At 40.2% G+C, this 72,089-nt stretch overlaps 1 protein-coding gene and 1 pseudogene across 10 annotated transcripts; one reads left to right on the forward strand and one right to left on the reverse strand.

The window, feature by feature from the left end:
• Positions 1–13,881: 13,881 nt before the first annotated feature.
• LOC131228792 (tropinone reductase homolog At5g06060-like) lies at positions 13,882–19,157 on the forward strand (annotated as a pseudogene).
• On the reverse strand, positions 18,412–45,865 carry LOC131228629 (pentatricopeptide repeat-containing protein At4g20740-like). 10 transcript variants are annotated; one of them, XM_058224416.1, is made up of 5 exons: positions 43,490–45,865; positions 35,732–35,977; positions 28,212–28,298; positions 26,531–26,770; positions 18,412–18,959 (listed from the first exon to the last, which is right to left on the reverse strand). In XM_058224416.1, the coding sequence occupies exon 1, from the start codon at positions 45,656–45,658 to the stop codon at positions 43,520–43,522; it is 2,139 nt and encodes a 712-aa protein (XP_058080399.1). In that variant the 5' UTR covers positions 45,659–45,865; the 3' UTR covers positions 18,412–18,959; positions 26,531–26,770; positions 28,212–28,298; positions 35,732–35,977; positions 43,490–43,519. The 10 variants fall into 10 exon arrangements, with proteins under 10 accessions (XP_058080399.1, XP_058080400.1, XP_058080401.1 ...); XM_058224417.1 differs by lacking the exon at positions 28,212–28,298 and adding an exon at positions 19,470–19,545 and having other exon boundaries at positions 35,331–35,977; XM_058224418.1 differs by lacking the exon at positions 28,212–28,298 and adding an exon at positions 19,470–19,545 and having other exon boundaries at positions 18,412–18,969; positions 35,331–35,977.
• Between the last annotated feature and the right edge of the window lie 26,224 nt (positions 45,866–72,089).

The following is a 72,089-nucleotide window of genomic DNA, read 5'->3' on the forward strand; positions in this document are numbered from 1 at the left end:
GGTAGTTACCCCTCCATAACGAGGTTGTTACTGGTCGATGTTGTAGCCCTACGATAATGTATGAATAGCTTTCTACTTAGGTTATAACTTTGGATTTGGACTTAAATTTTTTGGACAAAATTTTGGCTCTCGTAACGTGCATTCTATAAGTAGGCATAGGCGTATGTGCAGTCGTGCGAGTGTGTATGCATGTGTTATACACACAAGCATATAATGAGAAGCAGCTTCGCTGCGTTCGATGGACGCTGGAATACTATCTAGCGCTTATGCACAGCTTAGCAAGAGTTTAAGGCTGCGAAGGAAAGGTTTATTTATAAATAGGAAGAATTCCATCTATTTACCTTCATGCTTTTCTTGTAAAACGATGTGGGACGCGGATTGCGTCCTACCCTGCCCGGACGATAATCCGTCTGGGCAGGGCTCTTTGGGGCCCAAAGTGATGTTAGTGTTTTATCCTTGCCGTTCATAATTTTTCTTAGATCATTTTAATGTATAATACAACAAATGAGGCAGGTCCAGGGCTTAATTGGACCACAAAGTGTGGATTTAACTTCCACCATTAAAAACTTCTTGGGAGCTGGAGAAGTTTCGGATCAAGCTGATATTTGTGTTTTCACTTCATCCACGTATGCATGACATTATTAATATGTTGGATGGTAAAAAAAACATCATGGTAGCCCTTAGAAAGGTTTCAACAGTGAGAGTCATTATCACTACAGCTTCCTTTGATGTGGTCCATTGGAGCTGTGGATTTGCTTAATTTTTTGTCTCATACCTTAAAATTGTAACACCCCGTACTTCTCAGTACTCGGGTGTTACCATTTAAATCAAAACTAGCATGAACGCATGACAGAACGCATGTAAATTATAACTTACACCACGCTTGATTATTCAGGATCCACCCTTGGATGACCCCTTACGTCTCAAAGTAGGATTACATCGACACTAACTAGTCGAACCACAATCCGAATTCAGACGTTATGGCATGTGATATCACACCAAAATACCCCGTGGTCAGCATGTAAACTCTACCATGCATCAATCTAACCATCAAGAATAGTTCTCATCCATCGGCCAAACTGTCACGCCCCAAACTCGGAAATCGGATTCACAAGAATCCCGATCGCCGAATCCGGTGCCAACAGCCTCCATAGTATCCCATTCTCGGCTCGCAGCGCCTATATACCAGGTTCCGATCCTGTGATCCTATAAGGAGGATTTTCTAATATACATTTTACTCGTAAGAACCATAATCACTAGTATACCCAAATCACAAAGGCAACATCATCATCACATATCCACTAATATAAACATTTGAATACAGTGCTGAAAGGGAAATACATATGTCAAAAATCAAAGCTCCAGAAGTCTGCTACATGCTCAAAGCTCAACATTGCTGCGACCTAACGCCACCTGCACGCATCTATCGTACATAAGCTTATAAAAATCTTAGAGTGTGGTGAAAGAGTGTGCACAAAGTAAGTGTCAAGTAAGCAATATCAAAGTAATAAGAGTAAGCAGAAATACTAACAAGCTCATAAATTATACAATATCAAAAATACTGGCTAGTTCATAAATCATACGATAACAGAGTGATGCGAAGACATGCTGATAGGTCCAGGAGTCATACAATATCAGAGTACGCAATACAAATCAGTTATGCAAATGAGGAGTCATAAAGAACCAAATATCAGATGTCGTATCTAGACTATATAAATGCAGAAACACAGTAACCCAAAATGTCATATACTGCAGATGTAATACAATATGCGGTGCGAATGAAATGACCATACTAGAGTGTGAAGTCGGGATGATAGTACGTGGTATTGCAAGCTATGGGGTCTAACACAAAGGACTTCTATCCAAACCAGTCTCATACCTAAATTTGGATAGTCAGACTCAATGTGGTAAACTCCTGATCTCAGGTTAGTTGCGCGCCCCAACCGAAATCCTAGCCATTGTGAAGGTACATGTAACAAATAGTTGCGCACCACTAGCCCGAGTGAATAGTGAATGAATGGATGAATGGGTATACAACTCCTGCTCAATAAGTCCACATATCAGAACAGTTCATCTTTGAGATCATCACCAGGGTTTAGTACACTCTACATGCAACCGTCGCCCACTGACGTGCGACTATGCAAGTGGAAGAGACCTCACCATCTGCTTGGTCAGTAGTCAGCCAATATCTACCCGGCACGTCGATAGCGGACCCATTTACGAGTTGGTCGAACTCAGCCTAGCTATGCCCCCTACCCTCGAGCGGGTAAGGCCACACCCCCTCCCAACCGACCACGACATAGTGAGAGACGCAGCCTCCTGGTATTTGGCACTCGGGCGCTCATGTATCCACTCGGTCTAGATGTTGGGGCATCCTCTGGTACCAAGAGGGTTTAGGAATTTTCACTCAGGGACATCTATGGCAGCCCGATGCTAGTAACAAATTTTTGGTGTCCCATCTAGCCATCCACGAAATGCCTGCGGAGGCTATGGCCCTGATGTCGCTAGGGCGTACAGTAATCACAATGCAAGATGAATGAGTCATACAATCTAACCATGCATCAATCCTCCACATACCGTGGGCTCATATGAGATAACCTCCGTCTATTTGGGAGTCTCATAACAACCTGCCCAATGTCATATGCGATGGTCAACCACATCTCATAACAAACATGCAGATGATGCGTATGGGCATGGATTATGATGTTATGCTGTCACATACTCATAATTGGCATCAGAAACCAACATCAATAATCGACCTCGACAACATGGACATTCAACCAACATTGCCCCCAAGGAATGGTCCACATAGAGCCTAACATATAGTGGACCCATGGCCTCACAAGAGGGCCAAAAATACAACACCATGGGCCTCACTCAAGAGCTTAATACACATGACGATGGGCCTTTCACATGGGCCTAACATACATCACAATGGGCTCCATAGCCTGGCCCTCAAATACACCAAAATAGGCCTCATACAATCATAATGGGCCGCATCACATGGGCCTAATACACATCATATGGGCTGCATCACATGGGCCTATATACATCGGATGGGCCACGTCCCATGGGCCCCGAATACATCACAATTGGCCATAACTCATGGGCCCCAAGTACATCGCAATGGGCCTCTTATACAGGTCCATTATGCATCACATCAAAGTGGGCCTCAATGGATGGCCATAAATACGTCACATTGGGCCTCATATACATCAAGTGGGTCGCATCACATGGGCCACATACACATCAGAATGGGCCTCTAACATGAGCCTAATATACATCAGAAAGGGCTCCATAGCCTTATATACATTACACCTTGACAATCGGAATCGACCTCGGTAATCAGAATCAACCTCGATGATCGGCCTCAACAATTGGAACCGGCCTCAATAATCGGAATCAGCCGCAACAAACGGAATCAGCCTCAACAAATGGAATCGGCCTCATCAAACAGAATCAGCCTTGACCATAAAAAATTGGCCTCAACAATGGAATCGACCTCGACAAACGGAATTGGCCTCGACCAAGCGGAATCGGCCTCGATATTCGGAATTGGCCTCATCAATCGAAATCGAAATCGGCCTCGACAATCTGACTCGGCCAAGATACTCAACCTTAACAATCGAAATCGGCCTATTCAATTGGCCTCGACAAATCGAAATCGGCCACGATACTCGGCCTTGATAATCGGGATCGGCCTCGACATATCGGAATCGGCCTTGACAATCAGGATTGACCTATACAATCGACCTTGACAGATCGAAATCGGCCTCAATACTCAGCCTTGATAATCGGGATCGGCCTATACAATCGGCCTCGACAGATTGAAATCGGCCTCGATACTCAGCCTCAACAATCGGAATCAGCCTATACTATTGGCCTTGACAAATCAGAATCGGCCATCGGTCACGATAATCAGCCTCGATTGCTAATCGACAATCGGCCACCACAATCAGAATCGATCGATAATCGGCCTCGATGATTAGAATCAGCAATTGGCCACAACAATCGAAATCGATCGATAATCAGCCTCGATAATCGGACGAACAAGGCCTAAGGGAAGGTCACAATGTTGATATTAAGCCATCATTGCCCATCAATGTGACCATTTAACCTACATTGCTCCCAAGAAGTGGCCCACATAGAGCTAAACGTATAGTGGGCCCATGGCCTCACACAAAGGCCTAATATACATCGCAATGGGCCTTATCACACGGGCTTTAAATACATAACAAGTGGGCCCTGTATATGGGCCCTTAATTCATTTCAATGGGCCATGACCCATGGGCCTCAGTACATCACAATGGGCCTAATTGCATGGGCCGAAAATATATCACAATGGGCCACGATATATGGGTCGGAATTACATTACAATGGGCCTCGCTAATGGGCCATAAATACACAATAGGTGGGCCCCATCACATGGGCCAAAAAAACAAACAGGTGGGCCCCGCACATGGGCCAAAAATACATCATGATGGGCCGCATCAATAGGCCGCACCAATGGGCCTTAACCCATTTAGAGGTCAATCTAAAGCATTTCCAAAGGAATGAATCGTATCGAAAGATCAACTGGACCAAAACACAAATAGCAGTGGAGATAATGATTTTTCACGGTTAAATAATTCACAAGGGCCACTATAAAGTTTATTTTCCTACCAACCTAATCATAAGGTCATAAAGACCTGGATTAAGAGGGAGAACAATTCCCCATTGATCCAGAACTTCCGTGACCCAAATGGTTTCAATGATAGACGTTCAATCCTCCACTATTTCTGTGGTGTGGTCCACCTGATCAATGGAGGATCACGTCACGATGTGGGCCACCGTAATGTATTTGAGATCCAACCAATTCATAAGTAACATAGTGATAGATGAAGTGAAAACAAATATCGACTTTATTGGAAATTACTATGGCCCTTAGAAGTTTGAACAGTGAATGTCACTGTCCACATTGATGGTGGGTCCACCTGATCCTAGATCTATCTTATTTTTAGCCTCAAGCCTTAAGACAAGCTTTCAAAATGGTTGGACGGCTTGGATGCAACACAGGCATCATGGTGGGCCCCACCGTCCAAACAGTGGATGGTGTGGATAAAACAAATTCATCAAATGGGTGGGTCCCACTGTCCAGTGCTGTGGACAGTGTGGACAAAACACATACATCATTAGGTGGGTCCCATCGTCCAGTGTTGTGGACGGTGTGGACAAAACACATATACCATGGTGGGTTCCACCGTCCAATGCCGTGGACGGTGTGAATAAACACATACATCACTGGTGGGTCCCACGTAGGGCCCACCATAACGTTTATTTGCCATCCAATCTATTGACGAGGTCACACAGACCCAAATGAAGAGGAAAAGCAAATTTCATAATGATCCAAAACTTCTGTTACCCAAAAAGGGTTTCAATGGCAGACATTCAATCACAATGTTCCCTATGATGTGGGCCACTTAAGCACCACATACAACTGATTATTGGGGTGGCCCACTGTCCTAAAGGGGCCCACCAAATGCACGGTGCTGATGTCCACACACATCACAGTGGGGCCTACGTTTGGGGACCCACGTCCCTGCCCATCTGTCCACAACGTAGGAGGACGCTGCTGCGCGTCCTCTGGACATCAGCAGCAGCACCTACTGCTTTCATATTTTATTTTATTTTTTTATTTTTGGTTTTCTTGAGGATTTTTGTAGGTGGGGCCCTCTGTAGGAGAATACACCCCTCCCACAGGCTTCTACAGCTCATAACAAATCCAACAAGCCCAATATTGAGCATGTTTCAGTGTATAGAAATATCAGAGTGTATTTCAACGGTAAAGCCACTGTTTTCTGTGAAATGGCCCGCCAGATAATCGGATTAACCTCATTTTTCGGCTCAATGCCTAAACTGATCTAGGGAATGGGATGGACAGCATGGATTAGCTCCATACGTCAAGGTGGGGCCTGCATAAGTGGCCCACCCAAAAGCCTAAAAAAAATCAAACTACTATGAGTACACCTCACTGTCCATTCACACTTCACAAAACACGTCCAGCATCCCTGGACGCTGGACGGTTTGAATGTTCTTCAAGGTGGGTCCCACATGGACATGGCCCACCTGATTTGAATCAATCTGATACTTGTGTTTTTCACCACCATAAGGTAGGGTCCACATGACTTAGACGGTTTGGATAAGACATACATCAAGGTGGGATCCATCCGAGTGGGCCACACATCACACAAAAATGAAAAAGAGAGAGAGAGAGAGAGAAAGAGAGAGAGAAGCACTCACTTCAAGATCTTCCCCTTCAACTTCTACCCTTATGCTCCAATGCCCTTACGAAGCTTCCTCAACGGTGGAGATGATTATATAAAGGTTGGATTGGTGAGGATCTAAGGTGGAAGATGGTTGGATTTATGGGATGGGTTGAACGTCCATGGCTCTTGCAATGGGGAATGAGGAAGAAAGAGGGAGGGAGAGAAAGATAAGAGAGAGAGAGAGAAGTTATGGCTTGTCATAATGATATGAGGCCATCATAAATGCCTAGGTAAGAGGAGGTGTTGACTTAAGAAGAGGAGTCATTATTACTTGTGTAAGGACATGACATCACCCACCTAGGGAATGATGTCATAGGGTCAGGTAGGTCCCGTAATGTGCGGTCCACAACTATTATAATGCATGGGCCACAACTTATGATCTAAGCGTCACATTGCCGTACGAGACATGACATTGGAACCGCGGCGACAATGTGGTCATGACGGTACAAGTTTCGAGTCGAGCCGACTCAGACATATTGTACACGACTCAAGATCATGTGCAAATGCCGATAATAGATCATGGGTCGCCAGAATTCGACCGGGAGGACCGCGGAAGCCTATGGAACGATACAGTATAGGATACGGGTCTTACACAGACCATCCATCCGTTGATTTTCAACATATACCATCACATAATAATCCATACCAAAAGTTGGATAATCTGTTCACAAGACCCCATCGCTTAAATCCCAACCTAGACAAAACTAAGTGTGACGCCTTATTGGGTAGAATGAACCATCTTTATTCTATCTCGAGACATAAATAATCATATCTACCGTTTATCAACTCCGCAATGCTTCTTATCCATCAACCTACCACTTGATCACATAATGCGACCGCTTGATTGACAAAACGATCGTTAAAATCCATATATTTATATCAGAAACCTACCACTGGTGATCAAATTGGAAACGATCATACCAGCAGTTTAATAGAAATCCACAACTAAAACCGAATAACCTTGAAGTGTGGCCCACCTGAGTTATGGATTTCTCCCATTTTTGGCCAGGGGCCCTAATTGGACCCATGAAGTCGAGTGGTCGAAGTGGATTCATCAAATACATCGCGATGGGCCCCACACGCTATGCATGTGTACAACGGCAGGCGTGTACCCATGACTACAAGTCTTGGTCAGGTCGGGTTTGACCCACTGACCCGAGCAAAAGAGGAAGTTTCCACTTTTCCTTTTTCTTTCCCGCCAGAGATGGATGGGGTTCATCCATTTGAAAATGGGCCCACCATCTGAGATCAGATCAATAATACGAACCGTCCATCATATTCAGCGGATTTTGAATGAAACCCAGAACTTTCATGCATGGGTGTACCCGAGCATACAAACAACCTCAGGAGCAAAGTAAGGTTGCGCATAAACTGTTTTCGAAAACAGAAACCTTGCTTCGGTTGCATTGCTAGCAAATCCACGTGCTTTCACCACATCCTAACCACCCAATCGGAGAAATCCCAGCCATCCTTTTCTCTCTGCATGAGTTAGGGCTTCCTTCGCAATGAAGGAGCCACCGCAACTTAAAAACTAAAGAACCCACTAAGTTTTCATCGCCCTCCATGCAAAACAAGGGTCCTACAATGATCATTGATCAAATCCATACCATCCATACAAATCAGAACTGGGGAATAGTCATTGAGTTGTAATATGCCATTATCAACCATCTTATCGTCCTCAATCCATTAAGAAACCCATCATTGACTGGTGAGTCTCATCCTCAAATCAGAAGTGTTAATAGGGTGGCCCACCCCACCTAAATCTCATCAGGAACAATTGCTCAGGTCTATGCAACAATCAAACCGAACTTAAAGGCTTTTCAGCAAGGATTCTTGATCCTTCTCTCTCTAATAACACAGCTAATTGGCAATTAACTATTAATGCAACTAATTGGCGATTAACCATAAAAGCCTCTAGAAGTGGAAGAGCACCTATTTAAACTGGATTTTAAGGCAAACTTCGAGAAAGCATCAGGAAAGGAAAGTGGAGAGAAAGAGTCCGATAGGGCGTGTAGCGTCGTAGCTAGTGCGACCATGTCCTAGCTTGATCAAGTCACTGAGTTGCAACTGAATCCCTGAGTTGGTCTGAAACCTGTAGTAAAGCCTGAGAAGAGGCTATGTAGAAGAAAGGAGAATCTCCCTCTCTCCAATCGTCATCCGTTCATCTCCGATGCCACGCAAGAAGATGGACCGAGCCAGACCCACCGATTAATCATCTCAGTGCAACCGTGGATCTATAGCTGATCCATCGTCTTCCCCTCTCCGCCAGCAACTGCTGCTTCCACCAAGGTCGTGGTAGGATCGGATCAGATCGACCCAGGCACGCTCTGACCCAATCAACCCAATCCGTTTCTTTTCCTTCTTGGAAACTCCGGACGAGCGGAACTCATGAACCAGGTTGTGTTCACGAGATCAACGTCCTGATCTAGTCAGGCCCATTGCAAGACGCACTATGATCTTCTCTACACGGTCAGGTACCACAATCGAAATTCATCTGTCCGAAACAATCTTACCCTCAACTCATTGTGAGTTGGCTCTATAGATGCCCAACTGAGTCATTGACGAGTCATGGTTCTATTGACTCAATTGACCTCTATATTGCAGGGTGAGGCCTTGACTTAATGCAAACACAACAAGAAACCTATCGGGATTTATCCTACATCGTCTCTTAACCACCGACAATCTTATTCTACAGCCAGTAGTTATTCTAAACTCTATCTCAATCAGCTTGTTATTTGAAAGCTTCAACCAAGTCAACTCGGTGGCGACTCATTGACAGCTTGTAACCTTCTATCCAGGTTCTACGTACAATTATTTACCTTGAAGGACACCCCTTCAATAAGTCCTAACAAGTGAGTAGAAATTAAGATTTATATAAACGTTAGACTATGTGTGAGTTGGGATTAGTGTTTGAGTTGTCGGTATCGTTACAAGTTTCGCTGGCCAGGGATAAAGATATAATATCGTTATTGCCGATAATATCGCCGATAACCGAAAATTTGGAGAAAAATATGATAACAGTGAAATTTTTTCATGAAACTTCAAGACATGCTTAAATACACATATTTGTATATTTAGAAATTAAAAATTTGTAAAAACATGCATTAAATAATAAATTTTCATTTAATGGGGCCCAAAAAAGCATACATTTCCATAAGAAATTACTCTAATAATAACCAAAATAAATTTATCTTAAGTTTCAAGTTGACCGCACCATATGAAACAGTGGTAATAATAATTTCCACCATTGAAATCTTCATAGGGCCCAGTGATGTTTATTTGTCATCCAAACTATTCATAAGATCACAGGGACATGGTTGAATAAAAAACGAAAATATCATGTTGATACAAAACTTTTGTGGCCCCCGAGAAATTTTCAATGGTAAACATCCAATTCACACAGTTTCATGTGGTGTGGTCCACCCAAGCTTTGGATATGCTTCATTTTTTGGCTTGTGCCTTAAAATCATCTAATAAAATGGATAGACTAAGTTGGATCAAATACACAATTACTATGGGCCCACATTTTACTCAGTGTGCAATTCACTTCGTTCCGGCGTAGTCCGAAAGCGAATTGGCAGGTGCACCTCATACCAGCTATTGATGTCAGCAAGTGATATGGGTCTGATCATCAGGTGTGTGTTATATCCAAACCGTTAATCCATTTGAAGAGCTCGCCTTAAGCCTTTAGATGAAAAATAGGACAATGATAACTATTAAGTGGACCACACTGCAAAAACGAGTGGGGGATTGAACGTCTACCGTTGAAACTCTTTTTGAGGTCACAGAAGTTTTGGATCAGTATGAAAATTGGTTTTCCACTTCATTCAGATATTTGTGTTTTTACGAACAGATTGGATGCAAAATAAATGTTATGGTGAGCCCTATAAAATGTTTAACAGTGAAAATCATTATCTCTGCTACTATCTATGGTGCGGTCCATATAATCTTTGGATATGATTCAGTTTTTGGATAATGCTCTAAAATGAACTCTAAAAACAGATGAACGGTGTAGATATAATAAATACATCCCTATGGGGCCAACGTAACTTTGATCTCCTTTGAACCATTCGTACAACTCGGAGCTCGAGGAGCGTCAGTGCTCGTCTTCGCACGACAAGTACGTACAGCAGCTATATAGCTGGTGTGAGGTACAGCAGCCAATCGGCTTTTGATGGATCCCTAACTGTGGGACCCATTATGAAGTATGTACCTTACATCTGCACCGTCCATCATATATGAAGGCTTATTTTAGTGTGTGGTATGAAAAATGAACCAGATTCAAATCTTCAATGGACCACACCACAGGAAACTTTGTGAATTGAATGCATATCATTAAAAACTTCTTGGTGGCCACAGAAATTTTGAATCAAGCTGATATTTATTTTAACCCTTCATCCATGCCTTATTATATTTACAAAAAGGTTTGATGACAAATAAACATCACTGTGGGGCCTAAGAAGGTTTCAACGGTGAAAATCATTATTCTTATTGTGTCTTGTGGTGTGGTCCACTGGAGCTGTGGATATGCTTTAATTTTGGGATTTACCCCTAAAATAAACTAGAAAAATGAATGGACGGCGTGGATAAATCACATACATTCACGTTGGGCCCAGAAGTTTACTCAGTACGCTGAAGCGCACCATGCGCCTATTTGCTTCCACTGAAGCATAAAAGCAAAAAAAAAAACAAAAAACAAAAAACAAAAAACAAAAAACAAAAAAAAAACAAAACAAAACAAAAGAAAAAAAAAGGGTTTCATCCGCGAAGAAGGTTTTCTGGTGAAAAGGGGCGATTTTCAACGAGGGTTTCAAATAATCTCCCGAAATCTTTGATTTTTCGCCGAAATCATGTATCTGTGAGTCACACGAGACGAGCGCTATCGATTGCTGCCTATGAGATTCTTTGCTTCCGAGCTCCGATCAACCATCAACCAGGTATTACCGAAATCAAAGGTTTATTTTTCCATTTTTACCTATTTTGTCGGAAAAAATCAAAGATTATCGAAGATATCGCCAATATTTCGCCGATAATCCAGAGAGAAACGAAAAATGGGAGTTTTGGTGTCGCTAGACTAGCGACACCGATATTATCGACATTTCGTCGACAATGCGAACACTGGTTGGGATTAGAAGTCTAAACTTATACTCGTTTGGATTTTAGGATCCTTGCATTCACCCCATAAGAACATTCTAAATCAGAAGAAATAGCCACATAAGGTGAGGATCACCCTTCGAGCTTTTCTACATCTCGATAATTATCTTGCTCATTCATCCTTATTTATTTACTTTATTAATTGCTAATGTCGTTCATCGCTTCTATTGATTTCGATTCCTTAAGATAATTGATGAATTGGATTCGACATGAATTAAATGCCTCTAATCTAATTTAAAATGTATGCTTTAGATGTGCATGTGACATCTCGATATTATTTTACATGATATAGTTTATCATTCATGATTACTTGATGGAATGCTTGGAGGTCATTGAACTAGTGGCCATTCTGTCTAATAAATTAAATGAAATTTATTTGTGGTGGACTTATTATCTAATGAATCATTACGCCTTTATGGCTTTTGAGGCCAATCCCTTTCACTGTATCATGAAAAGGACTATTTGTCATATGTGGCTTCGACCGACTAGGTGCCTATGTGACTTTAATTGTATGTTCGCCCTTTTATGGCTTGATGAAATATTTGTCCTACGTGGCTTTAAAGAACCATCTTCATGTAACCTTGCGATATAAGTCTCACTTGTATAAGTATAATTAGCCACTAGTTGGGTATGTTACCTTTAAACATCATATTGTTAGTCTCATGAGGCAGGGATGGTGGAATGAGACACTATACCTGAGTTGTCGGCCTATGGTGGGTGACAAACCCCCCATAGTGACCTTTGAGCTTTCTTAAAATGATTGTTTGAAATTGGAATAATAATGGTTGGGCTAATCATGCATTTTCATAGCATGCGGTCTTTTCTGGGTGGCTAGTTCTCCTTGGGCGACTTCATTGCATAATCTTTTCCGAGTGACTAATTCTCCTTGGGCATACCTTTGAGTATTTTTCCGGGTAGCTAGTTCTCATTAGGCGACTTTGTTATATGGTCTTTTCCGAATGACTAGTTCTCCTTGAGTATACCTTTGAGTACTTTTCCAGGTGGTTAGTTCTCTTTGGGCGTACTTTTGAGTACTTTTTCGGGTAAGCTAGTTCTCCTTGGATGACTTTTTACCATTTGGATGTGCATCCGCAGGTCTGTGAGCATGTGCATACATCCGTGCATTTAAACAAGATTATCTTGTGTGATTTATTTAATGAATGCGTATCTGATGAACCTTATCTGATTTTCATAATAATCATTGTGTAATATTTGTTATATACTGTCTCTGATAACTATGTTTAATTATCTTGATGATACGATAAATCTTGGGGGTTATACCTCACTGGATAGCCATTGATGCTATCAAACCGTACTCAGTGTGCAGGTGACACACATGACGCGCATGCTGGTGTTCATATGGAATAGGAGAAGCCAGATGATCTCGCGACTCTCTATTTCTGACTTCATTTGTATTAAATTGTATTGTCATATTTAGTAAAACGTTAAGATATTAGTTTGTATAAATTTACGGGCAACCACTTGAATATTTGATTTTATATATTTGGACTCCCTCTTATACTTGATTGCTCATATTCCGCTAGATTACTAAATCTTATAAAAAGAAAAAAATGTATGTAATATTTGAACTACCATGAAAGGATAACAGTTGAATTTTTAGAAAACGAGTAATGTATTTGGATTTTAGCAATTAGGGTGTTACAAAAATGATAAGAGAAAAGCAATAAACTGCATGGATAAAACACCTACATCCCACTTTGGCCCCCACGTAGCCCCGTCCGGACGGTTACCGGACGGGGGTGGGACGCAATCTGCGTCCAACGATGTGATGGGCCTTCTATACCGAGGAAGCACTACGCTGTACTTTCCAACATGCTTGTCTGTCGAACTAAAGTTGTAGCATCCCGTGTGCGCCCATATGCGCATGTGGGCATACCATTTAAAGGTATTAGCTCTAGCATCCGGAGGTGAACAGAGGTGGTACACCAAATTTATCTATGACATCATGCATCTTGCTAGCTTATTTTATGGAATTAACTCAAAAATGAGATAAATCCAAATCTCAGGTGGACCACACCAGGAAAGAGTGTGATTGAATGCCCAATGTTAAAAACTTCCTGGGGTCAAAAAAGTTTTGGAACAAGCTAATATTTGGTTTTCCCCTTCATTCATGCATGTGTGACCTAATTAACAGGTTTGATGGCAGATACACATTAAGGTGGGCCATAGGAAGTTTTTAAGAATGGGTGTCCAATCACTATTGTTTAAATGTGGTGTGGTCCACCTGAGATTTGGATCTGCCTCATTTTTTTGCTCATAGGCTAAAATGATATGGAAAAATAGATGGAGGGCATGGATAAAACACATACATCATGGTGGGCCCACAGCACCGATACCCGGTACTGGAGGGGTCATCTAAGTTCCGGTTGGTGGAACACACACTCACATGAGTCCCTTCGTAATGTCGTACAGGCATGCTATAGTGGAGGAGCTGGCCGAGTTCGAAGCGCCCGTACATACATGTGCACGTAACGAAGCTGAGCTGGAAGGGTGCCTTGGTGTATCGAAAGAAACGGGTTTCCGTGTAACGGGTTCTGTTTGTTATGTATCAGTGCGTGAGGCCCGTGAGAAGCTGATGGAGGACGTATCTTTTCTCTTCCAAGGAAATCACCTTCCAGTAGCGTCTGTGTGGCTACAGCGTCCGAAAACATTTGTTATGAATCCCATGCGACGCGGATTACATGCTTAAGACTGCAAAAGTATCCCCGACAATGATGTATGCGTTCTATCCGGGCCATCCATCCATTTTTTTTTCCATCTCATTTTAGTGCTTGAGTCCAAAAATGAGCTTATGACCACACTACAAGAAATGGTTGAGGCCACAAGAGTTTTTTATGTTTTCGGTCTGTGTGACCTTTAATAGGCTGGATGGAAATAAACGTTACAATATACCCTAGGAAGTTTTAATTGTCAGGTTTTCAATCACTACTGATTTCCTGTGGTGTGGTCCACCTGAGATTTGGATCTGTCTCATTTTTTGGCTCTTGCTATAAAATGAATCACTATGGGCTCCAATCCATATTGACGTGTTGATGAGATCCACTCCAACCATCAAACGGACCATCCCTTTGTTTGGCATCGTGTTCAAAATCAGACCGATAAGAAATTCAGGTAGGCCACTACAGCAGGAACAAGTTGAGATTGCATGCTAAACATTGATATGCTCTGAGTCCCTACCTGGGTTTAAGAATGGCCGTATGTCTGTTCATCCTTCAGACGGGGCAGATGTTTCACATGAATAGGGTGGATGGCACATACATAGCACGGTGGGGCATTTCCAAAATCAACGGCGTGCATCCTTGTTCCCTACGTTGTGGTCCATTTGAATTTCCAATCAGAATGATTTTTTGGCTTATTGTTAAACAAGATCTGGCGCCTCTGATAGTCAGAGTCGATGTCATCAACACATCATAGTGGGGCCCACACAACTTCACCATAATTTGAGTAAAAATATTTGCACTGAATCATTTTTCATTTTGAGTATCTGTGTGTGTATAATTGCTTGATCCTAGTCATTAAAAACCTTTGTTAGTCATCAGTGTTGGCCCAAAAATTAAGTTGGTCCATTCATCATGTCATCACCAAATATGTGTTACATTACCTTGTATAAAGTATGGGCATACACAAGAAAAGTGTAGCATGATGAGATGTATACACACACACACACACCGAATGTTACTAAATTAATAGGCTAATTACCAATAGTTGAAAATTGGGACGAGTCATAGTAGTCCACTTTAAACCCCCATTTTCTGTGATGTCATCCCTGAGGATGGTTTCATAGGTCTCGCACTAGCCGATTAGAATGGTTAGTGGGTGCTAAGTAACCTTACCATGTGGGGCCCAACTTGATGGGTTTTTTGTGTATCCATGCCGTCCATCTGTTTTCCCATATAAATTTAGGACGTGATCTTAACAATTAAGCATATCAAAATCTCAGGTGGACCACACAACTGGAAATATTGTTGAATGACAATTAAAAGCTTTTTGTGGGCCGGAATAGTTTTTGATCAAGCTGATCTTCATATTATCTCTTCATCCAGGTCTGGTTGACCTTATTAAGGGGTTGGATGGAAATGAAATTTTACTGTGGGCACTAGGAAATTATTAACGGTGAACCTTCAATCACCACTGTTTCCTGTGGAGTGATTCACCTGATATTTGGATCTTCTTAATTCTTAGAAACACATCCTAAAATGGGCTGGAAAAACGTGTGGATGGCATGGATATACAACACGTCATTATGGTGGGGCCCATGGTAAGGGCAACACCCATCCACTCTCGCTCTTTAAATGGGAGTGTTATTAAGGTTTGATTTGAAATGCTTCGCTCAACTCTAAAACCTAATCCTAGGAAAGCACTTTCCCTCATGAGAAGGCATCCATCCATGAGGTCTACATACATTGTATAGTGTTCTTTTCCATCAATGTAACTTATCATTGTTTAACCATGCACCCAGACGTGGACTAAAAAATGAATCTGGTGTCCTAAAAGCCATGTATTACTTGGGGTCTTTAGTAATGCCACGGTGGTAGACTTACAAGAGTTTCAACAGAGGTCATGGGCTCGACTGCCCATTTTGGTGAAATCTCACTGTGGTGTGAATGCATGGGTTTGTGTGGGGCGTGCATTATATATATATATATATATATATATATATATTCTGTTCCACTCATCCGGAGGGTCATATCTATATGTTGAATGTGAACCATTGGGATGTTTTCTTAAACCATTCCAATACTTAAATCCATGACGTGGTCCACCTGATTAGTCAGAATGACCTGGTTTGTGGCACCAGAAGCCTTCTTAACTAAGTAAATTGCATCGATCCATTTTTATTTTATTTTTTTCAATGGTTTTTGGTTATGGTTGCCTTGCTCTTTAGATTTGCAATGCGGCGACATTCCTCCTTAAGCCAAAACCTGAGGTCACTTCAGAAGAATTCTCATTCGTAACGGCTACCAACTTTGAATCAGCGTACCATTTAAGCCAACTTGCTCTCCCTCTCTTGAAAGCATCAGGACAGGGAAGCATAGTTTTCTTATCGTCGGCCGCTAGTTCAGTAGCTACATGTGCAGCAACAGTTTATTCAGCTCTGAAAGGTAATCTCATGAAAAACGTGAAGAGAAATGATCAGATACAGCCGTTGGATGTATCATTACTTATAATGCAGACAATTTCACATGTAGTATATGCCGTTGGTACAAAATCCGGGCCACACCATGATGACCACCTAGTATGAAAATCAAGCTGATGCAGTCATTGTACTACAGGCTCTATCATTGACATTTTCGTCCCACTCTGTTTGATCCAACCTAATTCTCATTCCAGGTGATCATCATAAGGTGGCCCACTTTTTGCACCAATAGGATATTCTGCATATGTGAATATTTGGGAGGGAAAGTGGTTGTATCATAACTTATGATGCAACCGTTGTATCTGATCATGGCTCTTAACATAAAACCCAAGTTATAATCTTCCTTGGAAGTTTGCTAATCAACCGCAAACACACACGATGACCCAGCCCCACTGGTCCATGCCACAACAAAGACCCACTTACAAGGGGGTCGGGGCTCGAAGTTGTCCATCAGGCAGTTCCAACCATGTAGAATCCCTTGCTCAACTGATCTGAGGTCCTCGGCAATTTGAGGAACAAATGGATGGGTAGGAAAAAAAAAATTGGGTGTGTTCCTCTAAGCCATTCATTTGATTCACAAATTCTGGGAGACCTGATCAGTTGACTAGCCTTATGGGGCAAGGGAATCTTCATTGTAGTAACTGCTTGATGGACAGCTTGGAATGACACATTTGCACATGTGTAATTAGAGGCTGTCTATTTCCACACATGTGGAGTCATACACATCCACACATCGGCACATTTGCAATTATGAAATGCATGTGTGAGATACAAGCATCCCATAAATTTGGAAATCATGCTTAAATCTTCTGCCTCAAAACCAGACAATTCCATTGTTCAGGAGGGCCACAACATACAAAATAAATTGATGGTTATTTTATTTATTTATTTATTTTCTCTCTCCTCTATCCATTCATTTGTTTTGATATGCTGTAGCCCAGCTGAAGTGTGAAATGGCCTAAGTTTAAGGCCAGCAGATCTAAAAAGGGTAACATACCTGAAGGAATGCTGAAATCTCACATGTGCCACTGCACAACACATTCAAGAGTGTTTTTTTTTTTTTTTTTGTAATGACAAATGAATCATAGAATTTCTAATTAGTCTTTTATTTTTATTAGGAGCATTGAATCACCTGACAAAGAATCTGGCATGTGAGTGGGCGTAAGACAATATACGCACTAATTGTGTTGCACCATGGATGAACAAGACCACCATGTCTGCCCCTGTAAAATTCTCCCCTCCAATTTTCTATTCACGTACGGTTGAAAGAATCTGGAAAACCAATCACCCTTCTGAATCTGAATCCCTGGAGGTTTGACTCCTGCCAAAAAAAAAAAAACCACCATTTGGGTAATGTGGGAGTTATTTCATACTATGGCCCTTGATACACAGGCACTCACAAATTGTAGACATGGCATGCATCAACCCAAATTAAACTGGCTAAATTTTGAGGCACCCAATATTGCCAAGTCACAGTCTCAAAATCAGATTGTTTCAACAATCCTAACTTCTGATTCATGGACACTGGTCGAAATAGGGCCATCAGATATTTTAAATTTTTAACTGTCCAACAAACGTTCACCAATCCGATAGTCAAATAAGTGTGACTTTCAGTTCCTTGTACATCTAAACTGGGTCCCCATGATCTAGACAAATTAATTTGAATTACCTGCATGCCACATGGCAATTTGTAAGCAATTTATAGTTCTGTGTATCATCCGTCATGCTGCCAGTTTATCAGCATTTTCCTTAAGCAGAAAGTGCATTTTTAATTGGGTGCAATGGACCTTTCGGTTCTGGACAACTGGCTACTCCACCCCAATGAGAATTTGATAATTCACAAACTTATTGAAAGGTACATCTCTCATACGGGAATGAAACAATAGAATATGAACTAACATATGGTATTTAGACCAACAAGAGAGGGACAAGTGGAATCCTGAAAGCAATTTTAAGCAAAATAAATAAATAAAATCAAAGAAAATTTTGGAAAATTAGTTCTGGATTCCACTTGTTCCTCTCAGATTGGTCTAGTACCCTATTACAGCAGTTTGTAGTCTACTATATTATTTCCCCTCACAACAATAATGTAATTCATGTTTTATCTTCGTCTTTTCTTTTTTTTCTTGTTCTTTTTCTTTTTTTTTCTTTTCTCCTCCTTTTAAAGGTTCTTGGAAACGAGGAATTGGTGGAAGGAATGATGGCTCAAACTCCCCTTCAACACTTTGGCAATCCAAAGGTGGTTTCATCTTTATTGGCGTTCCTTTGCCTGCCTGTTGCTTCATATATCACCGGCCAAGTCATTGCTATTGATGGAGGATTCACAGTGAATGGTTTCTACCCTGCAAAAGACTAATAATCCGATCACATTCATGGAGGCAAATGACAATAAATATTTTGTTTAAATCCATTTGGATTAAGCTATGTTAGTTGAACAAAGCACATCCCCAGTGCCTGGTTGAGAAAATCGTATCATTGATCAATCAGGATTGCATAAATAACATTATGAGGTTTTCATTGCCTTCGATTTCAAGAATCAATGGTTTGATCCAAAGATGGTATCACCGAGATGATTGCAACAGCTCGATTTATCCATCTACATCACACAAATTGACCAAGAGGTACAATGGGTAATTGTCCAATTCTTCGGATGATGGGAATGTTGGAAAAGGTAAAGATCAAAGATCTTGACCATCTTCTCCCATGGATTAGCCAACCTAATCATAGTACCCCTATGAATGCCAATGTGGCACATATGCAAGATCCAGGCTTTTTTCAGGTGGCCCCAACTTGGTATACCTCGTAACCCGAAAATCAAGCAGGCGTATTCATCACGTAGACCAGACATGTACCTCGAACATAGAACCATTCATTCTTCATACAAAGGTGGCTCGCCTCGTGACCTGGATGGGCTTAGTTTTGGGGCCACTGCACATGTACACGGTGAAGAAAATATAATGGAAGGTGAAGGAGAAAAGGAAAAAAGGAAAAAAAAAGGATGGGTAGATCCACTCAGAACTGTGGTTTTGTGAAGGAGAAAAGAAAGAAAGGATGGGTAGGACCCACACAAGTACTGTAGTTTTCATATTTAGAAGGAAAAATACTTTGGTATTGTAGTAGAGAATTGATCACCTACATGCAACCCACATGGGAACTTGCCATGCAGGCCTATCTTTCCTGCCAACATGTCACTTGTGTATGACATCCATACTAAGCAAACAAAAGGTCACATCACGATGATCGCTCTTGTCAAAAATCAGGCTGATCCACTTGTTAGACAGGCCACAACTATATGATGAGTCAGACCATTGGTTGTCTGCTGGTTCCAAAGGTGTCATCCACATGAAGTGGACCAACCTGATTTTCATGGTAACACCTACTGTTTGGCACCAAACGGTCTATGTAAAAGGTTCAGAAAGGTTCAAAAAACACCCATATAGGATGATCCTAATGATATGATCAATAGCATTCAGAGGAATGGTTGGAAACAAACTTGGCTGATGATCCACATCTTTTATTCTAAGAATAAAAGATGAGAAATGGGAGCAAGCCTCACCTGAGTTTTCCTACATCATGGTTTCACAGCAAATGTGCCATTAAAAGTTTCATCTGGACCCGACTAAGGGAATCAGGTTCCACCCTGGATCAATCTGCATATGCACTTGGATGATCACATGTGGCGAATCCCTTCAAAAATTGCTATGGATTTGTGCATGTTATTGGGAGAGAAATTTGAGTGCAAAAGGGAAACTATAGCCTACAACTTTATAAATATGGGTACATAAACCATAAGGGCCCATTTGGTTGCTTTAAATTTTTTGGAAAAAAAAAAATTCTATGGAAAACAAATTCTGAAAACTTGCAAGATGTTGTGTCGCTGCATGCTCTGCCAACAGCTAAGAGATGCTGATTGTGATGAAGGAGAACATCACGCTCCTCAATAGCCTCACTCCCAAAGTCTCATGTACCCAATGTGTTCCATTGCAATATCGGTGGGCGTAACGGTGCCCACCGTTACCGACACGGATACGCCCCATATCGGCCGACACGGAGTGTGTAACGGTGCAAAAAACATTTTTGGTCAAAAAATTATGGAATAAAATCCATTAAATCCGGAATATTCTAAATATTCCAAATATGCATTCATTTATAATTTGGAACATGTTTATGATGGTGTAACGGTCCACTCTTTGGTGAAAATGCTATATCGGGTTGTCTGATGGATTTATGAACCTGACAACCTGGAATTAACTACAAACCTTTTATATTTAGTTTTCTAACTATATAATATCTATATAAATTTACTATAATGAATGTAATACCAAAACATCTTATATTTTCAAGTTTTCCTTTTATTTATAGTGCTAATGCATTGCATACTTCGTGACTCACATATATTTCATTTCAATATATAGAGTTTAGGGACTTTTGTATCCTATTATGTAATTCATATACCTAAAAATAATAATAATAATAATAGTTAAAATTAAATTGGGGTAAATAGTGTTGTCAATTCAGAGCTGATTAGGGGACCATTTGATGCCCTAAACTAGCCTTAAATTAATGCAATCTATTGGCACTTATACCACTAATAGATTGGTGGACATTTATTAGATAGTGAAAAATGAAAAATATCAAATGGTCCTATTTCAAAAAAAAAGTGTCCGCGAACTAATAGTGAAAATTGTTCAAACAATTTAATTTTGGGATTGTGACTTAGCAACAATGGTCCCAAAATTTAATTGGTTAATTTTGAGTTGATATATACCTCATGTATAAATTTTCAGGGACATGTACGGTGGGGTTCACTTGATTATGTATTATGTATACATCTCATCCATCCGTTTTGTCAACTCATTTAAGGTATTGGAAAAAAATGAGGTAAATCCAGATCTCACGTGGACCGCTAGTGGACAAGGCCAGCCACCTTGATGTATTTGTATATCCATTCCGTTAATCCGTTTTGCCAACCCATTTTAAGGCATGGTCCAAAAATTCAAGTAGATCTAAATCTTCGGTGGACCACTAGAGAGCATGCCTTTAAAAGTGGGGCCCACCTCAATGCATTTGTTGTATATCCATGTGGTCCATCCTTTTTGCCAATTTATTTCAAGGCATGGACCAAAAAATGAGGTTAATCCAAATCCTAGGTGGACCACAAAATAAGGATTTAATTCCCACCATTAAAATTTTCTTAACACATTTTATTTTGGGATCAAGCTGTTATTTGTGTTCTCCCTTCATCAAGGTGAAGGTTTATGTGACCTCATCAACAAGTTAAATGGAAAATTAACATTATTGTGGGCCCTAAGAAGATTTTAACGGTGGGCATTTAATCCCAACTGCATGGTCTAATTGAGATTTGGATCCCTTCATTTCAAGGATCGTGCTTTAAAATGAACCTGAAAAATTATGGACGACATGGATTTACTACACATAAATCAAGGTGGGCCCCACCCCCACGTAACAAAACAATATGTGCGCACTATGCAGCGTGCACTGCAAAGTATAAAAAAGAAAACTGCGTGGTTGTGAAACAGCCACGCAGTCCATTTGTTTTTTTCTGAAAAATGAAAAGAAGAGGGAAATGAAAAGAAAAGGGGGAAAGAAAAGAGGGGACCGAAACGAGAGAGAGAGAGAGAGAAGGGGGGGCATTACAACTGCTGCCGCCGCAGCCGTAGCTGCAGCAGCCCAATAATAATAAGAAGAAGAAGAAGAAAAAAAAAGAAGGTATGTTCTTTTTTTCCCATTTTCTTTAGGATTATGGCTCGTAACAGTTGTTACGATACCGTAACGCCCGTTACAAACCCAAAAAACTAAGGTGCCCTGTTTCGGGGCCGTATCACGTAACGGTTGATACCATTACCGTTACATATCGGCCGATACATAACCGATTTTGAATACCTTGCACGTACCACGACTTAGGGGTCATTTGGCAGCATAGATTCTGACTTAAGAATCCAAATCCTGGATTTTGCATTCTTCCAGTTGCATTTGGCAGCCTGGAATTTTAATCCTGTAAAATCTAGAAATTATGTTTGACAACCTGGATTTTGGACCTTAACGAGAGTAGGAGAGAGCAGTTAATGTTGGAGAAGGGGAGAGGAAGAAAAGATTTTTGGACTAAGGAGTATTGTAAGTAGAATGTTTTTGCATATTTTGAATTATGAAAGTGGATATTACATTGCTTTGAATTGTTGGAAGGGAGGATTTCTCTTACCTCCTACGCACATGAAGGTCCCATTTTATAGACTTTTGAGGAAGAATCTATATACATGAGTAAATGCACTACAACTTCCTATAAAGAGCATTAATTACCTAGGAAACTCAAAAGACACTTTCTAAACTAGACTAGGGATACTTTCTAGACATTTCTCAAAACACACTTTCTAGATACTTTTTATACTAGACTAGGAATAGCATTTATTTTCAAATTTTATTTTCAACACTCCCCCTTAATTTAAAAATCTTGCACTCCCATCATTTTTCTGAATTTGATGAACTTTTCTATGGTCACGGCCTTGGTGAAAATATCTGCGAGTTGATCTTCTGACCTGCAAAACTTCAGCTCGATTTGTCCTTCAACTAACTCCCTAATGAAGTGATGGCGTAGCTCGATGTACTTTAAGACTGGATTCTTTGTCATGGCAATTGTTGACATGTTGTCACAGAAAATAGAAGTAGGTGATTTTTGTTCATTTTGTAAATCGACCAAAATCTTTTTAATCCATATTGCTTCACATGTTGCTCCACTAGCTAAAATATACTCTGCTTTGGCGGATCACAACGCAAATGTCATCTGCTTCTTTGATGACTATGAGATAACCTTTGATCCCATACAGAATACATATCCTGAAGTACTTTTTCTATCATCAACTGATCCTGCCCAATCAGTTATGATAGTTGGAGAGGATTGAAAATCTAGAATTTTGCACCCCACCTTTTCTATTGGATTGTAAAATGGGCCCTTGTGAGGATTTTCAATCCAAGTTGGATTTGAAATCCAGAATTTTGGGGTGGTGCCAAACATGATTTGGGTTGAAAATATTGGATTCCAGTTCCTAATTACCCAAAATCCATACTGCCTAACAACCACTAAGGGAAAGTCTATACGAGCACCTCCATGAAGGAGTTCCACAAACTCCACAGCAGCCACACACAATCCTGATTTAAAGTCATCAATTTCATCTGTCTTGAACATCAGCCTGGAAGCATCACCCTGACCACCTGCAGCACCAATTTGGGCACAATATGCATTCCCCCCTTGCTGGTAGCCTGCAGGTGCATGCATTCCTTACACCTTCCCTCAATGGCTTAAGACACCACCCCTCTAGCTCTTCCTACAGCAGATAATTAACCGCCCCAGCCGCATCCTTTACCTTCCCTTCCCTTATGCTACTTTAGCCAACAATCGTAATCTCAATCACCACATCCCCAATGCACACTTCAGTTCTCATTGGAGCAGCTTTGAGCCCTTCCTAACGTTCATCCTAGCAAAATTGATCTCTTCACAGTACAGTATCTTTGAGTCTATTTCTACTACAATACTGATGCTGATGCATGAACCAGCAACTTTCATCGCATCTAGAATCCGGATCTCCAGTGGCGAGCTCTGCAGCTGGAACCACTCCTCTCCCTTCACCTAGCAGGGTCCAATCAACCCAATGACAGATAGATATGATTGGACCATCCTTGATGATTCTGCTAGCATGAATAATCCTCTCAAAAACAGCTTCAGAACACGAGGATAACCACATACTAGAGCAGTTAAGAGTCTTGACAACACAGTCCTCCAACACAGCAGCTCTCAGACAGCCATTCACCTACCTTCATAATTGACACTCCAACCTTAACTGTAGCAACTAGGCACCACTTCAGCACCTTCCAGGAACTGAGAAAACCTCCAGATGTACCTTCTAGAGCTGCAACTTGGGTTTGGGTCAAGCCAAACCCAAACCGGAATTCAGGTTGGGTTGTCTCAGGTTGTCAGGGTCCTAAAGTTGGATTAGGATTGGAAAACTCCAATGCAAATCTGAAATCAGGTTGGGTTTAGGTCGAGCAAATTTGGGTCGGCTTGGGTTGTGAATAATCACATGAATTTGGGTCGGGTGGGCCAGATCAGGTCAGTTTAGGGTTAAGTACGGAGGAATTCGGATCAGGTTCGGGTTGGGAACCTTGGGATGGAATTCAGGTGAGGTTGCAGGTTCAGGTTGGATCCTCTTGAGGTTGGATCGACCTCAGGTTGACCCTCAATCCAACCCAACCCAACCCAACCCACCCGAGTTGCACACCTAGGACCTTCACCTCTCTTCCTAGCTCCCATCTCCTCAACCCAGGCCCAACAACCTCTTACTTAGTACCTTCACCGTTCTTCCTAGCTCTCTCTTCAACCCAAGCCCAAAATCTCTTTCCTGATGTGCAACTGGTTCGGGGGGTTGAGCTACATTCCCCCGCAGAGGGCTCCGAGGTCTTCCCTTTCACCACTTCACTGAAGGATCTTCTGACCGACACTTGCTTCCCTTTCAGCTTCCCATACGACTCTTTGGATCTCCAGAAGACCCACTGCTCTACTTCACATCATCTCCGCTGGTTCCCTGTCACCTCTCCAACATACTGTTTACAACATCTGGCCTGTTTTTCACTATGCACTGTAAGCTTCCTCCCCAAAAACAATTTCCCATTCATCTGAGCAACTGCCCTCTCAAATTCTTCTACCATTCCCATCCTAATGAATGCACAACCCCTTATAGCAGCTGTTCCCCTCTTCAAGGTGATCAAAAACTCCATCACTTCACCAGATCTCTTCCAAACGTTCCTCCAGGAAACAGACAACAAACAGCATAGGAAAAGCCCTTCTCACGCACCAATTCCTTCTCCAGTTAGACACCAGTCCATTCATCCGCCATGTAAAGAATACACATATGATACATATGGATACGTAAACATAAGATCATGAATGTTAAACTATGTGTTTGTTCAACTTGCAAATTTATCTGAACCGCAGACCCATTTGAAGTAGGAGAAGCTTTTCAAACTATTTTATAGATTGGAGTTTATCAAATACAAATTCATGTAATGACACAGTTCGCATTCTGTTCGGAAAACTATGTTCAACCAGTCCTATATGTATATGAACCAAGACATTTGGAATTATTATTGAATGAAAGAATAAGTTGTCTTTTCCCATTTCTGCACATGGTGCGAGTCCACACTGTCTACGGCTTGGAGAGATCTCGAGCTAATTATCCCTTCATACATGGCCGTTCACCCTTCCATCCTCTTTCTTCAAAACATCTATCTATTTTACCATTTTGGTACGTTTTCTGCTGCTTAAGCCTTCACTTGCAGCCTTTACTTTCCCTTGCTGGAATTCACTCTTCACAAGCATTAATACTTGCTGACCTTTCAGTTCTTTCTGCACCTATCTCACAGAACCGTTCCGGTAATTCTATTTCCAGATGTCCTGCTTCAGAATTGGTGGCCATCACATGGACAGACCATATCCCAACAAGGAAAGATAATAAAACTACAATAGCCATATGATAAATGGCATGATTAGGGATGCTTAACCAATAGTGAGCAGTGATCCATAATCAATGGGCAATACTCACCATGATTAGATACTCACGAGTTCAATCACTACAAGTTTTGGCCGATAGGTGATAGCCATACATAATGCGCCCAACAACCCCAACACGATCAACATCTCCAATCACTCGATCACCATACATGCTTCGTGTGTAGAGTGGGAATGGCACTCCATCAAATTTCTATGAACCAAGCAGCATAATAGTATATCTTGTACACACAATACACAATCAATTCTTAACAGAAATAATAAAAGGCCATGGATAAAAACAAAGTGCACAAATATGAAATTCATACCGCATTGAATCAGAGATACCATGAATACCTTGTCAAAGTATATCATCAGCCAAATTGAATGCTTCTGTCACGGGAGTAGACTGGGAAACAGCAGTGAGCAACTCGTCATTTGGGATGACAATCAGTGGGCCATTGTCGCTCAAAGCTGCAATTCCTTCCTGTGCTTGAACAGCCTGCCTTCATCCCTCAAAAGAAAAGGGGATTGTAACAATTCCAACATTCAGGATGCCCATCAATTTTGCAACTCATGCAATCACTGGAGTGCCACCTGTGCCAGTTCACCCACCCATTCCAGTCAGCAAAAAGAAAAAAGAAAAAGCAGTTTACATGCATCAGTGTATGTTCAGGCAATGAAAAAAGTGTCTAATCTGCACCCTTTTTATAAATAAGTAAATAACAGCCATTTTTGAGAAAAGATGGAGGCAGTGTCATTAAGGAAATGGAAAAGTGTCACCAACATATAAATATTGCTTGCTACCCTTGGCCAAAACATCAGCCAAGGAGTTTTCCATTCAAGGAACTAAGCAGAACAAGGTTGAAAAATGACAACAATGGCCCCCTCATCTCGTTGACCCTGAAATACGGCTTCCAAGGACGCAATTCAAGTAACCCACGCTAGCAGCTTTTTGAGCCGCCTCCAACGATAACACACTATCCAAGGAGCCAAGGATCGTAACAGTCAGCTGCAGCCCTTCTTTTTTATTGCTTCTAGTTCTGCCCGACTGCAGTTGGTTCTTCCTTGGTCATTCTCCGACAATTCCCCCAATGCCAAAGCACCAGAAATTTCCCATCAAGTTTTCACCACCCTGTTGGAGGTGGAACCCACCTGGCAGTCTTTTTTGGGAGCTTCCTATGATGATTTAACACTTCACTCCAGCTTCTCTCAAATCAGAAACACCCTTAAATTCTTTCATTACAGGACCCTAATCCATGAGAAGAATTTAAAATTTTCTCCTTCACCGTATTTGCAGCCAAGGATGTATCCTCGAAGAGTCTTTCATTATGTTCTTTGCAGATGCTCCAAAGAATAGCCCGGGGAGCATTCTTCAAAGAATCTACCTCTGGCCTTAAAAGGATCATCAGCCCAATCTTTCAACAGATTGGCCATTGACATCAGCCAAACCCAACAATCAAAGAGGCTTAAAAAGAAGAGCCAAATATCACAAGCCAAAGTGCAATTCATTAAGTGGTGGGGGACTGTCATTTCATCATGCAACATAGGAAACACAATATTCTAAAGTGCCTCGCAGTGGTCGACTGTCATGTAATATTTCCGCCAACTGCACTTCACCTTGTCAAGCAGTCCGCAGCAGCAAGATGCGTCTATCCTTTGATTACGACAGTCTTAACTTAGTTCTCTAAAAATTGATTAAATTGATAAGGGATAACGAGTACTAAAAAGTTCAGTCACATTGACAGTGAATAGAGGGATTTCACCCTTTGACAAAAGCTACTTTATTTTACTCACAATACAACACAAATATACTATCGAATATCATGGTAAAAGAATACACTTGAATATTGTTCAAATCACCACCTCTAATGAATATCTTGGAAACAATATTTCACAAAGAAACTAATATCTTCTCTGTGTTTATCCCTCTATTCACTGTCAATGATACTCAGAGTTGGTACGAAATAGGGGTTAACTCTTACAAAGCAAGGTTTAGAGTATCATCCAAAACTACTACGTATTGCCCAATACGTACCTGCATATCCCATGAACAATACAGGTGTATCGGCTCGAAAAGCCCAATATGGGGTGACATGTAGTATCAGTGGTGATACATTACATCCTGCACCCATTTCAAACCTCATTACAAAGTGACTTACGTAACCATTACAGCAGTAAATAAAAAACCACATTGACCTCTTCGAAGTTGGGTAAGTCAACTCAATGAGGCATAAAGATTACTAGGGGTTTCTCTTTTCTCCAACATTCAGCATTCTATTAAATGAGGATTCTCACTTATTATCATGGCATCGTAGCTATGACCCGAGGCATGTTGTAGGAGAAAAAAGTTGATCCATTCTAATACAAAAGAGAATATTCAAGCAGTTCCTGTTAATCAGTGTTTCTAGCATCAATCATATCGACCGATGTTATCAGTATCACAGCTCCACGATACGAAACCCCTGTGGAGTATCAAAAATCCTATGTATTGTTAAATATATCGCAATGCATTGTACGATATCACAAATATCATAATATATCGCGATATATCGCTACTCTTTTCTTTTTTTCCCCTATGTATCAACAATATCTATCGATATTGACGATATTGTCTGGAAGCCACAACTGTGTTAAGAAAAAACTAAAAAACTCGATTTCTCATATTTTTCCTCTTCCCTTCCCTTTCTAAACACCTCTAAGGTGGGTTTCGGTCCTTCCTCTTGAATCTTTTTGAAGAAAAACAAAGTTTTCGAGCAGGAATCAAGATCAAAGCAGATTTGAGGTCGGTTTCTATTCAGTGAGTATTTTCGCATTTTGAACTTCTTTTCCTTTGTTTAAATCATATCAAATTAGTGCCAAAGGGTTAGAAATACTTGATTCTTCATGTTTTGCATAGAAAATCAAATATTCAAACCATAGAGTTTGAGATTTGAAGGTAGGTGGTTCGATTTGGGGAAATTTCAAATTTTATGCAATTTCTCTTAGTTGTAATCTTACTGTCCAAACATGAAATCAAACATGTATGAAGCCTAATCTACTGATTCATGAAGTTTTGAAAAAAAAAAATATTTTTTAATTAAAATTTAGTTTACAATATTAAAAAATATTATTTTTTTTCAAAATTTCACTTCCATCGGCAGTCAATTTGAGCCCAACTTTTGAATATGTAGGAGTGTTTGATGAAATCATCATCACATACACCCTAATTTTGGGATTTGGGGGTAGTTGGTCTGATTGGAGAAAATTAGGGAAAAATCAAATTTTCAACAATTTCTTCCAAATTTGTTGTAATCTTACTATCCAAACATGAAACCAAACATGTATGAGGCTTGATCTACATGTAATTTTGGAGATTTATCGAAAAAATAATAATAAAATATGTGTGTGTATCATTTTTTCTGAAATTTCTTTTCTATCAGCGGTCAATTGACTGCATTTTTAGAGCATTTAAGAGTGTTTGATGATTTTTTTTTAAAGTATAATTAATAATTCAATTTAAAAATAATTAATAAATGTTCAAAATTATGGATAGTACACTTCATTTGCTAACATGATGTTCTTTCGCAGTTAAAACACGTCAGGAGGAAAAGAGAGACAACCTGACATTAAATGGAAGTACTAGACCCCTCTTCATGATAATTGATTCGGGTCCCAATGCAATTTGTATGCTCACATATCGAATAGTGGACGGGTAACCCGCTTGAAGGAACATTTAGCGAGATGATATTGTAATGTTGTAGACTGTCCTAAATGCCAAAAGAATGCGAGAGAGCAAATGAAGGATTTATTGGAAGAAAAAAAAAAAGATGTAGACAACTGTGTGGCACGAGAGAGGGAGATTAGGGAAGATTTAAGGCGGGCACCGTTCGGAGGTGAGGATGTAGTGGATTTGGATGAAGAAAGTGATCCTTGTTATAAACGCGTCGTTAAGGAGTCCTCACAAGATCAATGGGACATGGATCAGCATAGGCAGTGAGAGGTGAGTAGGCTCACATTTAAGGGATCTCCAAATGAGCGTGGTGGGGGGGAGTGGAGCAAGAGGGTTGAGGGAGAGGGTAGTGGAGCATGGGAAGAGTTCTATGGCGGGTAGAGGGGTGTAGTAGAAGGGGAGGAATATTGGGAATGGGCTACAGCAGTAGCATGTAGGTACCAAATATACCTTCAAATCCAAGGATGTACAGTGAGACGGAAAACACAAATGAAACTTAAGAAAATGTTTAGCGGAGGGGATGTGAGGAAAAAGGTGAGAAAGTTTATTTCAAAGTTTTTTATTTATGATAACATCCTCACAAATACAACAGCGAGCCTGCACTTCAAGAGTATGAGCAGTGAAGTGCAGGGTGGGGATGGGGGTGTGGTGCCACCCACGCCACGTGAGATAATCGGAAAATATTTAGATGATGAGGTACCGTCGATCGTGGGAGATGCACGACTATACTGCGATGTGTGATGAGTGGACCAACCCGACAAGGATGTCAGTCATAAATTTTATAGTCTGCAGCAGTGGACAGACCATGTTCTTAAAGTCTATATATGCCAGTAAGAAGATTTTTTTTTTAAATGCAAATTAAATCTATTAGTTGATGCACGATGCCATGAAAAACGTTGAAAGGAAGAACATCGTGCAGTTTGTAACAGACAATGGGAGTGCATTTGTGAAGGCGGGAAAGCAGATAATGAAAAAGTACCATATATATCGAACCCCCTGCGCTACCCATTACGTATATTATGTTGGTGGCGATAGGAGATGGACCTTTAGCGAAGGTTGTTATTATTGTTGTATGGTTTATCACAACATTTATCTACAACCACACCTAATTACTATCCGAGATACACACAAGGTGTGATGGGGATATAGTGCGGCTCGGGGCGATGCAGTTTGCCACAAATTATATCCCCCTAAATAGCATCCTAAAACACAGGCAGGGGCTATGAGAGTTTTTCAAATCTAAGGAGTATGCAAATTGAAATAAGAGTGGGAAGATATTAGCTTGGAGAATTGAGGAGCTTGAATCGAGCAACGCATTCTGGGAACGCGTATGCAATGTTGTGGGTATTCTAGAGTCCATATATGTAGTGCTAAGGACAGTGGATAATGAGACATCCGTCGATGCGATTCTTGTATTCGTCCATATAGTTAATGAAAGACATCATCAAGGCTAAAGCCACCAAAGCATATAAATGGGTGTATACAATAATCGATGACCATTGGAAAAGTATCCTTTCGCACCCACTTTATCAGACTAGCAAGTAGTTACATGATTTGTTTTTATTGTACTGATATATGAATATTTGCACCATGTTGGGTTTCAGCGTACTTCCTAAATCCCAAGTACCACTACAGCCAAAAACTTTGTAAATACAATACCTTGAAGAGAATTGTGCATGAGGTGTATAATAAGCTATTACCTAACTTTTCGGGGAAAGGCAACCTTGGTAATGAGATAAACATGTTATGCACTTATCTTTTCTCTGACTTCATCAAAATCTTCATACTCACACTTAATACTAAATGCCATTAACAGATTATTAAATTATGTGATGTTGTTGGAATGTTTGAGTACGATCTCACACAAAAGGCTAGGAGCCAGATGATGGCATTTGGTTTTCATATTTAGTAGTAAATGTTAAACTAAGTAAAAAAAAAAAAAAATTATATATATATATATATATATATATATATATATATATATATATATATATATATATATATTTCACAAGCAAATGTATGGGAGTGATTGCGAGACTTTGTAGCGGTTGGTTGTCCATGTGCTCGCACAGACAGTGTCATCCTCACCCTGTGAAAGAAATTAGAGTACATTTTCTCTTATTCACACGAACAAGCGCAACAGATTGAGGTACGAGAAACTTCAGAAGCTAATGTACTACTATTACAGCATGAAGGTACGAGAAAGGCTACTACACATGGAAGAAAGAAAAGAACAAGAGGACCCATTAGACTTGATGACGATCAGTCAGCATGCATATACTGAAGAGAATATAAAGGGCCCACTTTACGAGTGAGTTAAGCCAAACGACTAGGATACTTCAAATGGGCGACCAAAGCCACATGTAGCGGAGGCAACAACACAAGTGATTAATATTGACGCTCATGTACAATAGGCTAGATCTCTTGATGAAGGTTTTAAACAATTAACAAGGAGTCAAAAGGGTAGCCCGTAGTAGTCACTATCACGCGGGAGACGTAGTGGCGATACTTCATTTAACACTGAGAGCAAGACAAAGAGCAATATGAGTAATGGGTCTGGTGAAATGGCAATGGTGATGGTGATGGAGACTCCAATGACAATAGTGACGATAGTGATGGTGGCGATGGGGATGGTGGCAGCGACAGTGAGAGTCATCTTAGGAGTCAGTCTCAAAGGCCTCTTAATCTATTCACTAGGGAGAGGGACTTTGATCACGCCACTCAAGACACTGGCCATGGTTCTCACTCACTAGAACCACCATGCTTTGTCATTAATAAAGTAGACACGCATAAGAAAGAAGCAGACTCAAAAGCTGACAAATTTAGAGTTGTTGGCAAAGTGTATGAGGGACGTGCTTTGGTTAGAGGCGGGGTGTCTCTAGTTCTAGACCACGGATGACGGAAGGTAGATCGAGTTCTATGCCACAATATCGATATGGATCACAAACACAAGAAGGTAGCTCGAGTTTTGTGCCACAGTATGGATATGGATATGGACATGGTGGATATGCGGCGAGCAACTCCATCAGTTACGGCATATCATTTTCTACTACAGGAGTTCACTTCCACATATGAGCAAGGATATCCACAATCTGGATATGGGTAGCAATATGGATACTCAGGAGTAACACATGTGCCCACCTCAGATCCATATCAGCCACAGACTATGATGATTATGCAGTACTCACAAATGGGCATACTGGTTCAATTCGAAGAAGATGAATACCAGAGTTATGTTAGAGAGTATCTTCACTAGTACCATTCTACTATGACCTAGCATAGTACTAGTGATTTGTGGAGTAGCAGTACCATTCCCAACCCTATCAAGATGAAGATGATGATTTTGAGCCACAACGCAGCTCTATGTGGGTCTGAGCCACAACCACACATTTTTCACAGATATATTTCTAGTTTTCTACTTCTCCCTCTTTTGAATATTACATGTGTTTATATACATGTCTTCTTACATTTATTAATTATCTAAATAGGTTTGAATATACTCGCATCAGTCCAGTCAAACAGCAGATAGCTTAAGACTTTATACAAAGAAAACCTATTATGTGCACTTGTTTTTTGTGATGTTATGATTTAAAAGTGTATTAATGTCTTTTTGAACAATCTATGAAGTTTCATTGAAAAATTAGACCAAATTCTCAATGTTTCCTCATGTTTCCCAAAAAGTGCGATAAATTCCACAATACAAACGACATATCACATGCGATAACCGATACGTATCCCAAGGGTGCGATATGTAAGCGATACTGATCCAATAAAGACTGCTATGAATATCTACAAGAACAATGAAAAACTATAAACCAAACTATAACAAAAATAAATAAATAAATAAAATTTAGTCTAGCACCAAACATTAAAATTAAGATGAGAAATTATAGGTCCCTAATGTATCAAAACATGAAGTTTCCTGATGTGCCAGTTAGTTCAGGTCAGGCTCAATGGCCACATGATCCAAATCGTTGAGCTAATGGGTCCTATCGTGGATGGGGGTGACCAAACAATCTCCAAAATTCGACTATCCTACATTTGATCAGTGGCCAACAAATAGACAATTAATAAATACACTAATGATCCCAAAAAAATGTCAAATATTAGATGACTAGGGTCTTCCAATCTAGAACCATCCATGGCAAGGCCCATCAAGTCAATGGTGCCAGTTATCTGACCAGGGCCCCACTTGTGCTAGCTAGATGCAATAACACATATCCACATTTTAATAAATTGAGGCCCTTTAAGGTTGGAGAGGCTGAGGCGCAACTTCTTGTGGTAGGGGTTAGAAAAGAAGAAGTTCCACCAACTGGGGTGCAGTGAGGTGTGCGAATCTTACGAAGAGGGGGGAGTAGGCATTAGGGACTTGGAATCTATGAACCTCGCATTTCTAGGAAAGTGGCTATGGATATTTGGGTCAGAAGAGGGTGCCTTGTGAAAAGAAAATATTGCCAACAAGTATAGATGCCAAGAAGGGGGATGGTGAACCAAGGACTCATCTCCTTACAGCGCATTTGCAATCTAGAAAGGGGTCACTTGCATGAAGTCTAAGTTTATAAAGGGCATTGGATTCTCTCTTGGCAATGGGGAGAAGATCTGCTTTTGGGAGGATGTATGGATCGAGGAGATCTCATTGAAGCCCATTTTTTTTTACCATAGCCCGCCTCTCTCCAAATTGCAGTATTCTGGTTGCTAGATGCTTCTCATTGTGCAGAGGAGCAACCGTTTGGTCACCCCCTGTTGTAGCTACCTTCTCAGTGATGAGGTGGAGAATGAATTGCTCCTAGGCCACCTCTAGTTATGTTGCCCAATGAGAGGTGATGTAGATAAGTAGGGGCACTTCTTAGTTCACTCTATCTAACTCGAGCTTTGCGGACAGATGATGCATTTGGGCAGATGTGGAACATGCCTCCCCCCCTGGTTGTTAATCAAAAGGGAAAAGGCAGTGACCATCGACAATATTAAAAAACAGTCAATGATGATCCCGAACGTGTCTCATGTGCATGGCAAGTGCTGAATCATTTAATCATCTTTTTAAGCATTGCATGTTCGCGTGGCAGGTGTGGCATGGTTGTTTTAGGTGCTTCAATATGTCTTAGACAGTGACAATCTCAATCGGGGATGTCTTTATGGCTTGAAGTAGAGTGGGACCCGGAAAGCAAGCAAGGGTAGCTTGTTGAGCCTGTGGGCAATATGGGGGGAAAGGAATGAAGGTGTTTTCGGAATGAGAGCAATGCGGCGAAGCGGGTCTCTAGCAGGCGAAGCTTTATGTTGTGTAATGGACCACTTGTATAGATGTTTTGAAAGATTGTAATTTTACTTTCTTGGGGTTGTAGCTTTTGCACCGTCTCAGCACTTTTTTCAATAAAATTATCATTATCTTTCAAAAGAAATAATATCTAAATTAAGATGGAAAATTGAATTGGATGGATTTGACCTTACCGTCACAAAAATTATATTGGCATCATAAACAGCCTCCTCTACTAATAGCTCTTTTTGCTCTTTTTGATACTCTTCATGGAACTCCCTATAATTCAATTGACAGCATTGGAACCAGAACCTCCAACACCAATAACTTTGATCTTGGCCTCATTGCAATTTTGGGAATGGACGATTCACTCAAGTTCTCGGCAACACTGCCATATGAGCTCTCATTTCTAGTACTAATAATCATGACATTCCTCTCTTCCCAAAGCATTGAAACTTCTAGGTGCAAATTCAGGAAAGGGTCTTTACGATGATGGGTGCTGACACCATGAGAACTTGCACAACATCTCAAATATTGAGAACTTGAAGTAATTTTATCCCTGACACCATCGACCATTTTCAGTGAGCTATCTTACCAGCTCGATTCTCCTCTAAGACCGGCCCTCTGAGAATAGCGAAGACCCTGACTGAATTCCAACTGTCGGAGGGAGAAATGAAACATGCTGTATGTGTCACCATCTTTCCATAAGACCAAAATCTTAGTGGTTCCCAAAACAGGAGGATTTTCCATTGCCTCAAAAATCCTAATGCTCATATTTCCATAGTTCCATCAGAAACCTTCCTTTTGAAACTTACACATGGGAAAGAACGAATCCAGTACCCTACAATTACAAAAGAAAAACCAATGTTCAAAATCTCATGCATAACATACTTGAAGTTCAAATCATTTGCAAAAAAATCCAATGATTGACAAAGCAAAACCCCACAAAAAACCACAGTAAATGAGAGAGACAAATAGACAATACAGGCACAAGCATATTTCCTGAAATTCAAATGAAATCCAGTACAGGATTTTTTATGATTTTAGGGGGAAAAACTACTTCCTGAAACCTAGAGAGAGAGAGAGAGAGAGAGAGAGAGAGAGGTACATTCGAGTGAAATCTACTACATGAATTCACAGTTTAATATAGAAAATAATAAAACAACCACTTCCAGAAGAATCCAGATTCATCACTACATGCATCAGAACGGTAGAATGGTAAAAGAAAAGTATAGTAAAAAAAATAGGCAAGGTAGAAGTAAGATTTCCATATCCAACAAAATAGTCAATATATAACACATTAGGAGCTTAAAAGAAATGCAAAAAATCCAAATGACACAAATCAAAACTACTTTATTGCAAAAAGCAAAATACATTGAAATGAAGTCTTTTTCATGAATTGTAAAAACACTACTGAAAGAGCCCCAAATCATCATTGCATGGATCAAACCACATTAAACCAAAAAGAAGAAAATACATTCTAATGAAATACGATACATGAATTCAAAGACTGAACAAAATCCCCATCCAAAAGAGCCCCAAGTTATCATTACATGAAACAAAAACACACTCACGTAATAAAAAATGAATAAATAAATAAATAATCCAAATGAAGTCTTTCACAGTTTGATTGAAAAAAAAAAAGAAGCATAGCAGAAAGCCATAAAACTTTCCTGTACAAAGGTGTACCACATGTACGCAAAAAACACAAGAATTATCAAGGCGTTTCTCAACAAGAATGGTTCAAAAACAAGTCATGTATTCATGATGAAAAATATTTAGTGCTCACACCCTAATCTATACTACTATATAACGAACTAGTTTGAGATTCCTTCATATAATCTTTGTTTCCTATACATTTCCCTTACGGATATAAAACCAAGAGGAGAGTTCTTGGTTTTAACTGATTGGGAGTTCTCACGAGTGTAGCGTGGTTTGGCCCATCCAATCTCATATCACCACCCCATTGTCTTGGAGTCTTGCACAGAATCATGGTTGGCTTGAAAAGAAGATTCCATAGCTAATAAGATGAAGAAATAGTGTTCTCTCAGGGTGGAAGCTTGAGATGGCCACATGATGAAGCTTAAAGAGTTGACTGAACAGTGGGACTGTGAGCGCTTTGGGGCCATGGAGGGGACCAAGATCAAGATGTTGATTGTGATCCAAGATATTGATAGGACGTGGTTTGATTTATTTCCAAGGAGGAGACACCTGCACGAACTCAGCTTAAGTTAAGAGTACAAAAAGCAGGTGAGAGGAGATAAGGTGAGACAGATCTGGGCAGTCTGGTGGAAAGAAGTGGAGCACTTTTAAGGGGCCTATCCCTAATAAATAAATAAATTCGCGGAATAGAAACCACTGGGAAGAGATGCAATCAAATCCACTGGGGGAGGATGGGAAAAGGCTCTAAGAACAGCCACAAATATGTGAGTTGATTGTGAGCTAATTCAATCTGCTTTCAGACGAGAGTTGGTAATGGCCAAGGCTCAATAACTGGTGTTTTGATCATCTGTCAGAGGAAGAGACAGATTGGTTGGAATATCTCATTGAGTAGGAAGTAGTGTATGCAGTTACTACTTTTGGATAGAGATAAAGCACCTAGACATGATTGTTTCCTTATTGTGTTCCTCCAAGTGTTATAGCCTTATGGGAGAAGATGAATATGAATCTTCTGGATTCCATCCCAGAATTCTACAGTAGGGGGAAGTTCTTCATTTATTGCTTTGGTCCTTAAGAAAGATGGACGTAAATGTCCCAAACATTTCAGAACAGTAAGCTTAGTAGGTGGCCCCCCAATAAACAATTGGTGAAGACATTGGCAACAAGGCTAATGAAGATCTTGGGTGGAGTGATCTAAAAAGTGCAAGGTTCATTCGTGCATGGGAGGTCAAGGTTTTTTTTGAAAATTTATCGGCAAAAATAGGAAAACATGTAAAACACAAAAATCTATCATTTTCTACATTTAACATGTATTCAATCGTGAATCAGCCCAGTCTTTGATCAGAATGTTGTTTGTTGGCTTATCTGCTGATAGTCAACCAAATAGGCCCAAAGTGAACACAAATCAAGCATGACTTATTAGATCAGAGGGGGGCCAAACCATACCCATTTTTTTCAAAACCATGTTTTAAAGCGACAGATTGCAGTTTAGCATCACACCACACACACCTTAATTAGACCCTGGGATGTTAGAGGTTGCTACTAGGGTCAATGCCTTGAACACCTCAATTCTTTACCTCTCCATTTAACTCCTTAAAACAAGTTCCCTTGTATTTCATGTGCGTACTAATTGGGGATAATAGTGTAGCAGGATGGCTTTCTTGACAGCTACCATAATCAGTAATCACAATAAGGCCAGGATAATGATGGCGCCTTTGTAGGGCCTTAATGCTATATTATCTTTTATTACTCTAATAGTGGAAGGAAACTCTTTTAAAGCTAAAGTAACGTTCAATTGATAGTGAAGCTACTATTAGAAGCAGAATAGCGAGATAGAAAGCTAGCTGCAAGTTTAATGCTCCGCGATTGTGGGATCTGTTGGAAGTCAGAGAATGTGGCAAAACGCATGCTTTGTAATTTTGTCACTTAGTAATTGAGATTTGCAAAGGAGAGCAAAATTTGATAGAAAGGAAAGCAAGCATACTTGAAAGCCCAAAAAACAAAAGATACCAGAGAAGAAAAAAAAAATTTTAAAGAGAGAGAGAGAGAGAGAGAAGAAGAAGAATTATTTTTATTTTTTTAAAAAAAAAATAAAGGAGAACTAACACAAATATTACAGCAAGATATTCTGGACATTTCTTTTCTTCTTTTTAATGGAAACTATAAATCTTAGAGGTTTTTACCAAGAAATTCCTATTGATTTATGTTTTTTCATAAATATGCTTAGACTCCTGAGCATGGTGCGCCGTAAAGGCCGTTATGGGGCTGTAAAGGCAGTTATGTGAAGGTAACAATGGCAACCATTACACCATACAAGGTCATAACAGCCGTTATTGAAAAAAATGACCCATAACCGTCATTAACGGCGCATTACATCCCCTATAAGGACCATAACAGCCCCATAATGGTCTGTTACAGGGCAGATACAAGTTTCACAAGAAAAAAAAAAAAAAAATCAACGTTACGGGGCAGATATAGGTTTTTCGGGTTTTTTTTTTAATAAAAAATGATATTGTAACGACTATTGGGGGGGAGGCGTAACAACCTTTATGACCCGTATCATAAAGGTAACGTTGGTGACCATTACGGCCACCGTTATTGTTATGGAATACCTTGCTCCTAAGTATTTACCAAATCAGGGTTTGAAAAGACCCATTTGCCCCCATCTTGAGAATGGAATGGTAGACCAGTTGCATATGAGTCAAGTACATGCTCGGTCAATACAAATCCCAAAAACACACACACACACACTCTCTCTCTCTAGTCATCCTCTTAATAAATGCCACGCGTTCGATGTCCACACCTGGTGTTCCGTAACGGTAACGGTGGCCATAATGGCCACCGCCATTAACTTTACGATATGGGGCATAACGGCTGTTACGGCCCCGTAACAACCGTTACGGTGTCTCTTTTTTATTTTTTTATTTATTGAAAAAACCCACGAAAAACCTGTATCTGCCTCGTAATGTTGATTAAAAAGTATGAAAAAATCTATATATGTCCCATAATAGACCATTATGGGGATATTATGGCCTTTATAGGGGATGTAATGTGTCGTTAACGGTAATTACGGGTCATTTTTTTTCATAATGGCTGTTACGGCCGTTACGACCCCGTAACGTGTAATGGTTGCCACCGTTACCTTTACGTAACGGCCTTTATGGCACACTATGCCACACCATGTACATGTTAAGCTCCACCATGAACATCACCAAGTAAAAGAATCAGGCCACTAGTTGATCAGGTGAGCCACACCATTCGATTTAACAAATAAGCAATGCTTTGCATGGAAGGGTCCCCTAGAAGTTCAAAGTCCATTGACACCCCTGATTCAATCCATGATAGGGTCTAATAGATGGACATGCTCATCCATACAACCCCGTAACAACCGATATCTAGTGAAAGCTGTTAGATTTTAAAAGTTTATTAAGTTAACAAGCGATATCTAGTGAGGCATGGTAGAGTCCTCATAATCTTATGAAAAAACCTACATCTGGTGATCCAAACAGAAGATCTACTGGGATGACCCACTATGGATATGTGGGGCCCATTGTTTGGTGATTTAAATAGTAGATCCACTTGGACCTACTGTGGATGGGTGACACCACAGTAATGTTCTTCACTAGAAGGCATAATCCTTCATTATTTAAACCATAAGCTATAAAAACGGGGCCCACTAAATGGATGGTAGCATGTTATTAAGGATGGGCCTTACTTAAGCAGAGGCCTTGTACATTGGATTGAATCATGGGTCATTGATAAGCCATTCCCAAAAAATAACCTTGATTTTAGGTTGCCATAAAGCTAAACAAGCAATGGGCCCACATTAACTGAAAAGAGACTAAAGATCGCTAACTAACTTCCAATATGGGAGGTGCAGGAGTGTGGTCTATCATAGGTTATGTATGGTATACTCTAGTTTTTTGCTATAAGTGGGCCATGATGGTGCAGTGATACAAATCATTGTTGTGGGTGGCATCGTGTGTCATAAAGGCCATTATGAAAAGGTAACGGTGGCAACCATTACACGTTACAGGGTTGTAAAGGCCGTAACGGCCATTATGGAAAAAAAATGACCCATAAAGGTCGTTACAACCCCCGTAACAGCCCGTTATGCCCCCCGTAAATGCCCAGTAATGGTCCGTTACAGGACCGATACGGGTTTTTTGGATTTTTTTTTCAATTTAAGAGAGAGAGAGAGAGAGAGAGAGACCGTAACAGCCGTTACACCCCGTATCATAAAGGTAACAGTGGTGGCTGTTACGGCCACCGTTACCGTTACAGAATACCTTGGTGGGTGGGCCTCAACGTGGAATCAACCGTGTTCTCAAGTCCTTGAATATTGGAAGATTCGAGCCACCCATCTTGGTCTTTTTCAATTGATGCAGACTATTGTTGGTATACTTCTGACTGGCCGTTTGCAGGCTGGAGATTTAGAGGGTAGAAATTTTCAAATTCAAGTTGGTTTTGGGGGATGAGCCATCCAAATGGATCTAATTGAGGTGTATGGTATGTAGGGGGTCTTGACGGGCCAGGTTAGGACAGAGCCAAGCTCTATCCAAGCCCAAGACACGTTGTTCAACATAGGCCCAAGTCTGGCCTGGACCCATGATGAGCCAAAATAGTTCCAAGCCAAGCCTAGACCAAAGTGTTTATGCTAGGCCCAAGCCCGAGTGTTTCTTAGGTGGACCACAAGCTACAAAACAACTTGAAAGAGGGTTTCCTTAGAAAACCTTGTTTCTTTCCTACAATTTCTCTCAATCCAAACTGTGCCTAAGATCATTAACCCATAGATTTTGATTTTATCTTCAAATCAAAGAGAGGGAGAGACGGAGAGGGAGAGAGGGAGAGAGAGAGAGAGAGAGATGGGGCCATGTGGGTAGGGTTGTTAATTGTTTGGATGGAGAGAGAGACAGAGAGGGCATGGGTTGTAGAGAGATGAGAGAGAGATGGGGGGCGTGGGTTGGAGTAAAATGAGAGGGGGTTTCTTATCCGTTGTGTATAATTACAAAATTGCCCTTTCAAACCCTAATAGGCCAACCCGGGTTGGCTCAGGCTGAGTATACGGGCTATTGTACACAGTACAAACCCGGCCCGATTGAGAAACGAGCTTGAATTTTAAGCCAAAGCTCACAGCCCTTAGGCCTAATACTCCAGCCCAAGGCAAGCCTGGCCCAAAAACTTGACAAGCCAACTTGGCCCATTGACAACTTTAATGGTATTCTTCAGTGAGTTTGACGGTCTAATGAGCCCAAATTTGATGAGCCACAATTCAACATATTGAAGATCCTAGCCATTTGCATGCTTTTGTTCATTTCATTGCACCTATTCAAGGGTCAAGAAGAAAGAATAGAGAGACGGAGAAGAGAGAGAAACAAGAGAGACGAGATCGTAAGGCTTCTTTTAGCATAGAGGGAGAAGAGAAAAATGAGGGAGGAGAGCTTCTTCTTTTTTGGATTTTATGTGGGCCAAGAGCATACTCGAGAAATTTGAAACCAGCTGTACTTGTCTCTCCCATTGTTCTAAATTGCTTGAGAAAATGGATGAGAGGTAAATGGGTCTTTTCACCCCTCATTTGTACAGTGGAAAGCATTGTTTGGTAAATATGAAAATTAAAGTCATTTTTTAGAGAAACCATGAAAAGAGGAATTTTCTAGTAAAAATCCCAAAATCTCATAAGAACCAAACAAAACTAAGGATATTTTTAGTTACTTCTTACCAGAAGAAGAAGAAAAAAATGTAAAGTAACATCTAGAGATTTCAATTCCACAAAACATGAAGTACATCAGGATTCAGGACCAATCAAGTTAGCCCTGAACAGTTGTTTGAATTCACTCATTCCACATCTGGGGCGCATTTGGATGTCTTCGAATCACACTCGAGTGGAATTAATTTCCGCAAGAAAATGAAAAGAACATAAACTGATAAGCCACTCATTTCTACTCCTACATCCATCATACCCGCTTGACAAAAAAGTGATAGCCTAATCGGTTCCATGCATTTCCAAAACGCGGTGCTTTTGAATGCAGAGTGGCCACAACATATTTCCCTTGGAAACATGCTCTGCATGTATGTCCAAACATAGCCACATTACATGCTACCATTGTTCCTCAGTGTACTCGAAAAGTTTACAACCTATCCCAATCAAATGGAGAACAATTATCTACAAGGCATTCTGGTATGGGAAGAATAAGTACACATGCAGGTGGAAAGCAGAAGCAGCAGCCAACAGTCAGCTTCTAAATCAATTAAAAAGAGAATAATTGGGGGGGAGTAGGATGGTGGCTACAAAAATACTATATTTCCGAATGTTAGGGGATCCTTGGACAGTGGAAATCTAAAAAAAGGACATGGAAAACCAGCATGGAACCCACAAGAATTGGAGAACTGCGGATGTTGTTTGGTTTTGGAGTGTAGTTTTCCATGGAAATGTTAAAAAAGTTGACAATAAAAGGGTGAGAGACATCACTCATAGCCTAGGAAATCTATTTAACAGCTTTTTTGAAACAGATTGATGTCCATGACATTTTGAGTATAGCCTTGGAAATGGAAATGATTTCTGACCCTACTTCCATTTCACAAATAGAGGAAGAGAAGATTTTCTTGGAGAACCTCTTCATTTCCAAGATACACAATGTTCCCAAAGTTATCCTAACATAAAAATTCAAATTGAAATTCACGTTATGGGTGGTACCTGAAATTTCCATTCAACAAGGCGGTGAAATTAAGTTACTAGTAGCTTCAACTTGGATTCAAGGCCGAAAAACTTCAACCCAGAAAGCACCAATCCTGCCGTTGCCGTCTTCAAATGGTCAACAAGTAATTCATCATATATAATCGATTTAGCTTCCGTGAGAAGATTGCGCTTCCCCATGATTGCAAACACCTTCCTAGCTTCATCCGAACTCCCATGCTTACATAGGCCATAGATAATGGCACAATATATGAGATCATCCGGTGGGCATCCTTGTTGCATCATCTCATTTAATACCTCAACCACCTTCTCGGCGGTTCCCGATCTGCAAGCATGCAGAACAGTAAGAGTGTACTTGAACTCAACAGGTCCATTGGTTACATTGCCCAAGCAATCCCGAACTAACATAAGAGCTGCATTGATCTCTCCGATCTTGCAAAGACCTTTGACAAGAGAACAGTACGCAGCAATGCTCGGTGTCCAAGACATCTCCTTCATCTTGTTATAACAAGAACACGCCTCTTTGAGATCCCCAACATCAACCAAACAAGGAATTACATTACTATATGTGGAAAAATCTGGTTTAAAATCTGAACCCTTCATTTCCTCAAAGAGGGATAATGCCCTTTTTGTTTCCCCAATCTTATGAAGGTTCTCAATAAGGATATTGAAATTTGAAATGCTACAATACCCTTCTACCTTCAATGCTTCAAAAACCTCCAAGGCCTTCAGCACTCTCTCTTCCTTCCCAACCATGAATGAGAAGAACTTCGACAGACCATCCATTACTGAGATACCCAATTTGCCCATTTGCTCAAGCAACTTACAAAAGTCATCAATTCTACCATGCTCTGCATACACTACCAACAACGGATTTATTGTTTCAAAGCTCGGAACAAGACCCTCACGGACCGTGATTTGGAAAAGCTTATAACCCTTATCGGCCCGATCCGCATTACACAAACCTTCAATCAAAGAGTTATAAATCGATAAATCTGCCCTATAACCCAACCCCGTCATCTCCTTCAAAAGATCACAAGCTGAACCAACCTTCCGATTTGCCACAAATGCCTCTATCAATGAACCATACACAGCCCTGTCAATCAAACACCCCTTCCCCCTCATCTCCTTAAAAACCTCATAACCCTTCTCGACCTTGCCCCCCTTACATAACCCAGTAATCAGAGTCGTATAAGCCACGGCATCTGGCTCGACTCCGTCACGGCCCATTTCCTCCCAAACCCGCAAACACCCATCTAAGTTCCTTTCACCTATAAATGCCCGAACCATTGCCGTGTAAGCGAAAACATCCGGCTTACACAATTCCCGTCTCATTTTCTCCAAAAGCTCAAAAACCTCATCAATGCAGCCAGCCTTACACAACCCTTTAACAAGAATCATGAATGTGACACCCTCTTCCTTCAAACCGTCCTCTTTAAAATCGTCGTAGACTGATAATGCCAAATCCAAATGGTTGGTCTTTATGAGGGCGTCCAAGACTCGATTATACAGAAACACCCGCGGACGAATCCCAAACTTTTTCATCTTTTCATACACATAATAAACACGTAGGCCACGGCATGCATCGGAGTGGATTCTGATAAGAATTTCGAATTGTTTTTCACTGGGCTGCTTGCCCTGCAAGCCCATGAGCTCGAGGACCTGATCAGCGGACCGGAAGCGGCCCGCCCGATTCAAGCAATAAGCAAATGCATTATAAGAAGAGAAATTGTGTTTGTACCCCTTTTGCTTGCCGGCCCAGAAGAAGAATTTGGAAGAGATGTTGGGGTCTGTCTGGACTTTGAGGATTTCAGCGACGAGGTCGGGGGTGACGCGACGTAGCTTGTGGAGGTCGGCAATGATGGGTGGGCCCCAGTGGCGGTGCTTGCGAAAGGAGTTGCAGATGTAGCGAGCGATAGGAGAGAGGTGGCGGGTGACGGAGAGGAAGGCTTGGGAGGGGAATTGGGTGGTGGATGGTGGGGAGGCGGAGTGTGGGTCCCATTTCTGGAGATCGAAAGGGGCAGGGAAGGGGACGGGGGAGATGGGTTTTGGGGTTTGGGTCAGGCGATTGGAGAAGAGGCCGCCGCGGACGATGGGGCGGTTTTGGGAGGGTTTGCGGTGGCCGTAAAAGAAGTGGAATTTGGCGGGGGAATGAGGTTGAGGGGGCATTTTGGTGTGAGTGATTAGCAGTTGTTGCCTTTGTTGTTGCTGCTGCTATTGTTATCGTTGCTGGCCTTTTTTTTTAACTTCGTATCCTTCAAAAGAAGTGGTAATTTGTTGTTGGTTGTTTTACTATTTTCGTTCCTTTCGTTGTAGTTGTCCTTGTTGATGAAGAAGAAGAAGCAGAGAGGGGCTGCTTCGGGGCGCGGGATTCGATACTACCCTCACCAATACGGAAACGGATTGGCTACTCCCCTGACACCAGCCAATGGCTGGTGGTGGCCCCACCATGATGTATATTTTTCATCCATTCCGTGCATCTATTTCTACCGATCATTTTACGGTATGAGACAAAAAATGAGATATATTCCAATCTCAAGTGGATCACATTGCAGGAAACAGTGTTGAATGAGCGTCGACCATTAAAAACATTTTGGGGGCCATAAAAGTTTTGGATCAAGCTGATTTTTGTTTTTTCCCTTCATCTTGGCCTGTATGACCTAATCAACAGATTGGATGTCAAATAAACAGTACAGTAGGCCTTAGGAGGATTTTAATGGTGGATATCTAATCTCTATTGTTTTCATGTGGTGTAGTCCATTGAGACTTACATCCCTTTTATTTTTGGTATCAAGCCCTCAAATGATCTTTAAAGATGGATGAACCGAATGGATGAAACACATACATCATGATGTGGCCCACAGAGCACCGAACACCAGCCCCAGGGCGGGTGTCAGGGGGAGTAGCCAATCCATTTCCCACCAATACTAGCCAGAGACCGACGGTCCTATCAAGGGATCTCCGGGGCCACAGTGATGAATATATTTTTTATCCATGCCATCCATTCATCTTGGTAAATCATTTCACCCAATGAACCTAAAAATTAGGCAGATTAAATGTCAAGTATACCACACACACAAAAAGTATACAGTTGAAAACTTCCTAGGCCCCGTAGTGATATTTATTTGCCATCTCATGGATAAATAACAACTTCATGCAAAACTTTCATACCTGGGAGAAGTTTTCCAGAGTAAGGCCCCGTTTGTTAAATTTGAAGTCTAAAGCCTGAATCTGAAATCTGAAGTCAAAAAACTTGTTTGGTAACTATGGCTAAAGTTTGAAAATTAAGTACTGAATTTGAAACAATCTTTTTATTAAAAAACATCTGAAATGTCTGAAATATGTTAATTTGACACATTTATCCCTATCTATCTCCTATTTTGAAATGCTTTATATTATAAAGAAATTATTTTTTATTAAATGAAAATAAATTTATTCTATTGAATTCAAATAAACTATAAAGTACTTAATAGAAAATTAAAATATCATTATTTATAAAAACAGATAAAAAATTAATGATTTGCATGTATAAGTGTGGCGGCAATTTCTTCTCGCATATTGGACATAATAGTTTGTTCAAAGTTTCCAAATACTCCTTCCACTTCAGGCATATCATTCTCTGATTCGATATTCATCTCTGAAAGAACATTTTCATCATTGTATTGTTGGAAGAGTGGATCGGAGATGGATTCTTTTCTGATGTAGTTGTGTAGTGTCATGCATGCAATAACTATGTCTCTTTGCGTCGGGAAGGAATATGGTGCAATCCGCTTCAAAATTGTAAGATGCGCCTTCAACACGCCAAAAGACCTCTCGATTACATTCCGTAACTTTGCATGCATATGATTAAAAACTTCTTCTTTACTAGTAGGCCGCCCACCACTACGAAAGTCACCCAACCAATACCGAACATTACGGTATGGTGCCATAAATCCTCTTATGTGAGTGTAAGCAGCATCAACAAGATAATATTTATCTACATAAAAACAAATGACAGTTTAGCAAAATTTCAAGTTATGATTTTACCAAGTTATATGAAAAAGTATATTAAATATTACCAGGAGGGGGCAACGGAAATTTCTTTGTTAGATCAAGTACAGCATCCATAAGTACCCTTGAATCATGTGTCACCCCTTCCCATCAAGCTATGACATATGTAAAAATCATATTAAAGTCACAGATGGCCATAACTTTCTGAGCACATTCACCCCTTCCTCTTCCTCTGTAAGGTATTTGTTTATCTATCGGGATACATGCAGGAATAAGGGTTCCATCTAACACACCAACGGCACCCTAAACATTAAAGGTAAATTGTTAACTCTTAAGTAGGATGATTCAATTATAAGTAAATATATTTATATTTTTTTAAATGAAGTTTTACCTTAAATATTTGCCGAAGATGTCGGTGTATTCTGATTTCTTGGACATTTTGATCAAATGATGGAGTGACAATCATTTCTTTGGCAAATTTTAGCATAGCAAATAATACCTCATGAAAGTACTTATGCACCGTTTGTGTTGAATGTACAAATCGATTTCTTACCAATCTATTCCGAAGGTTATGACTAATTGTCATTATAAACATGGCAATCTTTTCCTCGAGTGATACATATCTACTATCAAATAACCACCTTCGAATGCGAAACAAGTTATCCAAACTATTGAATGTATCTTTCTCCATTCTAAACAATTCGTAGCAAACTGAAGATGGAACATCTAGCAATTCTTTCACAAAATATTATCCAGGTAATGCAGGAGAACTTGCTTATATTCTGTTGGTAAACGTCTCTAAATAATTAAATAGCAGCTTTAATACAATAATCTTCAATAATTTCTTCTGTTCATTTGTTAATGTCATAATTCTGTCAACATCGAAAGTAAAGACTTCAATTAGATGTTTAAACAATTAACTAATGTTTAAACAATTAACTAGTTAAGATTAACAAATCGCTTAAATATCTTATATCGACAAAAATCGATATGCTCTATATAATAATCTTCAACATATCGATAAATCAAGAGTTACAGTGGAATTAAAGACATGTGAAAGAAATAAAACTATTAAACTAATATTAAAATTATTCAAACTGAACAGTACACTAATATAAAGTCTATAAGCAAAGCTAATGTCAAAACATTAAAGAAAAAGAAATAAAACTAATGTAAAAAATGTGAAAAAATAAACCACACACTAATCTAAAGTCTCTATCCAAAGCTTCATATCCTCTTCTTCTTCTAAAAGCATCCACACTTCTCTGTTCTCCTTCTTATGGGTAAACGATTTTAGAGCTTTAAAGTATAATGGATCTGGTCTTCTTATTGACAACATGCTGTTTAATTTCATTAAACATTCTTTGTTAGTGGGTCCTTCTGCATCTGTCTTTTCCAACTGATGTATGAGTGCATCTACGCTGCTTTGGATATCCTTCTTCCTATTTGGTTTGTGCCGTTTGCGTTGATGAGCTTCTAAATCGACAAGCGGTGCCTGTTGGCATTCTTTAGTAGCTGAATTTATGTTAACATCGAGACTGCCTAAATTAATTTCATTTTCACTCATAGGTGTATTTGAAGGTATTTGAGATGACGACCTAAAATACTCCTCGGGAAGATTGTCGCTATGTGTTGTGTAAGCTTCAGCACCAGTTGCAACAAAACCTTCAAATAAGGCCCTCAATTCGTTCTCAAATGCTAGTGGTCTATTTCGGAATTGAGCTGCATTCTTATTTGCCTACAAAAAAATATATCATAAAATCATGTCTTAATTTGATGAAAGGCAAATTCTTATTTAACTATATAACAAAATTTCATAATTACCTTTATGTACTCATCCCATCTTTCTTCAGGCCAATCGAATTGGCCCGTCAATGCATTGTACCCGTGTCCCGTAATGCTTATCAATTTATCCACGCAGTATATTGTACTTTCAGATAATCCCATAAATTCTTCAATTGCTTTTGATTAAATTCTTTTCCTGTACGCTTTTTCAACTCAATTATTAATTTGTTCCATGCTTGTTTGGTCAAGCTTGAACCTGACCTACCACCCTTATGTGCTTCTTCAAGACAACAATCAATAAATATTTTTTTCTCCAAATCACTCCATCTTGCCCTGCCACTATCCCTTGGAGTCATCGCTACAATAGTCTACTATAAACTAAGAATTGTTTAACGAAGAACAATTGAGTAAAAATCTTTTAATAAATTTACTTGATTAAAATAAATAGAAAAGACAAAAACTCATGAAAATCAAGTCAATTTTAAAAGATAAAGAGACTATAATACCTGTCGAAGAGAAATATTTATAATCTTTTATAAAGATGCTGAAAAAATAATTGATGATGCAGTGGAGAAGTAAATGAGAAGCCTGTTGTATTTTAGAAAAAAATAAACGTGAATTGGTACTACACCAGATTATTTCTCGCCAACTTTGATCTCCTTAAAATTGTTCGTACAACTTGAGCTCGATGAGCCCCATATAGGCTTCCAATGCAGGAACTTCGTGCAAAGAGGAGCAGACGTTGATTTCCTGCTAAAGCCTTTCGTAGGAACTTCATGCTCTGTTAGCCCCTCCATGATGTATGTGTTTCATCCATTCCGTTCATCTATTTTTACAAATCATTCTAGTGCATCACCCCAAAAATTAGAGGGATATAAATCTCAGGTGGACCACACCATAGGAAAATAATAATAATTGGATAAGCATCATTAAAATCCTCCTAAGGCCCACTATACTATTTATTTGACATCCAATCTTTTAATTAGGTCATAAAGGCCCAGATGAAGGGAAAAAACAAAGATCAGCTTGATCCAAAGCTTTTATGGTCCCCAAAAGTTTTTTCATGGTCGACGCTATTCAACACTGTTTCCTGTAATGTGGCCCACTTGAGATTTTGATATACCTAATTTTTTGTCCCATTCCACAAAATGATCTGAAAAAATAGATGAATGGCATGGATGCAACACATACATCATGGTAGGGCCCACAGAGCACCGACCATCAGCCACTGGCCGGTGGCAATGGAGTAGCCAGTCCGTTCCCGTCTTGGAGCTGGACTGGGATTTCTTTCCCAGGAAGTTCCTGCGTTGGGATGCATGGTGGGCGCCACCTTGATGTTTATATTCCATCCAAGCCGTTTAAAAGGTCATTTTCACTGGGATGAAGTGAAATACCAAAAATTAGACCCCTTCGTGGCCATATAAATGTTTCAACGGTGGTCACTAAATCTTCACTGTTTCCTCTCGTGTGGTCGATTCAAGTTTTGAATATACCTTATTTTTGGCTGCATAACCTAAAATGATCTGTAAAATCGAATGGACGGTGTGGCTTTCACACAAACATCTCAGTGGGGCCCACCCAGGCTTTTGCGGGAAATCTGCGTCCCTTTTTAAGGAGGACGCGGATTGCGTACTAACCCCGCCCGTCCCTGGCTCCGAACGGGCAGTTCTGTGGACGGGCCCACCGTGATGTACATGTACATCCAAACCGTCAATCCCCTTTCTCAGATTATTTTAAGGCATGGATGCATAAATGAGGTAGATCCAGTGCTCAAGTAGACCACACCAAATAATAATTTTGGTTGCATTAAAATGCACCGGTTGCATTAAATGCAAGAGTCATCTATGATGTTGGCCATTTGATTGTTGGATCTAACTCATTTTTTCCTTGATGCCTTAAAATAATATGAGAAAAAGGATAGAGGGTTTGGATGTACAGATACATAATGGTGGGCCTGCCCACAGAACAGCCCGTTCGGAGCTAGGGATGGGCGGGGGTAGTACGCAATCTGCGTCCGTTGTATGAACGGTTCAAAGAGATCAAAGTTACATGGGCCACTGTGTTTTTTTTACCATCCAACCTATTCATTAGGTCATGTAGACGTGGATGAAGTGAAAACACAAAGATCAGCTTGATCTGAAACTTCTCAAGCTCTCAAGAAGTTTTTAACGGTGGACGTTCAATCCCCACCTTATAGTCCAATTAATCATTGGACTTGTTTCTTTTATTGGATCACACCTTAAATTATCTAAAAAGATTGATGGACGATGTGGATCAAACACATAAATCATGGTGAGGCATAAAGAAATTCTTGAAAAGTTAAAGGTTGATTTTGTATTGCGCAAGAAATTGAAAAGAAAAACTTTCCGTAATAACTTGAAAAGGGGTACTTTTGGAAGCAAAAAATTTTTGTTTAATGAAAAATCACGGAGCGCATTCCGCGTTCACCATTAAGCCAGACTCCTATCACTGAAAGAATTCAGTGAAAAACCACTTAGCGCTTTCCGTCTTTCGCGTTAACAACGCATTAACAAACACCACTAAACACGGAAAATTTTCCACATTCCGCGTTAAGTGCAAAAATTCAGCGTTAACAAACACGGCCTAAGCTTTCAAAACATATTGCTTCCTATAATGTAATCCACTTGAACCTTTGATATACCTCCTTTCGAGGCTCATGCTCTAAAATGATCTATCAAAATAAATGTACAGAGTGAGTAAAACATATACATCATAGTAGGATCCATAGAACCTAGAGCTGGGCCGAATCTGGACTGATCCGATGGATCTGACCCGAACCAAATGCCGGGATCGAGTTGGATCGAGTTGGCCCACTCAGATTCAACCGTACATCGAATCGAGTTCGGATCAGTGGTCAATCTGAACCAATTCGATCCGGGATCTGATTCGGACCAATCCGATCCAATCCAGTTAGGTCTACTCAGTATGATAAAAGGGTACTGAGTAACTCAGTAAGCAATCCGATTTCCTTTTTGAAGTTTATTAGTAGTCATCTCATATTTTAAATAATTTTTTTTTAAAAAAGAGCCAAGTAACTTTGGTACGGATGAGCGCCTTACTTTTTCTGACTGTATGGTCTAACGACATGCAGATAATATCCACACCGTCTGTTAGATGTCCCACCTCATGTTAGGATTGAGACCCAAAGATCAAGACAATTCAACGGTTAAGTAGCTTACACCATGGGAAACAATTGATATTGAAAATCTTACCATTAAAATCTTCTAAATTGTGTATAGGTAAGTGTTTTATAGATATGTCATCTGACCCTTCACAAAAGGATGTATAAATTTTTGTAAATTTGGTACATTCCAAGACTAATGTGTGCCATTGTACGTGAATCTAGAATTTTTAATCAAATTTCTACTCAATGGTCCACGTAAGATTTATATTTAAATGAAATTTATTATTCACGATGAAAATATGGTGGCCCATCTGATGGACGGAGTGGATCTTGTGTATATTTATCACATGTAGTTACTAAGTTGGTGCAAGTCACGCCCAATCCGTGCAAACAATATCCGTATGATAGCATAGGTCGCAATAGGTGAGTGCAAGTCACGCAAGCACAGTGCTATGATATATGAACCCTCAATCTATATCTACAGCTATACAGTCAAAACTAAGCAAACAGGTACCTAGGGCTAGTTCCTAGTCAGGTTACTCTCACAGACGCGGATCGTGCAACAAGGAGCTCACCCACGCGTGTGGATAATCTGTGGGTCGACTGATCATACCCAATCCGATCTGACTCGGTTTCCCTAACCGAGTCAGATTCGAATCGGATCAGGCTAATAGTGTACTGGATCAGATCGAGTCAGATCACCCGGACTCGGTCCCGAATCGGATCGAGTTCCGATCAATCCATGGAAATTTTGGACCGAGTTGAGTTGGACCCAATTCAGTCCAACTCGACTCGATGCCCAGCTCTAATAGAACCCCTAATAGGACCATCCATCTCTAGATAGATTCTAGTGGGGGTAATACCCAAATCCACATCCATTGCTTTAAAGTTGATGTGGTGGTGCATATGGGATTTATGGGGAGACTAGTTGTGTTGGGTCACATCTCTAGATAGGTGGAGTGGACATTTGATGGTGGTGGGGTGCATATGGATTTATGGGGAGAATGGGTCGTGTTAGGTCAGGTTGCATTAGCCCTCCAACTGGTCTGACCCAGTTTATGAGTCACATTTGGTGCAAGCTAGGGTTATTTATTAAATTGGCTAACTTTAGGTGAACCCCAACCAGCCTGACCTGTTATCACACCCCATAAAATTAGATACAGAGTGTGCACCATCAGACCTGAGTTACGGTCCATGACTTATATACTGAGGCCCCGTTTGTTAAATCTAAAGTCTAAAGACCGAATTTAAAATCTGAAGCCCGAATTTGAAATCTAAAGCCGGAATCTGAAAGCTGAAGTAAAAAAATCTTGTTTGATAATTATGGCTGAAGTCTAAAAATTAAGTATTGAATCTTAAACAAACTGTTTGTTAACAAACATCTTAAATGTCTGAAATATGTTAATTTGACACATTTGTCCCTATCTTTCATTTGGAAATGTTTTACATTATAAAGAAATTATTTTTTATTAAATGAAAATAAAATCATTATATTTAATTTAAATAGACTAAAATACATAATAAAAAAACTAAAATATCATCATAAGGCCCTCAATTCCTCTTAGCGGGAAGATTGTCACTATGTGTTGTATAGGATTGAACACCAGTAGCAACAAAACCTTCAAATAAGCCCACCTTATATTTATATGTTATCCAAACCATTTATAAGGTCATTCCCAATTAGATGAAGTGGAAACATATTGATCCAAAACTTCCGTGACCTATTTGAGTTTATTTTCCATTCAATATGTTCATAAGGTCACAAATACCTGTATGAAGAGGGAAAAAAATCATATTAATCTAAAACTTCTGTGACCCCAAAAAGGGTTTCAATGGTAGATGTTCAATCCCCTGCCGCTTTTTGCAGCTTATTTTCCATCTCAAGCTTTAATACGAGCTCACCAAATGAATGGATGGTTTGGATATAACATATACCTACACCAATCAATCCGCATCCTACTTGGACGTGGATTAGCTACTTACAGGTTGAATAGCGAGATTTGCTACCGAAGTGACGTCATCAAGTTCCATGGCCCACTATGATGTATGTGCTTTGTCTACACAGTCCATCTATTTGGAGATTTAATTTTAGAGCATAAGTTAAAGAATGAGGCAGATCCAAATATGTAGTTGACCCCCACAAAAAACAGTGGCGAGATTGATGCCTACCGTTGAAACCTTCCTAAGGCTCACCGTTATTTTTATTTGAAATCCAAATCCAACCTATTCACAAGTTAACATGGACATGAAAGAAGGCAAAAAACAAATATCAGCTTGATCAAAAAAATTTGTGGCCTATTTAAGTTTTTAATGGGGGGCGTCACTCTCCCCACTGTTTTTTGTGGTGAGTTCCACTGGAGGTTTGGATTTGACTCATTCTTTGGATCTTTACCTAAAATTATATTTCCAAATGGATGGACCACGTGGATACAAAACATACGTCATAATGGGGCCCACATAACTTGGTGATGTAACTTCGGTGGCAAGTCTACTCAACCTGTCAGTATCCAATCCGCGTCGGCGAAAACAGATTGGCTACTCCCCTACCACCAGCCAATAGCTGATTTTCGGTGCTATGTGGGCCCCACCATGATGTGTGTTTCATCCATGCCATCCATCTATGTTTATAGATCATTTTATGGTATGAGACCAAAAACGAGGTATATCCCAATCTCAAGTGGACCACATTACAGGAAAACAGTGTTGAATGAACATCGACCATTAAAAACTTTTTAAGGGCCATAAAAATTTTGGATCAAGCTGATCTTTGTTTTTTCCATTCATCTAGGTCTATATGACCTAATCAATAGATTGGATGTCAAATAAACAATACACGGGGCCGTAGGAGAATTTTAATGGTGGATATCCAATCACTATTATTTTCCTGTGGTATGGTCCACCTAAGATTTATATTCCTCTCATTTTTGGTATCAAGCCCCAAAATGATCTTTAAAAATGGATGAATGGAATGGATGAAACACATACATTATGGTGGGGCATAATGAAGTTTCACAGGTTAAAAGTTGATTTTGTAGTGCGCATACATTTTAAAGAGAAAAAATTGCCCTAGAAACTTGAAAATGGGTAATTTTGGAAGCAAAAATTTTTGTTTACTGAAATATTCACTAAGCGCATTCGGCGTTCACCATTAAGCCAGACTCCTATCATGGAAAGAATTCAGTGAAAAACTTCTTAGCGCTTTCCTTCTTCCGTGTAAACAACGCATTAACAAACACCACTAAACACATAACATTTTCCCAATTCCATGTTAATTGCATAAATTAAGCGTTAACAAACAGGCCCTGAGTGTATTTACAATAAGTCACATATACTGAGTGTACTTACAATAAGTCACTTCACCTTACTAGAGGCCAAGAATGTTATGTATTCTATATTTTCATACAGTCCATTATTCACATGCATCAACCAATAAATAAATATTCAGTTCACGTGTTTGTAACATTCACATAAACTAATTATCATATTGAAGCCCACTCATTTGCAGTTTTATTGAGTTACTAGTTAACTAATAAATGCAAAACATCTATAAATTTAAATCTTCCAACTAAAACCACACCGTCTATGATTTTTATAATATCATCTTAGGGCATAAGTCCAAAGTTAAGGCATATCTAACACTTAAGAGCTTGTTTGGGAGCGTGGATTTGAAATCCCCTCGATTCGGAACCCCGGATTTGAAAACCCTTCCTCTTGTTGTGTTTGGCACCATAGATTGAGAATCAACTTTAATCCATAAGTAGCTATCTATAGTATATTTGCAGGGGTTTGAATTTAATTACCAAATCAACTTTAATATCTTTGTTAGTGAATCTATGTAATTTTTGACACGATGGTTGTAATAAGCCTGCTGAAATATATACTTTGCCAAAAAAATGACGAAATTTCAAGTCTCGGATGGGCCATAAGCACAAGATCATTTTCGATTGACCAGCCAATGATTCTTAACTGTTAATTAACATGGACAATGTTTAGACGGTGCTGATCATCATATTAAAGTAATTATAGTGATGCAATTGATAATCTAATTATTTGAGGATATCATTACTGGGCCATGTGTTTGATAGATTAATAGTCTAGTGTTACACATGTTACACATGCAACTATAGGAATGATTTTAGATGTAATTCAAGGTCTCCCCTAGGATTTCAAACCCCTGATTGAGGGGATTTGAAACCCCTGGTTACTTTATGGTGCCAAACGACCCCTAAAGTGAACCACACGGGAAGTAATGTGAATCGAATGCCTACCATTGAAAACTTTTTAGGGCCATGCAAGTTTTGTATCAAGATGGTATTTATGTTTTCCCTTATATCCAAACCATCCATCCATTTGGTGAGCTTGTCTTAAGGCTTGAACCGAAAAATAAGACAGATCTAAAGATCAATTGGACCACAATGCCAAAAATAGTGGGGGATTGAACGTCTACCATTAAAACCCTTTTGGGGGTCACAGAAGTTTTGGATCAATATGAAATTTGTTTTTCCTATTCATCCATGTATTTTTTTACCTTATTAACAGATTGGATGGAAAATAAACGTTATGGTGGGCCCTATGAATATTTTAATGGTGAAAACCATTATCCTGTTGCTATTTTTGGTGTGGTCCATTTGAGATTTAGATATGATTCATTTTTTGTCTAATGCTCTAAAATGATCTCGAAAAATGGATGAATGGTATAGATATAATAAATACATCATTGTGGGCCTATTTAACTTTGATCTCATTTGAACCGTTCGTACAACTCGGAGCTCGAGGCGCGTTGGCACTCGTCTTGACATGGCACATATCTACACCAGCTATATAGCCGGTGTGTGGGGTGGTCCCCATCATGATGTATATGTGTTTTATCAAGCCGTCTATCTTTTTTATTTATTTATTTTTTTAATCATTATAAAGCAAGAGCCCAAAAAATGAGGGAGATCCAAATCTTGAGTTGACCACACCACAATAAAATAGTGGCATTAAATGCCAACCATTGAAAACTTCATAGGACTCACTATAATGTTTATATATCATCCAACCTATTGATTAGATCATGGACACATGGATGAAGAGAATAAATAAATATCAACTTAATCCAAAACTTATGTCCCTTAAGAAGTTTTTAATTATGGGTGTTCAATCACCACTCTTTTTTGGGCCTATGCTATAAAATAGTTTTAAAAAAATGGATGGAAAGCTTAGATAGTGTAAATACAAAATGATGGATCCCACAGATCATTGTCAGTAGCTACCTCGCCACTGATGCTGTCAGTACATAATCTGCGTCCTTGACATGCTCCACCTTGTGTAAGGGAGCTGTGGTAGTGGAAGGGTTAGACAACTAAAGACAATCTCTAATGCAGATCAGATGACTGCCTATAAGACCGCTAACAACCGTCTTGGATGACCACTATAAGACGTCTTTTATTCCAGACGGTCAGTAGCTGTCTTTTGTTCGTCGTTACCGACGACTTCTGACCGTCTTAATTGATTTGTGGACATTCACCATAAGACTGTTAATGACCGTTTCTAATTACCACCATAAGACTGCTAATGACCATCTCTAATGTAGACGGTCTTTGACTGTCTTAGATGACTACTATAAGATTGCTAATGACCTTCTCTAATGCAGATAATCTTTGACCATCTCAGATGACCACTATAAGACCGCTAATGACCGTCTCTAATGCAGACGGTCTTTGATTGTCTTAGATAACTACATATAAGGCGGCTAAGGATCGTCTTTAATTCTAGACGGTCAATGACCGTCTTTTCTTCAAAGTTACTGATGGATTCTGGCTGTCGTAAATGATTTGTGGTTTATTTGTAAAACGATTTTGCTTCATATTAAAGATGGTTAAGAGCCATCTCAAATTTTAGAGATAATAAGACCTGTCTTCAAACCAAGGGATTTTGCAGACGGTTCACAACCGTCTCAAAATATGTCTTATTTTTCCCTTTTTCACGTGGTGTGTATTCTTTTGTGATTTAAAGAGTACTCACACATTGTAGAAATTGGCAAATCCACATCAAAAGGAAAGCTGTGTGTTCTTGCTCATCAATTTCATCTTGAGATTTGAGTTGTAAAGCCATAAAAGTGGAATACGACTTATTGGTCTTGTCTAGAAGGGTGAAGGGATGTTTATTCTTTGAAGCAATGCTTGGATACACAGGCTCATTGAAGGATAAAGGGAGGGGGATGAAGGTACATACGTCCATGATTGTTGGACCCATGGGGTCGCATCCAAAATGAAATGTATTAGTTGACCGACTCCAAAGGGTTGAAAATGCTAAAAGGAGGAAGGTATTGATTGTATATTTATGCAAGGAAAGGTTGATACATTTATAGATTTCAGCCTACTTCCATGTGTCACCATGCTATGCATCAATGTGAGTAAACCATTCTGCCCAACCATTCATTAATTTTGGCCATGATCTTAAAGACTTAAAAGCATTGGAATGGCCCAAGAAATAATCGGATTGAACAGGTAGAACTTCATCAAGGCACTTTGGAAAACATAGTTTGATTTCACAAAGTTGTTCATGAGTAACTGTAGGGTGAAGAGCTGGGGCAAGTGTCAACAATGCCTTATTTGATTCGATGGGAGTATTGAAAAGAATATCATTGACCAACCACTCCTGGTGACAGAACATCCAAATCTTTAATAAATGATTCCAGGTGGAAGGATAGAATGAAAAAAGAGGAAGATGCATCCATTATAATCGAGATGAAGAAGACTAAAAAGAGAGTTTTGACACAAGATAGAAGCAGAAGAGGGTGAAAAAAGATAAACACCAACTTAGAGTTGTGTTTATGTATCGACAGTGATACGTGTGCATAAATGAATGGGCAATCATGACTCCCCATAAGATATGATTTTACACGATGTGTCACATAGACAACTTAGAGGAAAGAGGCAAATAATTTCTTTCGATATAGCCTCGATCAGGTAGAGTCAATGTGGAGATAACATGTGGACTAACGGCCGATTGCGTTAAGGGCCTATTTGGATTTGCATATTAAGATGTATTGTATTGTATTGTATTTGGGTACTATTCATGTATACATTGGACGGTTTTCAGAATACATCGAAATCAATCAGATACTAATCAATGTTTGGATAGGAGGTATTGTTTGGCATGGTATACAGTACGTTATACAGATCAATGTTTGGATGGGAGGTATTATGTTTGGGTATTGTACAATTGTATAAATTTCAATCCTACATATACGGATGGTCAACCCATGTTCGGTCAAAACACTTACATCACGGTAGGCCCAACAGAGCCCTACCTGGACGGATTACTGTCCGGGAAGGGGTAGGACGCAATCCGCATCCGGTGTTGTGGATACTATGTAAAACAGGAACTGGTGGACCAACGTATTGCCACGTGTAGTCATGAAAAAGCTATCAAGAATTTGCTATAAACCAGCCTATAACAGTGCTGATGTAACATCCCGTCCGTCCATCAATTTTGGTAGTCCACGTTAGGCATGATCTCCAAAGAATAGGCGAATTCAAAATTCAAGTGGGCCACACCACAGCAGACGATGGATCCCACCATTAGTGTGGGCAATAGAAGTTTTGGATTGATGTTCATGTGGGAAACCTTACGCAGGTAAACATCATGGCGGGCCCAACAAGGTTTCAACTGCAGCCGCTTCCATCTCATCGTTGCATGTGAAGTGACCCCTTGAGTATTGGATGTGCCTCATTTTTAGGCTCAACGGGTAACATGAGTTTGTTAAATTGATGGACGGAGCAGATCTGACACAGACATCTCGGTGGGCCCCACAGAGCATCCGCCCACAGGGCTTTCAGTAAGCGCTAGAGCCCCTTCTACACACTTCGTTACCTTTCTTCTCACTTCTCTGCATTCGTGCCATTAGCAGCTTCTAGAAACCGACCAAACTACAATAGCATCTCCAACAAAACCAAAAAAAGGAGAAAAGAAGAAGAAGATAAAACCCAGGAAAACCCTACAGCCCTACAAACTCCAAACCCGAATTTCTCTGTGACGAATCAATGGCTGGTACGTCGTTGAAGCTCGCACGGTCTATCTCTGCGTGCGGAAGAGAAGATTTTCAACTACAAAATGATGTGCAGAAGGTCGGTGTTAAATGAAGGGGGTGTTGGTGTAGAGATGTCTCCTTCTCCCATTAGAAAATAGTCTATGGAGTTTTGAAAAACTCGTCCGTTGCCGAATACAGTGCAATGAAGAGAAAGTACCGACGGCATGTGACCCCATTGACAATACTCTACCGTCACTTCAAAATTTTAGCTCGCGTTTGTATTCGTGTGCATGGGATTCAACTCGTATTCACTCTAATCCAAACACGGTAAACGTCACATCATAACATCTAATACGATACAATACATCCCAAAATGCGTATCCAAACAGGCCCTTAATTGTATTGGGCAATGGAACGAACGTCACTTTCACTTTTTTCCTAAAGGTGAAGCGACTATGGGGCAATATTTTACCCTATTTCTGGCAATTCTAGAAAAAGCAATACGAGGGCGACATGTGGCATCGCACGTGAAATAAGAGGTGGATGTAAAGATCTTTAAGATACTTGGAGCGTTTTTTACGGAATCATGGTTAGAGTAAATCCAATTTTATACATCATTGAATGGCCAGGGAAGTGATGCAGCCAAGTTATCCAAAATTTTAACGAGTAAAGAGAGAAACGTGGTTAAGCAATTCAAGATAAAGAATGTGACAGAGAAACACAAAACTTGACCGACAAAAGAGAAATAGTCATAAAAGGAAAACGTAACAAAATAAAAATCTATAGAGAAGTTTTTTAACTAATGTAACTATAGGAGCAATGAGACTCGTCTTCAGAGGAAAAACTTCACATTTCGATTATCACTTGATCATTATAAAATTCTACAATTCAGCGACCTATCTTATCTTCTCGGAATCCCGTTATATAAGTTTATAGTTAACTTATGTGCTTATTTTGGAGCTTATGGTCAAAGTTAATCGATTTGGATCGAGCAACTTCATCGATTCTGACACACATGCACACACCACACGTGGGAGGAAACAAACAGATCGCCCAGAGGTAGGTAGTGCTAGGGTCACCACACAATCGTTCCCCCCTTCCACCAGATGGGCCCAAGTCAACAGTTTCGATCCACAAATCATGGCCCAACATGTCAGGAATCCCATGCCTCAGGAATTTGTACGGTTGGAGTTGATATTTCCACTGCCGTTTAAACTTTTTCCTTTTCAATAGAATATGGGCCATTGATGTATTTTCTTCCTAAACAATGGTATGGATCAATGAGAGATGGTTCACTGATAGAAACTCTAAGCACAAGGATGAGAAATTTACCACTGTACGACCCATTTACGGCCCATTTACCTGCTTAAGCCCACCCCTTTTTGTAATGCCCTGAAAATCGGGGATCGAGTAAAAGTCCAACTCCCGAGTTCCAACGTAACACTTCTGCAACATATTTAATGATGATTAAATGTTGTCTATATTAGTGCATAAAACATAAATAAGATTAAGCCAAATCAGCAAAACATAATTTAGGGACAGTTGTAATACGCAAGCAGAAGACTGAAATGAATATATATAAGATTACAAATCAGTATAAGTCCCCAAAGTATGTGTGCATTACCAGGTCAATAATTACATGTATTGTTTCAAAATGTAAAATATCAAAAATGTATCAGTCCACTACAAGTATAACCCTGAAGCCCCCGTCGATCAGAGCGGTCTATGTAAACCCGCCTGAATAGTGCATATATGAGAATGCCTCCTCATCATTCTCAAAATCCGGCTCCACCTCGCAAGCTGCACCATCGTCTGAACCTACAATAAGGTCTGGTTGGTGTTCAAGACACCGTCACGTAACATGAGAGTGAGTGATCAACTTAGTGGAACAATAAAGCAAATGTTAACATGTTATCAATTCAGTCAAGCAGTAATGATAAAGCAATACCATCGAACATCCCTAGATACTCTGATTAATGCAGGATGGTATAAATAAATGATGTATGCCCTCGCCTGCACTCCCTCAGCGATCTTCATCTAATGGTCGCGCATGTCAATCACTTCCTCGTGCTCTGTACACATCGCCAAACGGCACATGCAATGTGGTGCATGAACGTGATTACCAAGTTCTTATTAGTCTTTTTCATATAGCATGATTAAAAAGCTAAGGTACCTTCCTTATATCAATTCTCAAACAATGATCCATTCTAGGGTCATCAATCCTAGTAAATCTCATACGATGTTATGGTTCTAGGTCGCTGTAAAGGGCTCGTCACCTTATCAGTGCAGGCCTAGTATACTCTTGTTGCTACGTAATGGCTCGTTGCCTCTACGCAGTCTTAAGGTATGCTCGAGGTCACTACAAAGGGCTCGTCACCTTTTCAGTGTAGGCCGATAGCTCGCATACAGTGTCCCATACCACCGTATTCGGTTCACGAGTCTGGGTTGCTCACTGGTCACTATGGAGAGGCTCGTCACCCTAGCGTCGACAGCTCGACCACGGTGTCCCATACCATCATGCCCGGCTCATGAGTCTTAGCAGATAGAGGTACCAAGGTTTAAAGAATTTTCATTGGTGAGTTTGGTACCTTACATTCAAGCAGTAGCGTCCATACATGGTGAACATACATCGGGTCAATCGGATTACTTAACGATCTCGACTAGTACGAGCGCACGTTAAATTGACCGACATGAAGTGCGTAAGCACTCCGTGTGGCCTAACCACTGCCGACAACCAAGGTACGACTCGGGTTCATCGAACACGCCCTATGTGGCGAGACAACCTCAGCCACCTATTCAGTGCCTGTTACCGATTGTCTGGACTATTCCGTAGTCCCAGACACATTCAATTATAACAGATAATTATACAACAAAACAGTAATGGATCAAGAATTCCAATCATACAAGCATGTGAGCATTTGATGAATTTCAACTAAAACATGAATTCACACACATGCAGTGTCTAAGTAAAGCAGACAAAGAATACAAATTACATGGAAGAAATCATACACATCGTTAAGATAGTTGAGAATCTCTTCTCAACGCCCATATAAAGTACAATATATCACACACTTGTTCATTCAGACATTTCTACAAACACTTAGACTACATGTTCCAACATACATGACGTATGTTGGTGATAACACGTATTAGGGCAAATCCTTTCATCAAGGAGTTGTTACACATGCAACAACATAATCACACAACAATTAATCATGGCAAACATAATTTCAAATTCCATACGTATACGGTCTTTTCTACAAATACATGGAATACACTAAACTCCATATAGTTCATATATATCAGAAACGCGGTACAAACATCGCATTTGGCATGTGAAATTGCACCCACAACAGTAATAAACCATTAATCGGCATTGAAAGCCTTGAAAACCATAACCTAAGCAATTATAGTTCACACCTTTCGCCGGTAGACTCATAACGAACTCAGTTTTAAAGCTAAGTCTTTGTCTACGGCAGATTGGCAACCTATAACATAAATTAGGTTAGCTATTTCATAACTTACGTTATTTGAAACCCTAAAACAGATTAGGGTTAGGTTTTCTTACCCAAGTACGTTGTCGAAAATGCCAGATTTGTGATACAGAGGGGGTGGCTAAATGCGTAGAGTAACGGGATCGAATCCCAGGAAGAACTTCCAACTCTCACTCTCACTTTCTCTCTTTTCCTTTCTCTTTTCTCTTCTCTCTCTCCTAGGGTTTCTCAAATTCATATGGGGTGAGAGAGAGAGGGTTTAAGGTCCTTATATAGGCCCAAGTTTAATGGAAATGACCCCAGGACCAAGGTATACTTAGGTTATATCCAAAAACGGACCGTTCTGGTCCAACAGAGCACTTCTGGTGGCCCCTTTTCCACGTGCAGTCGGACTTAAGCTCCTTGACCATGGATCTAGGTCAGGCTGAGTTTTTGTTCCGATCGAATTTGTAGATCAGCCGTGGCGGACCAGTTTCAGTTTAACGGTCACGGTCACTCGATCAGGGTCACAAGTACACCGGCATGTGTGGGACATTTCTCCTAATCTGAGGATGTATTTGGGTCAGATTCTGATAGTCTGAATCCTTATATTTGGCCCGCAAGCGACACGACTTAGATTACTTAAATTCGGATTTTTATTTCTAAATATTTTCACGTTTCTCACACTCTTCGCTCCAAGCTCAAGTTGTGCATTTCTAGACACAGTTAGGACTTGATTTCCAAAGGGATTGTCAAGTCTAGTAATGCCGTCATATCCGTATAGTTTCAGGGTAATCAGACTTTCGACGTGCGGTCCAGGTCCGATACGAAGTTTCAGGATGCTCCCAAGAGCAACCGGGTTTTGAGATGGATTCTAGATTTCAGGGTAACGTAGCGTCAATGATTCTGCACGTTTTGGGTCTTGTAGATCATATTTAAAGTAATTAGTGCTAATTTTACAAGCACTCTAGTTCAGCACTTGCTAACTTTAACCTAATTTCTAAAGGTTTTGGTCCTGGGTAATTTCTGCCTGAGGTGGTACTCGGGTCTTTGTACGAATTTTTTCGAGATGTTACACCTTTTTACCTGACCAAAATAAGCCCCAGCTATACGGATGACTTGCCAAAGGTCAAAAATGCCCCTGCTTTTTCCTTCAAGCGGATCGGCTGGTGCTCAAAGACGAGCGCTGACCCTCATCGATCTCCGAGTTGTACGAACAGTTCAAGAGAGATCAAAGTTACATGGCCCCACAATTATGTATTTATTATATCCACAACGTTCATCCATATTTCAAGATCATTCCGGAGCATTATAAAAAAAAAAATCTTAGACAAAGATCAATTGGACCACACCACAAAGAGCAGCGGAAAATTGATTTTCACCATTGAAACTTTTGTAGGGCCCACCATAACATTTATTCTCCATCCAATCTATTCATAAGGTCACAAAGACGTGGATGAAGAGGAAAAACAAATTTCATAATGATCCAAAACTTCTGTGACCCCTAAAAGGGTTTCAACGATAAACGTTCAAAGTAGAATGGTAATGTTGTATGTTACGATCAGACCTATGGCTACGAATTATAACCATAGCTATAAATACTATAATCCGTAGCCATAAAGGACGGTCCGGTGTGGGCTCGCCGAACTAGCAGCCCCCACGCCAGTTGCTGGCCTGTCCAGCGGGGCCACGCCAATCTGGCGGGGCCATGCCCATCTGGCGGCCCCTATAACTACAGATTATAACCGTAGCCATAAACGGACTTTCGTGACGACAGTCTATGCATTATATTTATTTATTTATTTATTTTTTACATGGAGAACTTTATTCTACCTACAATTTTCTCTAACACATATTTATATAAATATGTATATATAAGCATATAAAATTTTTTTCTCTCTTTTTCATTTCTTTCTTTACTCATTTAACAAGAATATCTTCTAAACCAAATTTAGTCACTTCATGTACCCTATATGATTTTGGGGTAGCAGAAGCTACTTTAGCCAACCAACCTAGTTATTTTCCAAGATTCCATTAGGTCGATGGTCGAAAATCCATTTCATTCACTTCGCGGTCAATTTCAATCAGTTCGCGGTCAATTTCATTCATTTCATTTACTTCGTGATCAATTCCATGCATTTCACGGTCAATCCCGGCGATTCCCCTTCACTTCACGGTCAATTCCATGCATTTCATAGTCAATTCCCTTCACTTCACGGTTAATTCCGTGCATTTCACGGTCAATTCCCTTCATTTCATGGTCAATTCCGGCGATTCCCCTTCACTTCACGGTTAATTCCATGCATTTCACGGTCAATTCCCTTTACTTCACAGTCAATTCAATGCATTTCAGGGTCAATTCCCTTCATTTCACGGTCAATTACATGCATTTCACGGTCAATTTCGACAATTCCCCTTCACTTCACGATCAATTCCATGCATTTCACGGTCAATTCCCTTCACTTCACGGTCAATTCAATGCATTTCACGGTCAATTCCGGTGGTTCCCCTTCACTTCACAGTCAATTCCATGCATTTCACGGTCAAGTCAATTCCATGCATTTCACGGTCAATTCCCTTTACTTCACGGTCAATTCAATGCATTTTACGGTCAATTCCTTCATTTCACGGTCAATTCCATGCATTTTACGGTCAATTTCGACGATTCCCCTTCACTTCACGGTCAATTCCATGCATTTCACGATCAATTCCCTTCACTTCACAGTCAATTCCATACATTTCATGGTCAATTTTCTTCATTTCACGGTCAATTCAATGCATTTCATGGTCAATTCCCTTCACTTCATGGTCATTTACATGCATTTCACGGTCAATTCCGGCGGTTCCCCTTCACTTCACGGTCAATTCCATGCATTTCACGGTCAATTCCCTTCACTTCACAATCAATTCAATGCATTTCACGGTCAATTCCCTTCACTTCAGGGTCAATTCCATGCAATGGATGGAATTGACCATGAAGTGAAGGGGAATCACCGGAATTGACCTTGTAATGCATGGAATTGACCATGAAATGAAGGGAATTGATCATGAAATACATGGAAATGACCATAAAGTGAAGGAAATTAATCGTGAAATGGATTGAATTGACCATGAAGTGAAGGGGAATCGCTGGAATTGACCGTGAAATGCATGGAATTGACCGTGAAATGAAGGGAATTGACCGTGAAATGCATTGAATTGACCATGAAGTAAAGGGAATTGACTGTGAAATGCATGGAATTGACCGTGAAGTGAAGGGGAACCGCCGGAATTGACCGTGAAATGCATGGAAATGGCCATGAAGTGAAGTGAATTGATCGTGAAATGCATGGAAATGACCGTGAAGTGAAGGGAATTGACTGTGAAATGCATGGAAATGACCGTGAAATAAAACGGAATCGCCGGAAATGACCGTGAAATGCATGGAAATGATTGTGAAGTGAAGTGAATTGACCGTGAAATGCATGGAAATGACCGTGAAGGGAATTGACCGTAAAATGCATGGAAATGACCTCGAAATGAAACGGAGTCGCCAAAAATGACCGTGAAATGCATGGAAATGACCGTGAAGTGAAGCAAATTAACCGTGAAATGCATGAAAATGACCGTGAAGTGAAGGGAATTGACCATGAAATGCATCGAAATGACCGTGAAATGAAACAGAATCGCCGGAATTGATCGTGAAATGCATGGAAATGACCGTGATATGAAGTGAATTGACCGTGTAATGCATGGAAATGACCGTGAAATGAAACGAAATCGGAAATGACCATGCAATGCATGGAAATGACCGTGCAGTAAAGCGAATTGACCGTGAAATGCATGGAAATGACAGTGAAATGAAGGGAATTGACCGTGAAATGCATGGAAATGACCGTGAAATGAAACGGAATTGCTGGAAATGACCATGAAATGCATGGAAATGATCGTGAAGTGAAGCGAATTGACCGTGAAGTGAAGCGAATTGACCGTGAAATGCATGGAAATGACCGTGAAGTGAAGGGAATTGACCGTGAAATGTATGTAAATGACCATGAAATGGAAGAGAATTCTCCTTCACAGTCATTTTCGGCGATTCTATTTTATTTCACGATCATTTCCATGCATTTCACGGTCAATTTGCTTCACTTCACGGTCATTTCCATGCATTTTAAGGTCATTTTCGGTGATTCCGTTTCATTTCACGGTCATTTTCATGCACTTCATGGTCAATTCCCTTCACTTCATGGTCATTTCCATGCATTTCACGGTCATTTCCATGTATTTCACAGTCAATTCACTTCACTTCACGGTCATTTCTATGCATTTCATGGTCATTTCCGGCAATTCCGTTTCATTTCACGGTATTTTCATGCATTTCATGGTCAATTCCCTTCACTTCACGGTCATTTCCATGCATTTCACAGTCAATTTGCTTCACTTCATGGTCATTTTCATGCATTTCACGGTCATTTTCGGTGATTCCGTTTCATTTCACGGTCATTTCCATGCATTTCACGGTCAATTACCTTCATTTCACGGTCATTTTCATTCATTTCATGGTCAATTCGCTTCACTTCACGGTCATTTCCATTCATTTCACGATCATTTCCGGTAATTCCGTTTCACTTCACGGTCATTTCCATCCATTTCACGGTCAATTCGCTTCACTTCACGGTCATTTCCATGCATTTCATGATCATTTCCGGGGATTCCGTTTTATTTTAGGGTCATTTCCATGCATTTCACGATCAATTCCCTTCACTTTACAGTCATTTCCATGCATTTCACGGTAATTTTCGGCGATTCCGTTTCATTTCACGGTCATTTTCATGCATTTCACGGTCAATTCCCTTCACTTCACGGTCATTTCCATGCATTTCACGATCAATTCCCTTCACTTCACGGTCATTTCCATGCATTTCATAGTCAATTCGCTTCACTTCATGGTCATTTCCATGCATTTCACGGTCATTTCTGGCAATTCCGTTTCATTTCATGGTCATTTCCATGCATTTCACGGTCAATTCCCTTCACTTCATGGTCATTTCCATGCATTTCATGGTCAATTCGCTTCACATCACGGTCATTTCCATGCATTTCACGGTCAATTCCGGTGATTCCGTTTCATTTCACGGTCATTTCCATGCATTTCACGGTCAATTCCGGCGATTCCGTTTCATTTCACGGTCATTTTCATGCATTTCACGGTCAATTCCCTTCACTTCATGGTCATTTCCATGCATTTCACGGTCAAATCCGGCAATTCCATTTCATTTCACGGTCATTTCCATACATTTCACAGTTAATTCCCTTCACTTCACGGTCATTTCCATGCATTTCATGGTCAATTCGCTTCGCTTCGCTTCGCTTCGCTTCACGATCATTTCCATGCATTTCACGGTCAATTCCGGCGATTCCCCTTCACTTCACGGTCAATTCCATGCATTTCATGGTCAATTCCCTTCATTTCACGGTCAATTCAATGCATTTCACGGTCAATTCTCTTTATTTCACAGTCATTTCTATGAATTTCACAGTCAATTCCGGCGATTCCCCTTCTCTTCACTGTCAATTCCATGCATTTCATGGTCAATTCCCTTCACTTCACGTTCAATTCTGTTCATTTCACGGTTAATTCCCTTCATTTCACGGTCAATTCCATGCATTTCATGGTCAATTCCGACGATTCCCCTTCACTTCACGGTCAATTCCATGCATTTCACGGTCAATTCCCTTCACTTCATGGTCAATTCAATGCATTTCACGGTCAATTCCCTACACTTCATGATCATTTCCATGCATTTCACGGTCAATTCCGGCGATTCCCCTTCACTTCACAGTCAATTCAATGCATTCAACGGTCAATTCCCTTCACTTCACAGTCAATTCCCTTCATTTCACGGTCAATTCCATGCATTTCATGGTCAATTCCGGCGATTCCCCTTCACTACTTCACGGTCAATTCCATGAAATACATGGAATTGACCGTAAAGTGAAGGGAATTGACCGTGAAATGCATTATATTGACCGTGAAGTGAAGGGAATTGACCGTGAAATGCATGGAATTGACCATTAAGTAAAGGGGAATCGTCGAAATTGACTGTGAAATGCATGGAAATGACTGTGAAGTGAAGGGAATTGACCGTGAAATGCATTGAATTGACCGTGAAGTGAAGGGAATTGATCGTGAAATGCATGGAATTGACCATAAAGTGAAGGGAAATTGTCGAAATTGACGGTGAAATGAAGGGAATTGACTGTAAAATGCATTGAATTGACCGTGAAGTAAAGGGAATTGACCGTGAAGTGAAGGGGAACCGCCGAAATTGACCGTGAAATGTATGGAAATGACTGTGAAGTGAAGGGAATTGACTGTGAAATGCCTTGAACTAACCGTGAAGTGAAGGGAATTGACCATGAAATGCATGTAATTGACTGTGAAGTGAAGGGGAATCGTCGAAATTGACCGTGAAATGCATGGAATTGACAGTGAAATGAAGGGAATTGACCATGAAATGCATTGAATTGACCGTGAAGTAAAGGGAATTGACTGTGAAATGCATGGAATTGATCGTGATGTGAAGGGGAATCGCCGGAATTGACTGTGAAATGCATGGAAGTGACCATGAAATGAAGGGAATTAACCGTAAAATGCATTGAATTGACCGTGAAGTAAGGGCCCATTTGGCCACCTGCATTAGGTGGGATTAAGCTGGATGGAATTGAAAATGTAGCATTAAATGCATGTATAAGGTATTGTCTCTAGATTGGGTGTATCCCATGCTTTTTAATGGCATGTTTGGAAGATATGGAAGTAACTTCTATCCAGTAAGATTGGAGCCAAATCCTGTTTGGGAAAGATAAATCATGGGATTGCAAATGTATAAATCATTTCTATATATTTTTTTATGTCACCATCGAGGTGGGCTCCATTTGGACAATCTGACTCCTTCACCAAGTAGGTTAGCTCGAGCAGGTCTTATGGATCCTAACTTTGACTGGTTTGGATAATCAAGGACCCCACAAAGAGCCTTGAAAGGTTTCAACAGCAGGAGTTCATTTCCCTCTGTGTGGCCACTTGAAACTCGAATCTGCCTCATTTTTTGGCCCATGGCCTAAAATGATATAGAGAAACCGGTGTACAGTGTGGATATATCATATACATCATGGCAGGGTCACGAGTGGGACACCCCACCCCACCTCCACGGGTAGTGACATGAGTGGGTCTTACCAACCCACCGTCACCTATAGTGTGGTCCACTGATGGTTGGATCAGCTTGATTTTTGGTTCCAGTGGTCAAAATAACCTAATTAAAGAGGTGGATGGTGTGGATTTAACAGCTACCTCATTATGGGTCCCATAAGTAGAAACCCACTATAAAATTCTATATATGCGAGTGTGAGGTAGGAGTTTTTCGATCTCTGTGGCCTACCTAGGATGAGGATAGACTTCATTTTTAGGTTTTAAGGATAAAACAGAATAGAAAATTGGATGGACAGCTTGGATGAAACATACACATCAAGTTGGGACCCACGAGTGGAGGCCCCTTCCCTTACAACTCGTAGAGGTGGGATTCGGAGAATCAACAAGGGATGGCAAAATCCCACCCACGGTGTCTGGGCACCAATCTCAAAATGATTTTCATCCTCCATTATAAACATGTCAACCAGTTGTATTAGATGGGATTATGAATACCATCCCATCTAATACCACCTAATGCACCTGGCCAAACAGGCCCTAAAGGGAATTGACTGTGAAGTGAAGGGGAACCGCCGGAATTGACCGTGAAATGCATGGAAATGACCATGAAGTGAAGGGAATTGACCGTGAAATGCATTGAATTGATCGTGATGTGAAGGGAATTGACCGTGAAATGCATGGAATTAACCGTGAAGTGAAGGGGAATTGCCAGAATTGACTATAAAATGCATGTAATTGACCGTGAAATGAAGGGAATTGACAGTGAAATGCATGAATTGATCGTGAAGTAAAGGGAATTGACTGTGAAATGCATGGAATTGACTATGAAGTGAAGGGGAATCGCCGGAATTGACTGTTAAATGCATGGAATTGACCGTGAAATGAAGGGAATTGACCATGAAATGCATGGAATTGACCGTGAAGTGAAGGGAATTGACTGTGAAATGCACGGAATTGACCGTGAAGTGAAGCGGAATCGCCGGGTTTGACCATGAAATGCATGGAAT

The sequence above is a fragment of the Magnolia sinica genome, chromosome 16 (assembly GCF_029962835.1).
Source record: "Magnolia sinica isolate HGM2019 chromosome 16, MsV1, whole genome shotgun sequence".
In the NCBI taxonomy this organism is placed as follows: Eukaryota; Viridiplantae; Streptophyta; class Magnoliopsida; order Magnoliales; family Magnoliaceae; genus Magnolia; species Magnolia sinica.

What these genes read in the sequence shown, in the direction of transcription:
- LOC131228629 (XM_058224415.1), bottom strand. Translation starts at nt 45,658, where the DNA reads ATGCCCCCTCAACCTCATTCCCCCGCCAAATTCCACTTCTTTTACGGC.